Here is a 72,089-nt window from a genome sequence, read left to right on the forward strand (position 1 = left end):
ACGTCGAAAAACCAAGTCCGCCCCACGGCGATAAAGAGTATCTCCAATAATTTTGAACTGTTGGGACTGGAATCGAATTTTTCGACGCTCCGACTTTGAAATTTCAGGCCGAAAAGATTGGGTCTGGAGATAGACGATTATATCCCCATACCACGGATCTAAAGTGCTGATGAGAAACAAAGATTCGTCCGCAATGGACTCCTCTGCCACAGTCTCTGTGTCAGCACGCGGGAAATCACACATTAACTCCGCGAAAACTAAGGATTTCTTAGACTTGGATTTCTCGAACTCCAAATCGAACTCTTGCAGGATAACGATCCATTTAGAGTACTTGCCCCCTAGCAGTTGTTTAGTCAAAATATAAATCATAGGGTTGCAATCCGAAATAACTGTAGTTTTACGAAGTAAAATGTAGTGACGGAAACGCTGGACAGCTTGAACAGCTGCCAAAGCCAATTTCTCCACATGTGAATATTTTAGCTCAGTTGGATTTAGGGTCCGACTAAGATAATATATCACATGTTCCGTTCCGAATTCGTCTTCCTGGACTAACACCATTCCAATAGTGGAATGCGAAGCTGCGAGGTATAAGAAGTAGTCCTGGTTGTAGTTGGGAGGATGCAGCAACGGTGCATGGGTCAACGCGTGCTTGAGTGCATCAAAAGATTGCTGAGCAATCTCATCCCAAGAGAAGTGAGCGTTCTGTTTCAATAACCGAGTAAAACCCTTAGTGACCTCGGCGTAGTTTGGAATGAATCGGCGTAAAAAGTTTGCTTTCCCCTGCAAACTTTGGAGTTGGAGCAGACTCGAAGGAGGAGGCAATTTGATGATAGCTTCGACCTTCGAGGGATCAACGCGAATGCCGACTTTTGAAACAACAAATCCCAGCAATCGACCCGCTTCTATACAGAATACACACTTGTGCGGATTCAACCGAATACGATAATGCCTACACCTCATGAAGATTGCTCGTAAGTGGACAAGGTGATCAGCTCGATGTAAAGAATGAGCAGGAAAATCATCTAAGTACGGTTGCACAATGTGCTTGATGTCATGAAATGCATAAGACATCGCCCGTTGAAAAGTGGCTCCGGCATTCTTAAGCCCAAAAGGTAATTTGCAATAAGCAAATGTTCCCCATGGACAAATGAATGCCGTTTTTGGTTGATCGACAGGTAGAATATTGATTTGATTATAGCCGGAAAAACTGTCCATAAAGGAAAACATTTCACTTCCGGCACAATCATCAATTATTTGATCGATATAGGGCGTTGGGTAGTTGTCTTTCGGACAAGATCGATTTATATCCCTATAGTCGATACAGATTCTTATTGTCCCTTGTTTCTTGTTAACCGGAACAATATTCGATACCCAATCCGTTAACGGGATTGGATAAATGAAACCTGCTTTCAACAGCTTCTCGACTTCTGCTTTAATCGCAGCCGCTTTTCGAGGGTGAATCTGACGCAACCGTTGCCGGACGGGTTTAGCGTCCGGGTAGGTCTTGATTTCATGGACAACAATGGCGGGATCAATTCCTGGCATTTCCTCGTAGGACCAGGCAAACACGTCGCGGAATTCTTGGAATAGGGCCTTGTAAGTTTGAATTTCATCATCTGTACACGAGGCACCTATATGAATGTTCTCAACAATTCCGGGCTTCACTGAAATGTCAATGGGAATAGTTCGAGAAATATTCCCTAAATTCAGCTCTGAATCAGGATGTTTCGTTGGACTCTGAGCTTCTTTGACATATTCAGCGGTAAAGATGGATGAGAAATCATTTTCGAAACGATCATCCTCAGGTAAAAACGAAGATCTGTGATGAAGATCTTCCCATGGTAAATCGTCTACACACAGGACTTCACGAAGGTGTTCGTCAGATGACACAACTTCGGGAAACGCTATTAACTCTGAGGTTGACGCGAAAAGTGATTCCTCATGGACCACATTCATTTGGTCAATTTCGGTTGAACGCGGGTCGGTAAAAGACACTACGGCTTCATAAGCAATTTCATATGGACTCAAAGGCATAGCATCACCGAATGAGTCTATCTCAGATTCAGAAGGGACAATCCAAGGATCGTCGTAAATAATGGTGTCTGATGTAATCATATGAATAGATGCAAATGAAGACGATGCGTTGATTGGAGGAAAAGGAAAAGTTCCCAGTAAACCAGAATCTTTAACTAAACCTACGCCAACGTCCCTGTAAGGGATAGTCGTTTTACCGACATGCTGGATACTCTCTGAAGAGGCTGGGTCGGATGAAAAGTAAGCCAGCTGGTCTATTGTCACGATCTTGCCATTATATGGAAACTTTATTACTCTGAAGACCGATGAAACGACCGCTGTCATAGCATATGACCAACTTCGACCCAAGAGAAGGTTGTAGTCCAGAGGGGCATCAACCACCTCCACATCTAGACTAACGGTTTTTCCTTCAACCTCTATAGGCAAATCCTGTAGAATACCAAACGGACGGAACCCACGGCCATCAAAGGCCTTAAGGATGGTCGGGGATTGGTTCAGCGAAGGAGAACCAAGCGATCTCCAACACTGAATCGACATAATACACGTGGAAGCTCCCTCATCAATTACAGTCCGATGAATAGGCCTGTTTTTTACTATCACTGGAATCTGGAAAGCCATCTGATGAGGTAAACGCGGTGTACTATTTTCTAGATCAAAGATTATCAGGTTCGGGTCCTGAACATCAACAGCTCCGATAGCCGACAAAAGTAATTTTCGTTGTGCTGGGCATGATTGCAGCACTTCCAAAGCCGACATTGCTGAGGGTGAAACAGCTAAATCCTCAACAATGTTGTAATTCTGGGCCGCTCTCGCATGTGGATTAAAAGCAGACCTTCGAAGTACACCCTTGGCGGGCGGTTTGATTACTAAGTCCGGGTTAGGTTTCTCGATCTGTAGTGGATCGGAACCAGGAGCTGAGGTTGATGGATTAGAATGAGAAGATTCTGCTTCTTTACCATCAACAGGATTCTTACTACCATAATCTTGCGATCGAGTCGCAATCCTCACATGAGACATCATCAATATGGGTTCTTCACTGGCACTCGAGGAAGAACCTATCATCTTACTCTCCTGCTTTGGAAATGGATCTTTCAAAACAACAGGAGTTGGAGAACCTTTGACTATTTTCACAACCTCGGCCCAATGAGGGCAATCTCTTGTAAAATGATCCTCTTCACAAATAAGACAAGGATATCGAGGTTTGCGCTTTTCGTCATTGGTTTCCGACTTTTCTGTTTTCTCCTTTGGAGCCTTGTCTGCTTTATTCTTCTTCTTACCCTTCTTCTTTCCACCGTTTTTTGATTTGGCCGTAGATGTCTCTACAGCGTGAATATCGGCGGAAATTTCAGGAGAAGACTCTCCTGTCGGGGAATCAGGCAGGGTGATTATAGGAGAAGAATTCTTAGAAGATTTCTTCTTGCTCTTTGTGTTCACCGTACCAATCATACCATCAGCGGCATGAGATCCCGAAGGAGCAGCAGCGATTTGATTTGATTTTGGAAGATCTGGGATCTTCTCGTGTAACGTACCCGACTGAGTGTAAACTAAGTCAAGGTACTGCGCTTGAGCAATGACTTGCTCCTCAGTAACTACTCTGGCCTTAGCTACGTCTTCAGTAATCTTCGGTAATAATGATTTAACAAACCATTCAGCTAAGATTTGGTCCGGGATAAAAACTTTCACTAACCTTCTTCGACGTCTCCATTCATGAATATGATCGGAAATATACGTGGACGTCGATTGTTTTAGTGAAGTTAGTAACTCCGTACCGTTATCGTATCTGACCGGAAACTGAAAGTGAGTTAAGAACGAGGTAGCTAACTGGCTAAAATTGTAAAAAGAGGCCCGTGGTAACTCAATGTACCACTTGGCCGCGAGACCAATGAGTGTACGCTGGAAAATATGTAAGCGGATCGAATCATCCGAGATGGAATTTGAAGCACACCAGAGGTGGTAATTCATCACATGATTCGACGGGTCCTCTCCAGACTTACCTTCGAACTTGGGTATGTCACTGGGCAACTTATTTGGCATTGTCGGCCAAAACGGAAGATAATTGATTGGATCGTTCGTTAGGCGTGACAAGTCTGGTAAATCCAAAGTTGCGATAAATGGCAATTGCCGGTTCGGATCCCTAAAACTCTGGGTCACTAAACCAGCCCCAGGAGGAGGATATCCAGGATAACTTGGAATAGGAATCGCGTTCGGGATATTGTATCCTCCCGAAAAACCAGGATTAACCGGACCATACTGGGGTTGTTGAGGTTGTTGACAAGTGTACCCAGGATACGGTTGATACTGGTAAACTGGTTGTTGGACAGCTGGCCCGTATTGGTACTGTCCCTGGTACGGTTGATAAACGAATTGTGGTTGACTAGTGACAACCGTACTTATACCAGGCTGGCCTACAGGCATCTGAACCGTAGTTTGAATCGTAGATCCAGACAAAGGTAAAGATGTCTGAGGAGTAGTTGCAGAGACAGTAGAAACAGGAGCTGTCGATACTCCAGAAGTAAGTGTGGTCGACGGAACAGATGTTGCGGTAGTTGCAGCAGTCGTTTGAGATGGAGTACTAGGCGCAATGGGCCCAGACTGAGAAACTACCAAAGGTACAGAAGTTTGAACATTTGACTGGACTGGTTGCTGGGGTGAACCAGAAACTAAGGGTTGTCCAGCTTGAGATGACAACTGTACACTTGGCTGCAAAACCTGTTGAGCCTGCGAAGGATCCCACACTACAGTCATTCCGGGGTATTGACCCATAACAGGTTGAGGATATTGAGATCCATAACCGGATTGAGGATAGGATTGATAATTGAAAGGCACATTTCCCGTACCTTGAACATAAGATTGACCTTGGGGTGGTTGATAACCTTGACTCGAGTACTGACCTTGAGGTAGATACCCTTGAGGTAAATACTGATACTGGGGTTGACCTTGAGGCATAAATTGATACTGAGGTTGACCCTGAGGTACATATTGAGGTTGGGGTTGACCTTGAGGAATGTACTGCACCATGGGTACATACTGTCCTTGAGGCTGCCCCCCAGCCGCAACTTGTGTACCTTGAGGTTGCCCCCCAGGCGTTACTTGAGGCTGCCCCCCAGGCGGTAACTGACCACCTTGAGGTTGAGAACTGGGATTTGAACCTGACATCATGTAAATGTCTCCTACACCCAACGGTTTATTACCATTGTTTCCAGCTAATAACCCATGTTCAATGGGTTGAGGAGATGCTCCCGCAAAAGTACCAGACAATGACTGATACCCAGAGGGAACAGAAGGACCGCCGTACAAAAATGATTCAGGCGATTGAGTAAACATTGACGACTGACCAGACATATTTACAGGAGTAGTGAAACCTCCGGGTGGAAAAGGAGTACGAGGTGGAGAAAAACTTGACCCTGAGTTGTCTAAATAATTAGTTAACGAAAGATACCAAGTAGTACTTCTAGGAGGACTGTAAAATATGGATTCACGCTCTCTTAGATCAATAGTAGGTTGATATTCAAGGTAAGAAACGCCTATTTCTTCTTCTGGAGCAAGTTCTTCAATAGCAATCAAACCAGAAGGAAGATTTTCGGTGATGACTCGTTCTACCCTAGGTGAATCAGGAACACTAGAAGTTGGAGTAACAGGTTCAGATATTTCAGGTTCTTCGCCTATATCACTAGTAGATGAAAAACTACCAGCAAGCTCGGAAACCGCAACAGCTTCAGGATTATAACCTATTTCTAGACTTTGGTAATCTGGGTGGACTACCAATGAAGACTCTCCTTCTTCAGGTGAACCTACTCTACTGCCACTAGGAGGAGTTACAAGGACTTTCAAACCTTCGTAATGACCCGGGACGTCTTCAGGAGGTTCACCCCGCAATCTACGGGATTTCCTCAACAAATCGGCCACGGTAACAATCTCAGGTGACTTGCCCCGAAGTCTACGGGACTGTCTCGGTAATTCAGCCACAGCTAAAAACTTTTAACTACTGCACACGAAAACAAAGTAAAATCTCAAAGCAAACCACCTAAAGTCGCTAAAGAACCAATCAAATTTGAAACACACGCCTAAAGAATCTAGGGCGTCAAACCACACACAAACAGTAAGCTCTCCGGACCGAAAACACTAGTTGGTGATGAAGCCCAACCTCGTAGAATTCAGTACAGAAATGGCGGGTGGAACAGTTACCCCGGCAACCTGCTTAATGAATAGACTGGACCAAGTTCCTCCACTTTAACCGTCTCGAGTGAAGTGAACCCCCCAGAAAATCCAAGTGAGTCTAGCCGACGTCTGCTCCAGGTACAGTGGGATCTTCCCTCCACCGTCACCTTGGGTAGAATCCTAAGATAATGGTCACTAAGGTTACCAACAGCAACAAATACACCTGGGGGAACAGTCTACGCTCCGACAGCACGCAAGGGCAGAGTATCAAGCTCAATCCCCTTACCGGCTCCTTGACAATAATCCAAGGTTTACCGATAAGTGACCCCAAGCTCCTCGACAATGGTTAATCCGAGGTTTACTGTTTGTAATACATGCGTGTCTGGCGTCGTTCCCAACGAGGGAGGATTGATCCCCTCACTGGTTCGGACACGAGCTCGTGCTTCTCCTTTAAGAGGAGCTTTCCCAGAGTATAAATGCAACAGTTGGATTTATCCTACCACAAGATAAGCTACTTGTTTGGTTTTGCTGTCTTGGAGAGTTAATTACTCTCCTACTCCAAGACACTAGCCTGATCTATATTGGTGCTTCAGAGCCCTAGTAAAAGAAAAAGTTACTAAGTTGATTTTACTTTAAGCGTTAATTTTTATGGCTTTTCTTTAAGACAAAAGGTAGCGGAGATGAAACTGATGGTGTGTAGACTCGACTCAAATCCACTAAAAAGATGCACTTAGGATGATTTACACTACTTTTCTTTTTCAATGAATTACCTAGCTAAGAGAGTTGGAAAATGCAAAATTGATAAAAGCAACTTTCTTAACAGACAATCAAAGAAACAATCTCTTTATCTTTTCCAAGCATACAACACATGACCACTCATTACGTGCACGAAAATTCCTTTCTCTTTCAAAATACTTCAAATGCTACTTAAAACAAACTTTTCAAAGGAGATGTTTTTGTATTTTTTCTATTTAACAAAGCATATAAAACTATTTTAACAAAAATCAATCTCAAAATCTATAAAATCTATGAAAAACTCACTCAAAAGCAAATCAAAAGGAAATTTACTCTAAAGAAAATCTAACGAGGCAAAAGCCTACAAAGATGATTCCAGGTTGTTTTACTCGGCAACAATCAAACCAAGGACCAGCTCATGCAGAATCATAAACCAGTCAAAAACAAAAATCAAACTCTTTTGTTCTTTTTCTCAAGAATGAAATTCACAACTCAATCAACAAGCTTCTTCGAAATTCCGCAAAGAGACAACACAAAGGTAGGTTGCTCACACAGGTAGACTTTATGACAGGTCCGACTCCTAAGAAGACTGACAAAACCAGAGAGATCCAAGGTTTCACAACTTCTAAAGCCAAAGTCACTACAAGACCAATGCAAAAATCAAACCCTAGGGCTAGAACTTCTATGAATTCCACTAAAACTCTCGACGCTAACGAAACAAGTTCAGGTGAAGATCTCTGACAGGTAACCAGTGGATCTGGGCAGTAAAAACTAATTAAAGACAAAATCTAAGAGGAAAAATGGAAAAAATGGAATTTTCTCAATTTTTGACAGGGTACGCAGGCGACCTGTTCAGACAGGTGCGGGCCCGCTCTGTGCACAAAGCTGCAGTGCATACAGGTACGCACTGTGCTCAACTCAGAGGGTGCGTACTACTGGAAAAACCAAGAAAAACTAAAATCTAATTTAACCCTAAGCTAGCCCACCCAAATACACAGTCAAACAGCCAAAAACCAGAAAACAAATGACTTTTCTCAGATCAAAGTTTCACACAAAGGAAAAATCATTCACATCAATGGATTCCCCAGTGGAGTCGCCATTTTGTCAGGCGGAAAGAGTCAATTTTGCGGACAAAACCAACCTCCCTAGAAGCTTAAGGCTTTCTAGTGACAAACAAGACAATTAAGAGAAATCCTTCTCTAAATATGCATTTACCATATAAGAATCAAGTGTTTAGATCCTACCTGTAGTCCAACGCTGTTGTAGTAGTCCAGCCTCGTCGATCCGGATGAGCTCCTCCTTCTCTTCGAAACCTGCATTCACTAACAATCAAATGATTAAATAGCACCTGAATATATTATAAAATAAAACATATTTAACATACAGACCAAGGAGTATATGAAACAACTCATAAATAACAAATTGTTGAGAAGAATGGACTTATTTGCATTAATAGGAAACAAAAGGAACCATTACAACCTGAGCCTTGGTGTTGTGCAGGTCCCTCCCAGGGTCCATCAAGAGTTCTCCTTTACTTTGATAAGCTCACCCACTTCCAAATGAAACAAGAAAGGATGGGAATCTCTCCTCACAAGCTTCTACAAGGAAGTCCTAATCCCAGCAGCATCTACCCTTAGAAATATTCAGCTTTTAACCTCCCTCCCTTCTGGCCCAATACCTGTATTTATAGTGCTCCAGAGGAAGTTAATCAGGTCCACCATCAATGGGATAAGCCCCTCTTTGGATGGGATAGCTCCCCTCTTGATGGGATAAGTTCCTCTTTCATAGGGATACATGAACCATCTGGAGGCGCTCAATACATGTCGAACAAGCTTCTAGAATGCTCTAGAAATGACCACAAGTAACTTTTTTAAGATGAAACTCGCGCCTTTTGACCTTTACAGGGGTACGCACCCACCCCTTTACATACAGAGCGTACAAGTACGCAGGTATTGTGAACTTGGGTTGTGTACACGCAGGTAAGGCTGAGAGAAACTGCGTACCCAGAGATAAATAGATTTTTAAAGACTTTCTCTCTTTCTTGGAGTTTGACATGGAGAGCAGAGGTATGAGACTTGCCAAGGAGGATAGTATGACAGTTTATGGAGCCATACTAACTGCAAATAGTCATGGTGACAAATTTTAGTGTAACACTACTTGTTCAGTATTTAAATTTATGGGGATGCTAACATGATTTTATGCAAGAATTCTTGTGCTTCCATCGGCAAAGTCTCAAATACCTTAGAAGCTATCAGAAGCTCGTATTTCCCACGATTCATATGCACCTGAGAAATCAACAACTCAATTCTCAAAATGCCAAGTGTTTCTTGCTAGAAAACCACTTGTAATTTATAGGGCATTTTTAATTCAAATCCGACTGTTGCCCCCAAATTTGGTTCATTAATGTCGGATTGGTGGCAGATTTTCAAGGATCTAAGCCATAAATTTCATCTTAAATGTTGGTCACCCGCTCCATTTGGCCTCACTTCTGCCATCAAATCATGAAAAATAACTTTAATGGTCACCTTTCGGCCGACCTGCATGATTTCTCCCTGGGTAGCGCAGATCCCTCCGCACTGTTGCGGACCCTATGACACTTCCTTGCTTCGCACCATCCTCCAATCACGCAGCTCCACAACCCAGGCATTGTAGTTTATAGTACCGCGTCTCCTTTCATCTTCGTGGATTGTTGTAGACATTTTTGGGCACTGCAACCCCAATCATAAATGTACATAAACCAAGGGTTCCTAAGTCCCTAAAGGTGTTTTTCCAACCCCTAAAAGAACAAGGTCAACTGAATATAGCATCTCCCAGAAGTTCTCCATGAAAAACTACTCAGAACTGGTCAAAACTGGACCATTTCACCTGCTCCATGGTCAAAGTGTGTTGCATCCCACCTGAATACACACAGTAGGTGTGATGCATGTTGAAAAGCCCTTCTATGGGGTGCGATGGGCGAGAGTGGACAAATGGCAGGGTCAATCCGCAAGGTGGAGGAGCATGGAAGCTTCCAGAAAATTCTCCTGTGACACTTGCCTCTCTGCATTCGACCAGGGATGAGTAAGAGATCATCAATATCCAAGTGGAATCAAGAACTATCAGAGAGGACACTAATCAAATCTCAAAATCTGACTCATTCCCCTTGAAAACATCTATATATGGATCCATCATCCTAGAGATCCAGAGGCTGGAATTTTGTATCTTGTAAGGAAGTGCTGTTGGTTTCTTGGTGCAATATCATAGTGTTGGGTGATCTAAGATTTTCATGAGGTGAAGAAGGGCTTTCTTGCTAAGAGGATGATGTTGGGTCAGAACAATTGGTTGTAATCCTCTTTGATCTTTCTTGATTATCAATAAAGCTATTCAAGTTTTCCTCCACATTCTTGTATGATTGATGATTTATGCATTTATGTGGTCAATATACATCTCGTCCTACATTGTTTATGATAATAGATCTATGTTCTTGGATAGTGTTATGCTGCTTTGATTCTACAGGTACTCTTTGAAGCTGGGTAGACAAGGAAGCAAGTGGCAAAGACCTATCAGAAGAGAGAGGAATCAAGCAAGGAACCAAGCGCAAGACAGAGGTTGGTCTCCTTATTCTTCTCTTATCTATTTCTCATAAAGGAAAACGAAAGTAGTTTTTAGTTTGTTTGTTTCTAAGTTAGCTACCAACCTTAGTGGGACTAGCAGCTCTGCATAGACACTAGTTTTCCCGATAACAAAATGGCGACTCCACTGGGGAGCGAATAGATTGTTTGTTTATCTACATTTGTTTACTTCATAAACTTACAGACGAAGCTTGAAGTCAAGCCAACTAGCCTTCGAACTGCATTTGCTATGTAAGTGCAAAGTAGATCAATGCTGCTTCATTCTATCTCCGGGTTTTGTTTATGAATTAAACGATTGATTTAAAAGCTCTCTAATTGCCCTCGTGGTGGCTCTAGTAACCTCCTTTGATCCACCCCTGTGATTGATTTAATGATTACCACTTGCTCGGCGAAAATCCCTGAACTGTGCTGCAAACTGTGACCCGGAACCCAGCTAAAGTCTCGTCCCTGGTCCATCGCACTGTGTCTTCTCTGAAACCTGAATGCATCGCACTTCCTGAGTGTAGTAGGTGCATTGCATTTCAGTTTCCCTGTGCTACAGGTGCGCTGATCAGACCTCCTTTGCTCTTAGATTTTGGCTTCTGTGTTCATACTTTTAAGCTCTTTCAGGAGTTTTGCTACCTGTAGTCAGTACACCTCTGTTTGAAACCCCTTTCCTTGATATTATTCCGCCTCCATTGTGCAAAGAACTGTAAATGTTTTTATGTATTTTTAGTCATTTTCAGTTCTTCTTTACAAAGAAGTAGCGTAATTGTACTGTCGTTTCTTGATTTGAAAGTGTCGCAAGTGTCGTTTTCAGTCATAGAAGAGAATCTAATTGTTCTTGATAGTCGATTACATTGTTACTCTTGTATTTGATTTGAATTAGTATTTTTTCAAGTGTCGAAAGCAAGTTTTCAATTCCAAATAACAAAGTGTCGTCATTATCCTCATTTTGTTTTGAAAAGAAACTTGTTAGTAATTGTCGCTTTGAAAAATAATTCAGATTTGCGCTTATCTTTCTTTTTATCATTCACACATTAAGAAGGCTAAAAACAAATACATGCATGTGCATTTGAATTTAGACTATTTGTTGGTTTGATTTAGGACAGTGCATATAGTGTGTGCTCTCTTCTCTTTGTTGAAAGAAAATCATCTCTCTTTCCTTAGTAGCTAGGATTTTCATTGCAAAAAGAAGATTAAACGACTGTTTATCATCTTAGATTGCATTTTAGGAATTGTACATCTACATCACGCGGTGAACCTGAAAGGCAAATTTCTTAAGCAAGATCAACTATAAAATAAATTTAATGAATCTAAAAATGCTTTGGAACCTAACGCACAACATCTAGAAGTCTAGGCTAGAGACGTATTCTGGCATCGTAAAGCCTGGTAACTGTTGTTTTCACTGTTGGTTGGGTGATTCCTCCACTTTGAGACGATAAGTGCTAGTATAGACTTGTGCTCCCATGTATCGTCGAGTATATTTTGGGAGACCACAATAGGCTTAATCCTTTATCCATAGGAAGCCGTGTTTGCCGCCCTATCGATCGCAATGCACTAAACACAGCATTCGGGAAGATCGACTGCCGTACTGTAAAAAGTATTTTGCAGTTTTGCGATTGGTTTGGTAATCCCTCTGCCTAAATTTCCAGAGCAGTCCCTTTCATTCCTTTTCGGACTCCTTAACGGAAAAGGTCCATCTGAGCACTTGTCACTTCAAGCTCATTAAAAATCAAAGGAGACTAGAGTCATATTTTGTTTTTTCTGGACTCTTAAAAATTGAAAAAACAAGTTGTGTCAAAGCGTCTAAAATTCATCTAATTCGGAAACATACTTCCCCTTGATTTTTAGTTGATCGAGTAATATGCAATCGTGGAAGAAAGTCAATTGAAACCCCGTCATTCATGGAGGCTTACGAGTCAACCGTCTTTATCTCCAGAGTCGAAACTGTTATGGATAAAGCGAACTTGTTTAACCGGTTCCGAATCCCCTGGTAAAGTTAGAACAAGTGTTCCAACACCATTGGAGACTCCGGTTACTCCAAACATTTCTGGTATCCCTGCCTTTACAGAAGAAGTTCAGCAGCCACCAAAGGACAGTAGAACTGATCCTAGTGTGAAGGTAAACACTTGTGTTACTGAGCCAGCTCCATCTACAGCTGATTCAGAAGGTGTTATTCCCCAAGCATCTGTTGCTGCAGATTCTATACCTTCTTCGGCACCAGAAATATTTTACGGACCTGACGGTCTACCTCTTCCACCTAGTATGATTGCTATAGAAGAGATTGTGGAAGATCCTCCATCTAGTACTCCATCACAATTTGGAGTCGGTATCACTCTATATCCTTCTTCGTCAGAAATTAGTCTACCGCCATCAGAAGCTCCTATAGAATCGCTAGGCAAACTTTTGGATAGACTGGAAATGTCTGAACAACCATCGACATCTAGGACTGTGTCATCCGACACAGTGACGACAGAACTTCCAGCTGTCACTCCAACAATGTTCGTCGGCATACCATCTGCCCCAACTAGCTCTCAATCGCTAGACGGGGCCCACTCAGGGGCTATTTCGACAGTATGGTCCGTTCCTGTTTGTTCATCCGGAATAGTATCCGGGAAATCTTATGTTGAGTCTCAGCGAATTGATCCTTAAGGGTGTCAATTTGGGTAGTCTGGTCCTCAAGGGCAAACAATTCCTTTAAGTACTGGATTACCGCCGTATGGGGGGCAGTATACCCTTTCAATGTCTCCTCCGGGAGGACAACCATACAAGAGGTCACAACAAAATTCAGGTTATGCTGGAGTTACATCTAGCGGTTGGGTGCCAATACTGCCTCAACAACCAAGAGTTTTATATTCGATGCAACAATGTTTACCTATGTCAAATATACCAACTACGCCGGCTATTGTGACAATGTCACAAGTATAAGCGCTGCCCATTGTATGCCAACCTCAGGCTTCTCAGGTTGTAATGCAACAACCTCTTGTCCCTGCGACTCAACCACAATCACCAACTAGTGGAATGACATAGGCCCAAACGGGTACAATTACCCCTCATCTTGGTCAAACAGTTAGTATTGGACAATAGCACATGGCTTCACAACCATGGCTGGTGCAATACCAACAACCGCAATTCCAACAAGTACAACAAGGATCTGAGCAACAAATCTTTGCAAATAGTGGGCAGCCGTATATTCAAAACGGTCAAAGTCAACCATTCTACAATGGTTATGCCCATCAACCTTACCAAAGTTACCAGCATCAAATGCATTATGTTGGTATGCAAAGACCAACTGCTCAGGAAATACCATCTTATCCTGGGTATGCTTCGCCAAACCTGAATCAACAGTTACCCTTCGTGGCAACTTTGGAGTTACCGGATCTAAATAGGTTAACAAATGATCCGATTTCTTACGCTCCTTGGTGCCCAACGATTCCGCATAAACTTCTGTCATATATTCCTAAATTCAATGGAAATCCGGGTGAAGACCCATCGAATCATGTGATGACATTTCATCTGTGGTGTTCATCAAACACCCTAAACGATGATTTGATTAGGCTTCACCTTTTCCAAAGGACGTTAACTGGTCCGGCAACAAAATGGTATATCGAGTTACCCAGAGCTTCGTTTGACAATTTCAGTACCATAGCCACAAGCTTTTTAACCCATTTTTAGTTACCGATAAGGTACGAAACGGGAACAGAACTTCTTACCAATTTCAAGAAAACAACGGCCACTCACATATCCGATCATATTCATGAGTGGTGACGTCGTCGTAGAATGGTAAAAACGTATGTTCCTGATCAGCTTTTAGCTGAATGGTTTATTAAGTCTTTATTACCTTCCATTACAGAAGATTTGGCAAAAGGAGAAATCGTCACTGAAGAGCAAGTTATTGCTCGTGCGCAATATTTAGACTTGATTTATACTCAGTCTGGCACGTTCTACGATAAAATCCCCGATGCTCCTAGACCGGAATTTTCCGTCCCTCCTCCTCCTAAATCAAACAATGACTCTCATGCCGGCGATGGTGTGATTGGTACGACAGATACGAAATTGACAAAGGCTACATCTAAAAAGGCCCGTAAGATTTCCAGTCAAAATGCAAAAGAAGAACTTCTCGCCTTGGAAGTAAATGTCGTATCGACAGATAAAGGCAAAGAAACCAAGCAACCAGGAGGCAAGAAGAAAAACAAAGGGAAGAAGAAGAAACAGGAAGAATCATCACCTGAATTTTCTTCTGCAAACCCTCCCGAAGATAGGAAACCAAAAAATCCATGCTTAATATGTGATGAGGATCATTGGATAAAAAATTGTCCACATAAGGCTGAGCTTAAAAGATTCTTCAAGAATTCAAAAACCTCGGCAGTATTGAATGATCTATTTCCAAATCCAGGAACAAATCCGGTTGCTAGTGAAAATGCTTCCCCATCCCAAGTACTGATGTTGTCGATTTCAAAACAGCAAGATGATGCTTTGATATCGACAAGGAACAAAGATTACGGGAATCCACAACTATCGAACAAAAAGGATAAAGATCAACCTAGTAGTTCGACAACAACTTCAATAGAATTTGCACTGCCCATATTTCCAGAGCTAACAATAAAACCGCCAAAGGGAGTAGTACACAAGTCGACATTTAATCCTCGTGCCAGAGCAGCACAACATTATAATATAGTGGAAGATCTGGCCCAATCGCCATCCGCTATGTCGACACTTGAGGTACTGCAAAATTTTCCATCCCAAAAGCAGGCTTTATTATCAGCCATAGGTGAGATAGACCCAAAGGATTCTAATCTTATATCCTTTAATCATAAAGGATACAATCCTCAGTTACCAGCTCAACTAGCTTTCCTCATTCAAGTGAAAGCCCTCAACAAAACTGTTCATCGAACAATTATTGATGAGGGGGAATCTACATGTATTATGTCGATGAGTTGCTGGAAAACTTTAGGATCGCCAACCTTGTCGCGATCTTCAACAACATTAAAAGCATTTGACGGACGAACGTATACCCCATATGGTATTCTAAGTAACTTGCAAGTTTAACTAGGGGGAAAAACAGTAGAAATAGATGTCAAAGTAATCGATGGAAACCTCAATTACAACATCCTACTTGGAAGACCATGGATATATGCTATGGCTGTGGTTGTGTCGACCTACTTTAGGAAGATTGCATTTCCTTTTCAAGGAGGAATTACAATCGCCGTCCAACAAACATTTCTCCCCAATAGTTCCCAAGTTACAGGAAGCATTCCGATGATCCATGGAAGCTCCCATACGCTTCAAAATATCAGAGTAGGCCTACTAAAAGACCCTATATTAATGGGGACTTTTGCCCTTCTGCCTCCAATCAATCTGGTGGAAGTGGCGATAGTAGGAACTTGGATAATGATATCCTCGATTCAAAAGATCTCAGAAAATGATATAAACATGGATCATCCATAGGTATTGCCTCCAAGCCCAATAGAAATATTGTAGCAATCAATGTTTTCGGCATGGGAGGCAGACCCGAATCAACGCTCATCAAGCGTTTGGATAGATAGGTCTAAGGAATATGGCACCCCTTCAGATCCTTGGTCGCAAGTGCATCACACCAACGAAGGAAATTTTCAATCAATGGTAATTGAAGGGGCGCCATGGGAAGATTACCACCATCGTTCCCATCTTCCGGATTATAAAGAAGATACTCCTGATGACCTTCATCATCCTTCGGTTTTTTATTTCCTATCAAATACTGTAAACACGGTGGATTCCGAGCGAAACTTGTCCAATATTGAAGAAACTATCGCCATAAATATCTCAACCAAAACAGATGTTGTAGAGAATATTTATGTTGGCAAATGTTGTTATCCTTCAGAACTAGAAATATATAACACTCTTTTTCGCGAATTCAGAGATGTCTTTGCTTGGTCATATGATGAAATGCTAGGCATTGACTCGAGTATAGTTGAACACGAAATAAAGATGTATCCAGATGTTAAACCAGTACGACAACGGCTACGACAGGTGCACCCCAAGAAAGCCGTTGCCATCAAGACAGAAGTTGAAAAGCTTCTCCATGTTGGTTTCATTTACTCGGTTCCTCTAACCGATTGGGTATCGAACATTGTTCCTGTGATGAAAAAACAAGGAACGATTAGAGTGTGCATCGATTATAGGGATGTAAATCAAGCTTGTCCAAAAGACAACAACCCTACACCCTTTATTGACCAGATAATTGATGAATGCGTGAGATGTGAAATATTTTCATTCATGGATGGATTCTCCAGGGATAATAAAATAAATATCCGCCCACAGAACCAGTCAAATACTGCATTTATTTGTCCGTGGGGCACATTCGCATATCGAAAATTACCCTTTGGTTTATAGAACGCAGGGGAAACGTTTCAGAGGGCAATGAATTATGCCTTCCATGACATCAAAAACATCGTTCAACCATATCTCGACAACCTTCCGGCTCATTCGCGAAAGTGGACCGATCATCCGCAGCATTTGAGAGCGATATTTCTACGTTTTCGACACTACAAGATACGACTCAATCCACACAAATGTGTGTTCTGTGTCAGTTCTGGTCGTTTACTTGGCTATGTATTCTTAAAGGATGGGATTCGTCTCGACCCATGTAAGGTTCGGGCAATCATAAATTTGCCTCCACCTTCAATTTTTTTTCAGATTCAGAAACTCCAAGGGAAAGAAAAATTTCCGAGGAGGTTTATTCCAAATTACGCCGAACTTGCTAAAGGTTATACACGTCTATTGAAAAAGGAAGTGCCCTTTGTCTGAGATCAGGTCGCACAAGCTTCCTTTGATGCTTTAAAAGAATCCCTAATGAAAGCATCATTAATGTACGCTCATGATTATCAAAAAGACTTTAACCTGTATTTGGTTGCAGCGGATATAACCATCGCAATGGTTTTAGTTCAAGAAGACAACAGAATTGAACATCCTATATATTATTTAAGTAGGAACTTAAATTATACAGAAATCAAATATTCCTATGTTGAAAAGCTGGCACTCGCAGCTGTTCAAACGATACAGAGATTTCGACACTATGTCCTCTTTTGAAAAACTACCATTCTGTCATATTGCAACCCCATGACTTATATATTGTCGCGACAGTTGCTGGGGGGCAAATATTAAAAATGGATAGCAATTCTACAAGAGTTTGAACTAGAATTTGTAAAATCCAAGTCAAAGAAAGCCCTGGTTTTCGCAGAATTACTATGCGATCTCCCATCATCGTCCAACAATGAAACATCAGATGAAACAATCGTGGATGAATATTTGTTTCTGATATCTTCAAGAAATACATAGTATGGAGATATAATCATCTATCTCCAAACCCAAAAATATAGGCATAATACCTCCCGCTCCGAACAAAAATGTATTTGATACCAATCAAATGACTACATGATCGTCGGTGATACACTTTACCATCGTGGTGTCGATACGGTTCTGAGGAGGTGCCTCACCCATGAGGATCGAAAAAGTCCTGAATGATTGCCATTTAGGCGCGTGTGGGGGGCATCAATCTGGTTACGCTACGACACAATTTTTTTTACGAGAAGGATACTTCTGGCCAACAATGTTCAAAGATTGCATAACCGCAGTCAGAAGTTGCCATGCCTATCAAATTTTCGATAGAAAAACCAGAAGACCACTCGCACCTCTACAACCAATAGTTGTTGTTGGGCCATTCGCCAAATGGGGCATTGATTTCATGACATGTAACCCCACCTCGACTGGGGGGCATGGGTATATCATAGTCGCAGTGGACTATTTTACCAAATGGGCCGAGGAGATGCCTACATTAGATAACACTGGTGAAACAGCTGCCCTTTTCTTTTTCAATCATGTAGTTGCCAGATTCGGCGTTCCACAGGCTATAGTCACAGATCATGGATCGCATTTTCGCAATCACATGATAGTCGAATTAGCTGCCAAATTAGGGTTGTCTAACGACGGCTCTACTCCATATTACCTGCAGGCCAACGGACAAGTTGAAGCAATCAACAAGGTCCTGAAGCACATGCTGCAAAGGATGATTGGAGTCCACAAAAGGAGTTGGCATCTGATCCTGTACTTGGCCTTGTGGGCATACTGAACATCGGTAAGGAATGTAACCGGGTTTACACCCTTCCAACTGGTGTATGGCCTAGAAGCAATCTTACCAGTTCAGTGTGAAATCTCGTCCCTCAAACTCGCAATCGACCTTCTCCCCGGAACTTCAGAAGAGGAGGCTCGTTTCTTGGAACTAATCCAATTGGATGAAACCCGTCGTGATGCCACTTTGGCTAATGAAGCCCATAAGAAACGAGTCAAGGCGCAGTTCGACAAGAATGTCAAACCCCGTGTCTTCTTAGAAGGTGACTTGGTCTTACTTTACGACCAAGAATCCGATAAATTGGGAGCAGGTAAATTCAAGTCTTTATGGATGGGCCCCTATATTGTTAAATGTGTATTAGCAAAAGGAGCCTACGAGCTAATGTATTATGACGGAATTCCACTGGAGCAACCCCGTAACAGGTTGTACTTTAAGCGTTACTACGCATGATTCAATGTGGTAACCCATATGCTTTTGTTACATTTTTGTTTTCGCTAAGGTAATCATTTTGGTCAAGTAATCCACTTTTTACATTTGTCGCAGATGTCGAACCTATTGGAATCTTTTGTTGGATATGCTGACGGAGCAAGTCGTAGTTCACAGAACCTATCTTCTGCGGCCTGGGCCATTTTTTATCCAAGTGGAAAGTTAGTAAGTTTCAGAGGGGTATGCATTGGTCGATCAACAAATAACATCGCTGAATATAGCGCGTTGATAGAACTTCTCTCTGATGCCATCACACATGGCATACACCAACTTGTCATCAGGCTAGACTCACAGCTCGTCATACTACAACTCACTAGCATCTACTCCATCCGAAATCCAGCTATCTATCGCATGTTCCTAAGGGTCAAGATTTTGGAAAGGCAATTTGATTTTATTCAATATCAACATATTTCCAAAAGCGTAAACACATTAACTGACTCATTGGCAAATTATGTGTTAGATAGACATTTGCAACATTTATAAAAAGAAGCATCTCATCAATATTTGCATCCGGATCATGTAACTTAACGAAAATAAAACTCCGAAAATAATATATATATATATATATCTATATATATATATATATATATATATATATATATATATATATATATATATATATATATAACTGTTTATGGTTTACACATAATGTTCTGTAACCAAGACAAAATTGGTCAAATGACCCAAAACTCAAAACACTACGGGTCACCCTAGTCTAATGATGCTGGTGATAACAAGTCACCGCCTGTGCAATCATGCGTAAAAGCCTAGTCCATCAACTTGGCACGCCAGTAGTATGTCACTGAAACCTCAGAGGCAGCTCGTCAGTCTTCACATCTGGAATACCGAGAGTGAGGCCCTCAACCTGATCCTGTAATGTTGAAAGAGTCTCGACCACATCGAGGTCGCGAAGGATAGCCCTTCCCACAACCTCTCCTGCTGGAGCGGCAGCTGGCACTCTCAGACGTACTACTTGCCGAACGGGTCCAACATCTACATGAGCACATGAGTTCTGATTAGTCTTGACAGAATAAAGCACAAGGACATTATAAACTATAAACAGAAATATGGTCAAAGAATTTACCAATGGCACACCACTGCTTGCCAGCCGGCAGTACCAAATCCGGGTCACCCCGGAAATCCATACCAGCATATGGATACTCGGAAAAAAACCATCTCTTGACGATCGAACCACCCGAAGAAGGTATCAGAAAAGGGAACCTGAGATTGACCAGCATGTCTGGACATATGGTCGACCCATCTCTGCATCCGTGGCTCAGTCGGTGGAGGTAAACTGAGTGAAATATACTGCGGCTGCATCAGCGGGATCTTTTCCAAGGCAAAGGTGGTCAAAATAGAACCATATCCAAAGTTCTTCAATCTTCCATTTTTCACCTTGGTCAATTGTTCTTTCATCGCAAATAGTACTGCATCACACCAGTTGAACACCTTCGGTTCAAGGCATTCTAAAGCATACTGCATATAAGACCGGTTGGCCACAAAACCAGAAAACATGCTCAGAATGCAAAATGGAAAAGATGAAATGAAAGAGCTCATGTTTAGCTCCTACCTGGTCCAGATGGTGGCGAATATTGTCCACAGAATCTCCCGGAATCAGGTGGTGAAAATCAAGGGGGGAAAGCACCTCCAAAGCTCCAACAAACCAAAGTTCAAATGAAATGGTAAAATGAGGGGTAAAAGCACTTTTAAATTACTTTTTACGTAATTCAAGTAAAATATTAGTGTCTTAACTCATTTTTCAAACATATATTGTTCATTTCTAACTAGTTTGATGAAGCAATTGAGCAGGCAGTACAACCTTTGAAGGAACAAAGTTATTAATGGTAAAATCAAGAAAATCAATGACCATTATATCGAGCAGTTTTAATGTGGAATTCAAGCTCGTTAAAAAATAAACATAAGCAATGAGCAAGTATTTCCCCCAGCATTTAAGCTCATTAAAAAATGAACCAATTTCTGGTAAATAACCATCGTGAATGTACTACTTCAGCCTTTGAAGCCTTGGTCATGTTCTCATCATCACCTCCCCTCTGTATTGGCCGATCATTCACCTCCACTTGGTTGTTTACCCCTTTTGAGGAACAGCTGCGAAGAGTGATCATGTTAGCCATCCTTGTGACTCTGCTGTGATTGGAAAATTCCAAACCTTACCTGAAATCAGCTGCTACCCGAATCTACCACTCGTTCCTCAAAGGCGAGTCTCCTTTAAGCTCTTTTCACCTGACTCGTAAAATATGAAAAGATTGTCGAGCCATTGGCCTCTCCAGCTCATTAAAGGGACCGGAAGTGCTATCCCTCCTTTAGATTTTAATCTTTTTGGACCTGAGGGATTATTACACAAAAAGATCGAGCGCTTGTTTTGTTCGGCTCGTTAAAATTATCGAAAATTCATCCCTTTTGTATTATTTTATAATTTTTCAGACTTGAGGGATTAGATGACAAAAAAGGATTTTTGGAGTTTCCTTTACATCCCTTTTTAGACTCTCTAAAATTGAAAAGGAACGAGTTATCTTGGTCGTTAAACTCGTTAAAACCTAATAGCGACAAACTTGTCCATAATAGACAAGAACGAGTTTCACTATCGCTAGGCTCGTTAAAACATAGCGATGGGTTTGCTCGAAGGGAAAATTATAGAACAAGCATAAGTTATCCTCCTCAAGCTTGACAAAAATAAAGAGGTACTGGTCAGCAATGACTGGGGAAAAATTGGGAAGAAAACTTGAAGAAACTTTGTTGGTAGCAAGTCGCTCTTGAACATGACACTTTCGCTCCGCATCTGAGTCAGGTTGGGTTGTTCCATTCACTGGTCACATCACCATGGTTCCGTCACACCATCCACATTTGGGGTTAATTCTATCAATCCATCTTGTTAGTGTCACCGATATGTTCAAGAGAAGTCACTCAGAGAATTCACTTGTGTCTCACCCACTGCAATACATTTACGCTCCATTCTTTCATGACCTCCACCCTGAACCTTATATCACCAGATCATTTTCACCTCCATTAAAATCATTTGCTCCATTCCATGTCATTGATGTGGGATTCACTAAGGCCCTCCTATGACGGATCACTTCTTGTCGACGTCAGCTCATTATCCAAGAAGTTGGTCTAGGAACAACCCTTTCAGTACTTTAAAGCTTGCATGCCTCAATGGCAAGTTTCTTACTTCCGACGACAGGTTTACATAATTGACATTCGACCGAAAGATTTTGCGTGGTGTTTGACGCTAAGTCCCTTATTCACACCACGTGAATTGTACTGTAGTACCTTGAGGTTCATCATCATTATCGGTGATTCCTCTCACGCCTGTTAACAACTTACATCATTGGCTGGAAATCAGGCGATGTCTTTCCATGTTCGACTCCAGAAAATCTCTCACATGGATCGACTTGTACTTTGAGTGAAGATCGAACGAGATTGAAGACCCCAGATCTAGTTTCATCCATCCGGGCTGCAATATATATTCAGGAAAATAAAGACATCAAATGTACATCATTGCTGCACAGATAATCATCCAACCTAAGGGATGATGGCTCTACCAGAATCATCAGTCTACACTCAAACGATTGTATGTCCTATGTACATGAAAATGAACTTATAAAGCTGAGCATGGGAATGCCCGCCTCAGCTAGATCATGAAAATATTATGAAGATAATGTATTGTGTTGTATCTTATTACAGATCGCCTTCCAGCTTGAAAAAACTTCGGATCCTCATGATAAAGCATTTCACCCGACATCAAAAGATTAACGACCTCATGCTTTAGGGGGCAACCGTTATAGACATTTTTGGGCACTTCAACCCCAATCATAAATGTCCATAAACCAAGGGCACCTAAGTCCCTAAAGGTGTTGTTCCAACCCCTAAAAGAACAAGGTCAACTGATTACAGCATCTCCTAGAAGTTCTCCATGAAAAACTACTCAGAACTGGTCAAAACTGGACCATTTCACCTGCTCCATGTTCAAAGTGCATTGCATCTCACCTGAATACACACAGTAGGTGCGATGCATGTTGAAAAGCCCTTCTATGGGGTGCGATGGGCGAGAGTGGACAAATGGCAGGGTCAATCCGCAAGGTGGAGGAGCATGGAATCTTCCAGAAACTTCTCCTGTGACACTTGCCTCTCTGCATTCGACCAAGGATGAGTAAGAGATCATCAATCTCCAAGTGGAATCAAGAACTATCAGAGAGAGGACACTAATCAAATATCAAAAGCTGACTCATCCCCTTGCAAACATCTATATATGGATCCCTCATCCCAGAGATCCAGAGGCTGGAATTTTGTATCTTGTAAGGAAGTGTTGTTGGTTTCTTGGTGCAATATCATAGTGTTGGGTGATCTAAGCTTTTCATGAGGTGAAGAAGGGCTTTATTGCTGAGAGGATGATGCTGGGTCAGAACAATTGGTTGTAATCCTCTTTTCTCTTTCTTGATTATCAATAAAGCTATTCAAGTTTTCCTCCACATTCTTGTATGATTGATAATTTATGCATTTGTGTGGTCAATATACATCTGGTCCTATATTATTTATGATAATAGATCTATGTTCTTGGATAGTGTTATGCTGCTTTGATTCTACAGGTACTCTTTGAAGTTGGGTAGACAAGGAAGCGAGTGGAAAAGACCTATCAGAAGAGAGAGGAATCAAGCAAGGAACCAAGCGCAAGACAGAGGTTGGTCTCCTTATTCTTCTCTTATCTATTTCTCATAAAGGAAAACGAAAGTAGTTTTTAGTTTGTTTGTTTCTAAGGTAGCTACCAAACTTAGTGGGACTAGCAGCTCTGCATAGACACTAGTTTTCCTGATAACATGGAGGACTAAGACTATGCTACATTCATGTAGTCAAATGGTCAGACAACCGGTGTATGGCTTCAAGAAACTGCCATTCACCTTTCTTGGGAAGGGTTATCCATTCAATTTGACGAGCTATACCACTCCTCCATTGGTAATTTCCTTAATGACATAGGGACCTAGCTAGTGCATTTTGAATTTCCCTGGAAATTTATCAAACTTAATATCATATAGCAAAACCAGGTCATTTACCTTAAATGAGTGAAGCTTAATGTGTCGACCATGCCATGCCTTTTCGCACTGCTTTTGGACCTGCTAGTGAAATCTAGCCAAAAATCTCTCTTCCTCAAGCTCATCCAACTGTGCGAGGCTCTCCTCCAGGGCTCCGCCATCTGTCATACCTGTGAGCACTTCTATGTGCAGACTAGGCACAATATATTCCATAGGCATTATCACTTCAACACCATAAACAAGCCTAAAGGGGGTTTGTCCAGTCAACTTCTTGCATGTCGTTCGATAAGCCCATAGTGCTTCACGTATGCATAGGTCCCAATCACTTCGTTGAGCATTGCAAACCTTGGTCAGTGCGTTTTCGAGCACCTTGTTGAATGCCTCCATCATCTCGTTAGCTTATGGGTGATAAGGTGTGCTTTTTTGGTGGTATACCTGAAATTATTCCATCATCGCACTAATCGTCTCATTCAAGAAGTGCATACCACAATCACTCATCAAGATCTTTGGACAGCCAAATCAGTACCTGCTCAAAGACGAATTTTGCAGCGGTCACACCTATGAAATGCTTCATAGGTTGTGCCTCCGCCCAACGAGTCAAATACTCTGTCGTGGTGATAATGTACCTTGCTCCCGTCTTTCCTTGGGGCTGAATGGGTCCCACAAAATCTATCACCCACTTCTCAAAGGGTTGCAACGTTATCTGTGGATTCAAAGGCATCTCATCCCTTTGCGATGGCCTGCCAGTCCTTTGACACACATCACATTCCTTGCAATATGCTTTTGAGTCCTAATGGAGGGTTGGCCACCATAACCCTACATATATAATCTTTTGCACGATTTCTCTTCCTGCATAATGTCCTCCCGTGGCATCCTCATGAGCGTCTACGAGGATGCTGCTTCTTTCGAACTCAGGTACATACCGTCGCAATATCTCATTAGTCCCCATCTTGTACAGATGCCCAGCAATGACAGAGAAATCTGTTGCGCACACCACTAGTTCCTTCTTCTACTGGACAATGTATCCTTTTGGTGCAGTACATGTCATTAGGAAATGTATTATATCCTCAAAATGATCATCTGCGACGTGAACTACAAATATCCACGCGTTAGGCAATCCCTCTTACAAATTAGTGGGCTCTTCCCCTGTTTTGATGCGCGACAGATGGTCTGGTCTCGTGTTCAGTCATACAGGCTTTACAATAACTTCAAAATCATATTCTTGGAACAATAAGAGCCACCTGCATATTCTCCCCCCCAACACATGCTTATTGACCAGGTACTTCAGCGTGGAGTGATCCGTGTACATCTTAAAATGGCCTCCCAGGAAGTAGTGTCTAAACTTCTGGAGCACATACACCATAGCTAACCCTTTGTGTTCAGTGGTGGAATAATTCTTCTCTGCTTTGGATAATCTTCGGCTTGCGAACGTGATAGGATGGTCCAAGCCTTCTCCACCAGCCTGTGTCAATACTGCTCCCATTGTTATACATGACGCGTTGACATGTACATGAAATTCTCTCTTCCAATCCGGGAAGAGTAGAATCGGCGTGATGACCATATTTTCTTTTAATATATCCATGATCTTCTTACAGTCATCGTTCTAGGAGAATGTGACATCCTTCTTCAATAATTTCTCCATAGGTGCAGCGATCTAGGCATAGCCTTTGATAAACTTCCTGTAATATCCCTTATGTCCTAGGGTATCGCACAACTGCTTCACACTCCTCGGCACTTCCAAGTTCAATATCATCGCTATCTTTGAGGGATCTACCATCAGTCCCTATCTGCAAACCACATGCCCCAACAGGTTCCCAAAAGGAACACAAAACAAACACTTCTTGAGATTGAGCACGATATGGTATCTTCAGAAAGTATCCAGCATCAGGTGCAAGCTTGCTACATGGCGTTTAACTAGCCTAAACATGGTCCAATCATCAAAATATACCTCCAGGAACTTATGAATAAATTCCTTGAACATATCCACAACTACGTGCGAGAAGATCATAGGTGCATTCTTCAATCCAAACGGCATTACGATGTACTGAAAGCAACCCCACTCAGTCGCGAAGGTTGTTCTTCTCCTATCCTCTAGCACGATTTTGATTTGGTGGTACCCAGAGAACCCATTAGTGAAGGAACATGCTTCTTGGCCACCTACATTTTCCAACACTTCATTAGTGAACGGAGTCGGGAAAGGATCATGTACACAAGCGTCATTTAGCTTCCTGAGATCCACACATATCCTTATTTCATCCTTCTACTTCTTTTCCCGTACCACCATTGGGCTTAGCCAGTCAGATTCCTCCATAGGCTCAATGATGCCTACTGCGAGCATCTTTTCTAGCTCTAAGCGGACCTTCTACTTATATTTCGGATTGAGACGGTAAGGCCTTTGCTTAACGAGCTTCGCGTTAGGATTTAATGTAATCTTCATCATACCTAGGTCCCCGATTATCCCCTTCAGATCTGTAAACTTGGTAGGGAATAAATCTCGGTATTCACAGAGAAATTCAACAACCTTATCCATCATAGCGTCATCCCAGTAGTCTCCAATCTTTGCGAATTTGGGTTCTGCCTCCGTACCAATGTTTACTTGTCTCATTTTCAACGATGCAGTTATATCAAGGTTCTCAATCAGCGGTACTTTAACCTCACGGTGACCCTCTATTTCCAGAATGGTAATCTTCCATGGATCCTCATCTTCTTCTTCGACAGTCACGTTATAACATTCCAACGTGTGACTTAGCTAAGTAGCCCACTTAGGCTGAGTTAGGTCCAAAGGATCCTGTGGTATCCGAAAGATAGTTGCGTTCACTTCTTGTAGCGCCTCATCAATACAATCAAACACGTCTTCAAAACTGAATGTCATTACAAAGCCCTCGCACAGAATATCCCATTCACGTGTACCATGGCAGAGCTCTGTTTCTATGTACCAATTCATTGGGACAACATCTAGGGTATGACAAAACAAGTGCACCCATTTAGGTTGGTGCTTTTCTCAATAAGCCTAGGCCCATTTGGCCAATTGCGTTTGTGGATCATCTTGCCCATCATACTTGTCTGTCACTCACATCTTAGGCTTCCAAAATTGTGTTCTCATCACCCTCCTACATTCACGCCAATCAACAAAGCTTCCCTTATGTGTACCCCACCATCTTGCGAGTGTAGTGCGCAGTGCCCAGTCAAATGCCTGGAAGCGCTGCTTTTCTGGTACCTCCCTTTCAAATGCATCTAGAAAGATATCTACCTTATTCAGACCATCATAAGTAGGAAAATTTCTTACCTCTGAGGACACATAGCGCAATGATTAGGTCATCATGTTGCAATTCAGTGTAGTCACTTCATGTAACCAATTCTACCAGTGTTCTAACTCTTCATCGAATTTTGAAGCGCAGGAACTCTCACGATCCCAGGTAATCTGCCCATCTGCAGTGGGATTCACCCAATCTTGATCTTGGACTGTTATCTTATAGATACAATCCAAATTTTCACCACTCTCATAATAGCAGACTGGTTCAGTATAGCGCGATCCCTCAGCAGGATCTAGGGGTACTATTACGTGTAGCAATTTATTCTCTAAGGTCATCTTCAACATCTTTAGATTGATTACCCCGTTCATATCAATAGCCCAGTCAATTACCAGGAGTGCGGAATAGGGATTTTTGTCATCCAATATCTCTATTACTTCAAAGTCAGTGAGTGCGCTTGCACCTTCAATATCCACAGTCACCCCCTACAGCCGCCCCATGAGGATGATCTTTTGTTGATTGGCCATCCTTAGTTGAATTAGAGATCACTGCAGTGCAGGTCTCCCCATTCGTTCCCAAGTCTGCTTTGGTAGGATGTTTGCATCTGACCCCAGATCCAAAATAACCTGATCCATTTCATACTCTCCTATCTGCGCGGTCAGTCTCATCTCCCGTCTTGTTCTTGTTTTATGCTTGCCAATATTTCGTACTACACACGGCTCACCCGACATAGTTCCAACACATCTATTGATGAGATCTTGTAACCCTTTCACAACCTTACTATCGTGCAGTAACTTCATACAGGTCTCCAAGAAAGTTGTGAGCATAGAGGGGTCCCTCTTCTACTCAGGCTTATCCTTGCTTCCTGAAGTGGAGGCCTTAGTGAAGCTCTTCTTAGCTTCCATGAAGGTTTCATGTGCGTGCTCCAAATCAAACTCAACCTCCTTCGTTGGTGCTTTGTGGACACATGTACTATCTTCTAGCTAATTCCCCTTGTCATCTCCTGTCACGATTCCACTCCTGAGCACTAAATTTATGTTTGGATCCTCTTCGCGTGGCTCAGACCTCATCATCTATAGTTCTGAGTCGGCGGAGGTGGTAGTGCCCCTTTGTCACGTGTCCTATCTATCAACGTAGGACAATATTCCATTTCATGATCAAACAACATGAAATACTTGCACGATAGATGTGTTGGGTTAGTACAATCGCAGGCATAGTGTCCCAGTCCTCCACAATTGTAGCAGATCAACTGTCCTCGACCTCTACTAGGTCCTCCTCCACCTTGGCCTCGTCCGTGCCCCTGAAATCTTGTCTGTGCCATCCCTGAACCCTATAGGCTGGAGTTCTATCCATCATCAACTCATAACTCCTAAAATTATGCTAATCATGCCTTACCAACCTACAAAAGCTGCAGAATAACTGTTGTGGTGTCTGTACAAATTTCTACAGCAAATGACAGTTATCCGTGGCATGTTTTCTTGCTACCTGACAGAGAGCGTACCATAATGTAGGCCCCACGCTAGGTACTGCTTAAGATTCCAGCCTTAAAGGCATTGGTCCTCCTCCTGCAATATAGTTCGCAAAGACCAGGCAATGGTCCTTGTCATGCCCCTGACTCTTGCATTTCAAGCACCATACCTCCTCACGCACTTCTGGTCGAACCATCTTGTCCTACCTTAGAATTTGCATCTCAAGGCATAGGTTATTCAGCTGCGCATGGATCTGATGAACCCCCAGGTTTAGATCTTGCATCAAAGTTTCATGTAGTCTCATGGAAATCTCCTAGGCCTCTGCTTGAGTGGTTATCTTCTGCTGCGACAACGCGACCCTTAAGTGTGGCAGTAGCGAAGCCACAAACCACTTGTGATGATGTCTTCTTATCAAATTCATGTTGTCTTCATGGATTGTACACTTCAATCTCTGATCTAGTTCCCAAGGCATCTCGCCTGGTTGCATCACGATTTATTTGAATCCCACAATCGAATGTGCCTCAAATTTAGGCCTACTGAACTCTTTGTTCATCATTGTCTGTATGTCTGCCACTCTAGCATTCGGGTTGTCATTAGAGTACTTGATATACCAGGTTAGTGTACGATCTTGCAAAGCACTAACCAATGTCGCCTTCTTTATATGATCATTTGTAACACCTTGAGCTTCCCATACAAATTTCACAATGAACTAGAATTGGTCTGGGTCCTCATTTTCCAAGCCTTTGAACAAAGGCAGCTTCACTGAGTTTGCCATACTGAACTGCAGTGGAGGTGGTAAGGGTGAAGTCGCAGGTGATGGTGGTGAAGTCGGAGGTGGTGTGGGCGAAGGTGGTATTCGTGGGAATCCTTGTCTTATTAACTGAATAGCACTTTGAGGAGAAACCTTTGCTATCCCTTCCCCATCACCTCATGGAGGTGAAATCAATGGACTATACTCTTGACTCTTTTTTCCTTCGTTCCTGTAAGATTTCCGCTTCGCATAGTTTTGAACAAGGTAGTTGCATAACCTATTTTTTGCATAATAGAATTTTAATCCATGTATTCAAAGATTTCACGTACTTACCTCGTAGTCCTTTGAAAAAGCGTTGCTCTGCCTCGCTGTAGTTGACTGAGGTGTGGACCGTGAACTCAGTCACAAACCCTCTTATGACGATCTTCTCTTCAGATGCTTCCAATTTCTTTACTAGCTACGGGGTCCAAATAATAAGATCATCAAGTTTCCACCTTCCTTGGCTATTTGCTAGCTTTGCTATCCACTCGTATAGCTCAATTGGGAAGGAGAAGAAAAATATCTCATGGATCTCTGTATACAGATATCTGTCCAACCACTGTTCCTTTGTTAGTCGTGAATTTCTGTTCTCCTGCGCCGCGAATTCGTGGATCTTCCTATCCAACCAGTCTCTGATCTCCTTCTTAGTTGGATTCCAGTGATATGACATCACACATCTCTTATGAAAATTCGTTTCCTAGCAATGAAACCATTTGTTTTCTTGAGGGGGCCTAACCCAGGTTAAACATTAATTAGCCAAACAAATCCCTACACTACTGGCCCTTTTGGCATCAACCCTCAGAGCGCGGACCGAAGTCTCACCTGAAGCAGTATGGAGGGATGTTGGAACCAAGTTTTTGCACCCTAAGATAGTTGTGATGTCGTTTGATTCCTTCTATCCCTACCTTTGCACAGGTCGCTTCGCTCTAGGGCTTGCAAGATGAGCTCTTTATTCCGTCCTTCAATATCTCTGCAAAAGGGTATGACTGACATTCGCGCAGCCCTAGCCTGCTACTTAGGTACTTTTACACTGTTATGGTAGTGTGCCGTGCAGATTCCCCAATTAATATAAGTGACTTGCTTATCTTATCAAACAATTATAGTTTACACCACATAAACAGATATTTGTAAATGCGTTCAATTATTCAATGTAATTGCATTCATTTGCGCATCACGTAAGCATAATAAAGGAAATTCATACATAACATATCAAGATGCATCAACAGAACAAAGATATAGGAATTGTTGAATATTTCTATTTATTGATATCTTCCAAGTAATTACAGACTCTATCCACCCTACACACGCAACTGCAGGGGTCTGTGCACTCAATTGCAGAATTCTACCCTAGGCCTCTGCACACTCAGCTGTAGAGCCTCTACCTATGCTACAACCCAAGACTTAGACTTCTTACTTCAGAGCTACGAATCTCTTACATTGTGTGCCTCTAACTACTTAGAGCTTATCTCTTTTATACAATCCCATGGTTTGCGGACCATGGGTAGATCTCTTACAACCGACTTTACTTTACAAAACTAAGGGCGGACTACCCTTAATGACACATGACACCTTCGTGCTCCGCAACCACAAAATGCAGAGACTTTACAATTTTATTACAAAATTTGACTCAAAAATGGGCTTTTAGCCCCAAAATTTCCCTTGGGGGATACCGCTCTCAACAGATACCATCAAAACTACCATGGTAAATTACAATGAAATTCCCCAAGATACACATACATATGCTTATTTTTATCCTATGATAGTTTTTAGTTGTAGTATTCTTGTTTGAGTTACTTTTGCTTCCTAATTTTTATTGTTTATCTTTTTGCAGGACTTCGATGGCCTCATTAGAGATTCCTTTCTTTTTAATTTTAATATTTCAATTAGATTTAGACTTAAGCATAGTTTAGCTTATTTTATTGTTTTTCATTTAAATAAGGAAGTTATTAAGATTTTGGGCTAAGATTGAGTTATCGCCAAGGTAATCACTTTACATTTTCTCTTTTTCCTTTCTTATCATCTTGCTTATGTCATCTTCATTAAGCTCTAAAGCTTCTTCTTAATGATTGAGGCAAAAGACGATAAAGAAGTAATATCGTAGTGAAATACTCGTATTCATAATTGAACTTTTAGTTAAAATTTTGTAAGAAAATGCCTAATTAATTACAATATTGCAAGATAGACCCAACCACAATCTCAACATAAATAAAATCAAACATCATTTTATCACTCTTTTTATATGTTGAGATTTCCTCTTCTTATTTTGTCTTGTTGGAGCTTTCTTAACATATGGCTTATTTTACCTCACTTTTGATATTATAATTTCCTTTCTTATGTTGTTTGCAAATTTTCGTTAGTGGTTTGATTTTAATTTTTCTTTAGATTTTCTTTTTGTAACATTGTTATAGTATTATGTTTGCACTTTATATATATTTAAATGATTTCACCTTTACTTGGAGTTTGATTGCGCGGTGCTTTAAAAAGATCTATATGGGGGAATATTTTATATTCTCTTATTAGAGTGGGATTTCAATTATCCAAAAACATTATTCTTAGGAAGTTTCCATTCCCCTACATTGACCCGTAAACTTTGGAGGAATTCTTAAATTTGTTCCAAGTAGTATGGTTCATCTTTTAAAGGAAATAATCAACTTTAGTCCTTTCCTTAAATCCCCCCCTTATCCCTCTACATTTAAATAAAATCCTCTACATTGGTAGATTTAAGGAAGGCACATGGGGTAAAAATAGAAAGTATGACATCTATTATTATTTTTTTTAAATAAAAACACCTCTTGTGCCACCCCGTTCTCATCACCCAATTGCAAATGCAATTCTCCAACTAAGCAAATCAAAAGGGTGGAAACACAAGAGAGTCGAAAGCACCAAAAGATGTGGGAAGTACAAGTAAACTCGCCGAGGCTATGAATGCTCGTTCATAGCGGGCCATGCTTGTATGATGCTGAGACATCTTCGTCGAGGTTATGGGTGCTCACAGTCATTAAAGCAATGTCGGAAAAAATAGGTAAATTTACATTAAATGGATGTATACTAATCTCAAGGCTCCCTAAACCTACCTCTTCTATCCAATAGTAGAAAGAATGTACAAAAATAAATATTTCCCTATTTTTGGATTCATGGCTTCTAGACTACGTTGATGTTGAGTACTTATATTTTAGAACTCATACTACTTGATTTATTTTATGTGGGATGGGTAATGGTGTCATGTCTAAGGATACATAAAACTTATTATTTGAATTTTGATAAATTTAACCCCACAATTTATATCTTAGGGATAATTTCTTCATCCCATGTGTCACCAAATGTTGACACCAAATTTCCTGTCTAGGACCACCGGGCAACGAACTTTATTTTAAAAGATAATTTTTGTTTAGGCCAAAAAGCACGATATTCGATAAACAACAATATTCACAACAACAATTTGCAATTTTCATGTCTCGGCCTTGACATCTCGAGATAAATTAGGATAAAGGACAACATTGGTATAGTTCAATGGAGTGAGCCTGCTCCCTTCCTCCACGTTGGATGTGGGTCCCTCCTCTATGAGCCCCTCTCTCCATTCACATAAGCCTCCTCCTCCATTTCTGTAAGTCCCTCTCCTCAACCCACATTGGGCCTCCACCATGTATATTATGTAAACTTTAACAAAGTTTGACCCAACCCATTTTATGGTATTTACATATTATTTTGATTTTTAACCAGTTAAAAAAGGAAAAAACATGCCCAGAACTATTTTCCAGACTGTGTTTAAAATTGTTACAACAACTTGACTGTTAGAGTCATATCTCAATATTTATGGCACCAAATCAGGACCAGGAGAGCTTGTTTGGAAAGGTAATTCAGAGGGGAGCGATATGGAAGTAGTTAATTGACAAAATATAGACATTTAATGATCCTAAAAATTAGAAAAAAACGAGTGTTTCCAATTCGCAACTAACCAAATATCTAAGTGACTTTTCTGGGGGAAATTGGATTTCCAGAAGTTTTTATTGTTATGAATTTGTTTCTAGATTAGTATTTTTATATGAATACAGTCGTAGGAAGCCATTGAGAGCACATTTATTTATTTATTAATTGAATTTTAATTAGAATGTTTGTTTTCGATAGTTTTCGATTTTGGGTTTTGTTTTCAATTTCGATATGCAAATTAATCATATTTTTGTTAATTTGTTTGTAAAATTGGTTAAAGGCAATCATGATATAGAGCTTCAGATCTATGGGATTGGAGCAACAAAGATAAAAGGGGAATTCTCTAGATCTCAAAATCATAGATCAAAATCCTCTTTCAACTATTTTGAAACAACTCTCCTTTTCTGGATCCAAATTGTATTATTATAGATATAAGCTCTAAGAATGAGCCAGAGGTTCCATTTTTTGTAAAATAATCTTTGCACTATTGTAAAGGGGATACTTTTTGTAGAATTAAATAAATACTCAAATATGAGTTTGAGGATGTTCTTCCTGAGATTCAATCTTTGTTGTTGGGGCAGATTTCATACTATTGTGGCTTCATTCACTATTGATAGAACTTAGTATTTTAGAAGGAATGTTGGAGAATTCTCTGCAAATGTAAAATCAAGATCACGATATTAAGATGTTCATTATTGTATTTAATTTCAAATACTATTATTTATTTGAATATAATTATTTTCTTTTGTTTATGGCATATTTATGCTAATGATTGCATATTGTGACACTACTTTTATGTACACAATTATTTGTTTGTATGATCAACTATCTAGTCTTATAATTTCATAAATCCACCATGTATCTCTTAATTTGACTATATGACTGTATGAGTAACTAATTACTAAGAAAATGGTTATCATAAATTGATTTAACAATCACTAAAAGTATATGAACTACTTCCATACTTTAGTGGCTCACATTTATTATTTTTAGTCTTTGAATAGAGCATGCAAAAAAATAAATAATATCAGTTGTTAGAACTAATTCTAGAGCACGATATTGACCATAAAACACATGTTTAATCACCATCAGTTTTAAACTATTGCACTTGGTATTCAGGAACTATTTCCTATGTGCCAAGTTAGGATAATTTTATTTATTTTTCTGCATTAGCAACTAACATTTCATTTAGATTTAGTTGAAAGTCTCCTTATGTAGGAGCAAGCATCTAGTGACCTAGTTGAGCCCTTATTTTAGCCCATTTAAAGGACTTCCTCTTTCATGCATGCTGCGAGAAGGCTAGTCTATTCTTTTTCCCGCTAATTCCAACAATCAATATCATACAACAATAGCTACAAGTTAGAGTTAGAGTTAGATTTATGCATTTAGATTAGTTTGATTAGTTTAGGCATTTAGTTTTAGGATAGTTTTAGGTTAAGGAAATCATGCCTATAACAAGTTGAAATCACCATCTCAAACATATAAGGGTCTAATTGGGGCCTTGAATGGGTGATTTCCTTGATGTTGATCATGGTTTATTTTTTATCATCAACACATCCACAAGAAACAAGTTACAAAGTATTTCAACTTTGCTTCTATAAGGGTAGCAAGAGTGTCAGATTCCATAATTTTGAGATTCTTAAAATTTTTTCACTTGCTTTGTTCATCAAATAAATATCCCTTTATGTAATTTCCAAATTTATAATCCTAAATAGTGGCGGAGTAAATTGAGATATCTCATCTCAAAATTGTTGTTCAACTGATTTTTGCTTCTCTAAACCCATGACGTTGACAATTAGTGATTGTGTACTAATTTTATTTCGGCAAAACATTTATTTCCATTAGGAGTTTGTATTACCTCAGGATTTCATCCCTAGTTTAATAATACATATGTTTACATGACGAAAGGCCAGAGAGCCTAGCTATGTAATGTTTTTGAACAATTTTAATAAAATACATCACTGATTGCAGATAGACAAGGACTAAAATATAGGGGGATATGATACCACAAAAGGGTAGGTAGAGAGGTTATATATTTTTATTGGTATTTTACATACCCATATTGGAATTAGTTGAGAATCAAATGGGTATATGAGTTTCTTGGGGAAGACATGTGGTATTATGAGAACACACATATTTAACCTTACTTTTTTGGTGGTTTGGAGATTCCTCATTATTCTCATTTATTGTTGATATTTTTTTCTTTTGGGGAGGGAAGAATTATTCTATTGTACAGAGTCATTGTTAGTGGCTGTGGGGAATATTTGTTATTGTTCCAAAATGAGAAGGTTCCTAAGAACATGTGTGCATTGGAATTACTGGTGAAACTATCCCTGGTTGTGAGTCTCTCGAGCTTCTAGCATTGATATTTCTTGGCCAACATTGGAGCCCTAGAGGGAAATGAAATAGTTTGAGGGATTGCATTATAGAGAGAGGAATTCCTTTACTTAGGCTTTGTAGGTTGAATGGGAAAGAGAGTTGGAAGTTGAAATTGTCATGGGATTGGTTAAGTAAATGTGATAACTATGTCTGCTATAGCTTTGAATGAGTAGAGAAAACTTGTGAGCTAGCTGTTTGTGAGTGGTAGAGTTTTCCTAGGCACCCATCCTTGTGGAATCATAGCCTTAGGTCGGGGGTATCATGCTATCGAGAGTGAATGTTCAATAAATCCAACAATTGGGTGGAACATCCAACATCTCCAATTAGTTGGTGGAATATTCTTAAAGATGTGTGTCTTTTGTGTTTTGAATATGTAATTTCATTATTTTTTTATTGGGTTAACTATCTTATATATGTTGTATATGTTTATGAATTATTATTATATTTCATTTATGCTAGTATTTCACAGTGATTTACGTTTCTATCCATTTGTATGAGTTTTAGTATGTCATGCATCATTTCTTGAATTTCTTGATTTTAAAAGAATGGTTACATTAGAAGTTGAAATTCACCAAGAAATTATATTTTTGAGTGTACCCGGGCATGGGGGTATGTCATAGGAGTAATGGAGTTTCAAATTAGTCTTCAACTTCTTACACTATACTGGAGTGTATGTGAAACAAAGCCCATGGTTGGGTCCAACGTTCAACACCTCCAATCAGTTACTAAAATATTCTCAATGTGATCCATAAAATTACATGGATATTCCAATAGACAATTCATCACAACAAATTTGATAAAGTTATACTTAAAAATTCAAAATCTATACTATGTAGATTGTTTTTCCTTAGACTTATGTGTTCTTTAAGTTACAGTTTCATGCATACAATATATAAAATGAAGAAAATAGATAATAAACAAAAATACAATCATAAGAACATAATATATACGATGAGAAACCCTTTTGGGAAAAAATGTAGTTGGAAGGTTAGGCTACTCTACTCTCTTTATTTGAATGGAAAATGGATGCAAGTACAAAGAAATGAGGCTTGTGGTCCATGGGTTGCTATATTATACAATCCTCTCCATTTTCTCTCTCCCTGTCCACTCTCAACTACTCTTCTCATCTACGGAACAAAATAGACTCCAATATAAGGGAACCCATTTTTCTCCTAGTGGCCCAATTATAATACATCTTAATAGCTTATTAGTTAGGTTTTATGCCATCAACTCTTAAATAAAGTCACAATATGTAGTATTCTTCATCATAATCACATGGTTAATCAATTTTCCATAAATAAATGGGGATGGTGTGCTACCCTCTCAAATTATGGTGGTTAAAACAAGAAGGTAAACTTTCAAATAGCATAACTTTTACACTTAAACTTTGATTGAGGCATGTTATAGGACACTTTTTCGCACTTAGTCAAAAGGCCCCAAACTCGGATCTCTTGTCAACCGTTACACTTTTCATCAATCCCCTACAAGGCCAAAAGAAAATCTATTTCTAAAAGTTATAAGAATCTTGAATTACATTGGCTCAAAACCCTAATTTAAGACAACATTTCACTTAGCTTCATGACAATATGCGATGACATATGTTGCATAGATGCAACTTGTGCTGGTTAGAGCAAGTTGTCTTTACTAAAAGTTTGACGACACCTAGAAATGAGAAAAAATAAAATAGAATTTCAAAGCTTCCTTCTCTAGGAGACTCGAGAGCTGATTCATCCATTTTCTATTGAATATGATCTCGAATTCCTAATAATGAGGCTTTATCCATTATCTCATGGAACTTACCTCCTTTCATAAGGGATCTAGCCCTAGTATGGTGGATCTAAAACTACCTCATTTTCCCTATAAAAGAAGTACCTGCTATAGAGCATGGGTTGACTTTTGGAGACTTTGATTCTACCCTTATGTTGTCAGTTTGAGTTTAGAGGTCCATAATCCATCCTTTTGCATTGGTGATATTGAAGTCTTTATCATTGTGGAAAAGAAAGAATGAGAAGGATAGGAGAGTTTTACAACATCAAGGCCTCAACAAGGGTTGTAACCTTTCTCTATTATCATTAATATAAAGTGCATTATTTTTCCCATACATCACGTATTTTATTAAACATTTGTAGAATAAGGTTCCTCAATCTCTTATTTAGATTAATTTTAATATATCGTGTTGTATATTTCGATCTCTTTGCTTGTTTTGGTTAATTTAAAAGCTCTAATTTTGAGAGTTAAAGATGGAGCTAGAGTGAGCAGGTGAAGAGAAGAAGGAAGCTTGCATTGAACACTAGGAAGGTCTTCTTATTATACTTCAAATATCTCTAGGGAAAGATAATATAGTTTGTTTGGTTGTTTCTAAGTTAATCCATTGAACCTAGCGAGATCACTTCTTCCCATAGAAGGGATTTGTCTAGAAAACAACGCAGATTTTATGTCATTAGAAAGGTATCTATGTGTAGAATAGAAAAAAAAATATTTCATACTTGGGAAAGACCCCCCAAAAAACACTGTTTGATTCCTCAAACTACTCCTGGAAGGTTTTAGACCCCAAATTTCCAAATTGGGTACCATCATAAAAATGGTCCTTTGAGTTGATTCCTCCACCTTTTCTACTTTGAAGCATCGATATGGATGGGAAACAATATAAATATCCAATTCCGATCACACCTCCCCATTTTAGGAAAATTTTTCTCCCCAAAAGCTTTTACTGAATGAGGTGAGGAAATGTTTCCTCCACCTTCTCTCAGGTGTATCATTTAGCGTTACCTAGAAGTTTCCCTTTCAGTCGAATTTGCCAAAGGTCAAGTTGCGCCTTACTTATAGTTCTTGACCACTTATGAAAAAATATATCATTTGTCAACTTTGCTTGAGCATTTAGTGTCAAATCCTCTACAAAAGGTAGGACCTATTCCTCTTCTTGATATATCATGGAAGGCTCATAGAGTTTCAATTTCTCTACATTCACCACTGAGTAAATGCACATGTATAGGGTGTACTAAGTATAGATGAATTATCTCTCACTTTTTCTGGGAATTATCTCTCACTTTTTCTAGTATCTTAGAACCTTAATTTTCTTATTAGGACCATGTAGCCTCTCCTTCAAGTATAACAATACTTTGTTTCTCACCTTAAACAACTTCTCTATTCTATATTGATCCTGTATGGATTTATATTTTTCCTTTGACTTTTGTAGTGTCTCCTATACTTGTAGATGGATATGCTTGATCTTCTCAAAAAAAATTTCTTCCCTTAAGGTATTGTTGGGTGATTTAACAGTCATTTAAATCCTTGTCATTTAATTTTTCAACCCAGGGGTTTTGTAAACTGATGAGGTATACCTATACTATATGTACTAGGTGGTTATCTTTCAGATTGGATTAATATAATGCAATCTAAAACTAATTACAAAACAAACCAATCAAAACCAAACCAAATTGAAATCAAACATAAATAAATTGAAATCATACTTACATAAAAGAAATCACACTTGCATAAAGTAAATCACACATGCTAAAAGTAAAAACACACTTGCATGAAATAGAAACACACTCATTGAAAGTAAAAACACACTTGCATGAAAAGAAATGAAATAAAAAAACTATACTATGTTACCAATGTACAAAGGTGTGCAAACTGTGGTTGATGGGGACCCTCCATTCCTCAGCAAGCACACCAAACTATCATCACATCTTCAAAGTAACAATATGCTGGAGAATCTTGGATTGAACTATTTTATTGATTGGAAGAATAGAATACACACATAGATAGATGGGTGCCTTTGAAGGATGCACCCCTATTTATACAAAAACTGAGGATGACTTATCAATAAATGCAGATACCTCAAATCTCTCCTAAATCCACATTTATCTCATGTGGTTACAACCAATCTCATAAAAATGTGAAATACATATCCTCTCAAAATTCTCTCATCCATGATTCTTCTCCTTTGAATATGCATAGATAATGATCCTCATCTTCTATAATTACTCCACAAATCTTCATGAGTTGGAACTTGAAATTAGAATTTGTAGTTAGGAGGCCGAGTAGGACCCTTCTAGAAGCTCCAAGTAAGCCTACCATATCACAAAACTTATACCACTTTTAAGTATATATGAAAACATGTTAATTTTATAATATTTAATCACAAATTCACTTAAAATACTTAAAATAAATGACTTTGGAAAATATAATGCTAAGCCCATATGATCATGAAAATGGTTACTTAATGTAGGGTTATGTAGTTACATAGTTACAAAATGAGGGTAGAATGATGGACATTAAGGTGAAAGTGGATGATATTTTTGAGGCCCAACATGTATCCCCTGTAAGATCCTCCCTCATTCCTCCTTGTTTCCCAAATGCAATATCCAAAGGCGAAGGTGGAAAATATTCAAAACAAGTTTCAAATGTTGACCTACTTGTAGAAGTGTAGACCACTCTATTATAAGAGTGCCATATATATGCAATATTTTTGCCATAAGTGTTTTGATTCTTCTATTTCACCAAAGTCATGTTGACTACTTTTCCTTTCCCATCTGTCTACAAATGGAATGCTATATACTTCTTCAACTTTGTGTCCATCCTCTCCCACAATAATTTAGTCCAAAATGCACTAAAAATTGTTGTGCCCCTACCCAAAAAAATACTCCTTTGTATCAAAATTGAACCCAGGCCTGTCTAAAGAACAAGTTCACTACTTCTTTCTCGTTGATGGTCTTTTTATAGGGAATTAGAAAACACATATTTATGAACCTATCAACTACCATGAATAGGTAGTCATGTCCCTTCTTGGTTGTTGGTAAACCTACCAAAAAGTCCATGGAAATGATTTCCCAAGGACAAGTGGGTATATGTAAGGGATTATATAGACTCTCTTTCTTGTTACTAGGCTTGTTGGTACAACAAAGCATGCATTTTATTATGAACCTAACTACATGTTCTTTGATCATGGGCTAATGCACATACCTCTACAAGTTGGCCACTATCTTCCCTACACCAAAGTGCCCTGTAACCTTAGAGGCGTGAGCCTCTCTAATTAGTTGTAATCACTTACCTTTAGGAACACATAACTTATCCATCCTGTACAGTAACCCATCTTGGAGATGGTAGTCAACTATGTTGTCATAATCATTCACATGACTCTATCTCTAAAACGACTGAAACACTTCCTTAAGTCTTTATCCTTTGACTATGTCTCTCAATATGCATGATGGGTGAATGGCTCCATGTGCATTAGAGTTCCCAAATTTTTTATCTTTGATGTGGGTGGCCTTGAAAACATGTCAACCAACTTGTTTGTGTTTCCCTTATTATAATTGATCATTAAATGAAACTGTTGTAAAAAACCCATCCTCCTGTAATGCCTCATTTACTATGGCTTACTTTGGGCCAACAGATACTGTAGTGGCTGGTGATATATGTGGATTACTATCTCTATTCCCATTAGATAGTTTTTCTACTTATTCACAATTGTTCATATTTTAGCTCAGACAAGTGTCTTCCACATTGGCTTGGTGTCTAGAATGTGGGAGTATGTCCAAAATTGGTCTCTAGAACATTAAATTTATTTGTAATAAAGTTAAAGTAACTTTTTTCATTATTAATGAATAAAGTGACTTAAGTTATTTAAGTTGTGATAATGAGATATTATATCACAACCATAGATCTTATTGTCCAAAGACTTAATCACAACTGTCTGATCTAGGTTTATGGTAAACTCATAATAATGAGATAAAATGGATATCCTAGGGAAAAATACGCAATTATTGTTACTCATTTTATTGAGGAGAGAGACACACATAGAGAGCTAAAGAAACACGAGAGGAGCAGGAAGAAGGGCATAAATATGAAGAGAGTTGGTGGCATTCAAATCAAGGAAAGTATTGATATTTATTACAACATAAATTCATACATATTTAATAGGAAGTACAACACATTTATCATAGGCCATACATCTAGTTTATTATAGGGTTTACAACATAAAACGTGCACATAAATTGAGACAGAGTTTTGCACAATTTTCAAGGAATTGATTGTTGTAAAAAATATTTATAGATAATATAGAAATTAGGCCCAAAACATAAGGATCGTTTATTTCTTTCCAAACGTACAACCATACAACATAAGCCATACACATATTTCGAAGGTCTTAGCACAATTTTTGAGGTGTTGAAGTGGCTTAATTTTCGATATAAGTACAACCATTTATTGTTGGAAAAAGTTTGTTTTAAACGCATCTTTATGTGATCCTATAATAAATTTTACTCTCTTTACTGGTTTTCCCTTTGATTTTTTCAGAGGCATTGCCCAAATTTTCTTTTCTTTTATGTTGTTGCACATAATGTTGTCATTGATGACAACAAGTGTCATTGATGTCAAAGAGGATGCCTAAGGAAGCAACAATGTCATTCATGAAGATTTATGATAGCTAACTCTTTTGCATGACCTCATCAAGAGAATTCTAAGTGGTTTAAAGTTTCTTGATTTTTTGTCAAAGTTATGATGTCCTAATGAATCTATGGAGGGTATGGTTGGATATTCCTCTCTGAGACCTTTCCAATAGTATATCACACTTGGAAAAAATCCTCTCAGATGAGAAGCTATGGCTATTTTAGGTTTAACATTAATAAAGGGCCTAAACTATGGGGCCAAAACCCAATATCACCAAATTTGTTAAAGGTCGCGCATGCTGAGGGTAGATCTAACACTGGTAGGTCAATAGATGACTTTTGGCACATGAAATTGTGCATTTTTTAACAAGGTTAAACAACAAGCATATCTCGATCAATCTAACAATGATCATAAGTATAAATAGTGGATGATGAACAAATATGCATGACATTTAACCACTCCCGCTAGTCCAAAAAGATGTTGACACATGGAAAACATTTAGTGAAGGTACAGTGGCAAATTTAAGTGTAAATTCCAGGACATGTGGTGCCTTGTGATTAGTCCATGTGGTGACAAAAGTTTACATGGTAGAGTGGATGACATGTGACTCGTCCTATGTCACTCAGCTTCTTTGCCTCGAATCTTTGTTGAAATGTTGTTGTAGGCGATGTTTTACTGTTGTAGTATCTATATTTCCTGCTTCTCTTCCCTGCACACTTCTTCCAATAGTGCCTCTGTCACTGGTCTTGTAGTATTCTGCAACACCGCTTATTCCTTTTGTTGAATCTCCTAGAGCTTCCCATCCACTTCATGCAATAGTTGGAGAGCCTCATCCTACCATGGTTGAGTTCTCTCCATTAAAATTTTCTCTTCCCTTCTGAGTTCTTCTATATATTTCTAAAGTGCCTTGGCTTCACTGATTCTTGTGAGCTTCTGCAAGACTAGAAGGGTCTTCGTGGTTGCCTAAATATCCTCTAGCTGATCTGCTTCTGTTGGATGTCGTTTTCTATATTTTTTATGTTTGGATCTTCCTATAGCGAAGTCCAAATATGCATGGTCTTGTCCAATAATTTCCCACACTCTGCCACTGTCGGAGATGTCTGTCACTGTAGTCTTTAGGTCAATCTCCCTTTGTTTGCACACTTCTAATGGGGTGGCTAGCTGCAACTTCATTTTTAGCTCACTGATCTTTAATTCATATTCGAACTACACATCCATGATATTCTTCTTTGATTCCTTGTCTGCAAGGTCGAGCTTTGCAACCTTATCTTCTACTAATTTCTCCTTGTGGACATCCATGTCTGGAACTTCCATGCAAGTGGATTCAACCACCTCTTTCAATATTTGTTGTTATAGTTTTTCCTGATCCTTATCCCTGGTGGCCTGGTCGAGCTATTTCTTCAGTGCAACACACTCTTTTTCTACGTGAATATTTAATTGTGAGGTGTGTTTTTCACGCTCATTTAGCTCATTTGTGATGCCTTGGTGTAGTTCATGTAATACCAAAATGGGAAGCACTACCATGTTCATATTAATATGATCCCAACCTTTTTCCTATTGCTTGACTTCAGCGGAGTCAAAATGTAGAGATGCGTCAAGTATCTGAATTATCCTCATTCCAAATGTCATCTCTATTAGTCTTTTTGGATGGAGTCTTTAGCCTATCTGCACTGGTTGTCTGGATGTTTGTGCCAATATTTTCAATTCTGCAATACTCTGCTCAACACCTGTCAAGAGTGTGCCGTAGCGATCCTCTATTTTGCTCCATGACTCTGTTGTGACTTCTTGAACTTTCTCCCCAATTTCATCTAGGTCCCCATCAGTAAGGACTAGTGGCATTGTGCCCTTGGATTTATCTGCTTTCTGCTTCTTTCTACTCCTTGGTGAAGTTTCACTCTACATCTTCCTCTTTCCTTTTTTTGCCTCTGTCTGCTCCCTAGTTTTCTTTTCGTCATGCTCCAACCCTTGTTCTTGCTCTTGTTCATTCTTGTCTTTATCTTTTCCACTTGGTTCCCCATGCTGCGAAGTTTCTTCCTCTGTTTTACTATCTCCTACATCTTTATCCATCGCATCCATCCTTTCTGTGGGCCACTTCTGTATTAATGTGAAAATATCATCTTCAGTGGCTAAGTATGGCATAGGATGCCATGTGTCCATTGTATCCTTTCGAGCCTATATGTAGATCCTATGAAAGTTTGATTTGAACTTCGCAACAAGTTTATATTGCTGGTACAAGCTTGGTGATAGTCTAGGGTGCTCATTTACCAACATATGTATGATACAAGACAAAAATAATGTTCTCCTATGCTTGCGATGGCTCCTTGGTATACCAGAGCGAGGCATACCGCATGACTTCACAAACATTTTCTTCTAACGGAGGAAACTGCAAATCCTCTGGCTCCTTCCATGCCAACAATGATATGATCAACAAAAGCCATGCATAATGAAAGGTCTTACCTTCCTCTTGAGATTCTATGCAATATTCTAGGAATTATTTACATAGATATATGGCCGAGTTGTACTGGACCCCGTTGTTGCACTACGCAACTAAGGAAATAATTGCTACGGGGACTTCATTGGCCTGACATTTTTGCCTAATCTTCCCATCTAAGATATGCGTGGCGAAGCATACTCCTTGGTCACTTATCAAATTTATGTTGTAATCTCGCATTTTCTTGACCAATTCAAACTTCTCCTTCATGTTCTGCGCTATTGCTCTGTCCTAATCCTGAGCCACGAATTCTTTGGCAGGGTCCTTTCCTTGGTATGGAAAGTTGGTAACATGGCATATCAACATCTAGTCAATGGGGATATTCTTTCCCATCCATAGGTATCTGTCGTGCATCGACATAAGAAATTGTGTTAGGCAAGCTGTGTTAGGTGTACTTCTGCCGAAGTGTGGTACGTTCAACACGTTTAGTAAGCCTGATTGCACCAACCCATGTGCCCACTAATGTGGTTCCAATCTTTTTACTCCTCTCTCTAGGTAATGGACCTGCTTCAGGTACCTTCTTGGTGCGAAATGTAGGTATTTGTTATGGTCATTGAAGTCATTATCCTAGAACTTCAATTGTGGAATTGTCCCAATAAATTCTCCTTCAAATGGTATTTTCTCTAGTATAAATAGTGTAAATGTGTCATACTTCACATCCTTGGAGTCTTTGAATAGTTTGGTGTTGGGTTTCCTGGGTGGTATATATGGCAGCAGTGGGGACGAAATTGTTGTGTTCTCTGTCTCCATATGTGATTTCTCTGCTTCTTCTTCTCTGTCCCTTATGAGTTGGGCTTCTAGCTATGGTTCAATAGGCTTCTTAGGCTTCTTATCTTGCTTCTTCTTTATTCTCTGCTCCAGAGTCAGTTTCTTCCTTGGTGATCTTCACTCTGAGGGGGGAAATATTGCAAGTGTGCTAGATGGTGTTGTAGCTTCCATAACTCCCTCTATACCTCTCTCTTCAAATATGTGGATGAACTCTTTAGTGTTCATGCAGTAATACAACTTCTGTAATTTTTCAATACTTAGCGATTTTTGAGCTCTCAGATAGAAAAGTGCCAAAATCTTGATGGGACGTGGCCTTTTATAGTGCTCCTAATATTCTAACCTCATTATTACTTGATATATTGCTCATATTTTGTTTATTAAATGCATATCTATCCCTATATCCTTGCCAACCTCTCTCCATAAATGCAATTTTCCACTCCCCCAACGACCAATTTCCTTTTTAATAGTCATATTTCCAACGAACTTCGACGCACCTTTCATTGTAGCGAACAATCCTTCTTGTGTCATGGTTCTTATGAACTTTGACATACTCCTAACTATCGTGAAGTAACCTTCCTATGTCGAAGCTCTTTTCTGTAACATAGTTTATAGTCTAGTGCCCACTTTCAACTGCAGGTGGTACTAAGACTTTCCTCCTTTCTTTTTAGAGCGAAGCTACCATGGCAGGGTTTTCCCTATATAGTTTCAACTTGATGCCATTCACCTTGCCTCGTATCAATTCTCCATTCAACTTCACCAATTGAACTGCACCTCCATCCATGATATGCTTGATGATATAGGGGCCCAAAAAATGCATCTTAAACTTTCATGGGAACTTCACGAATTTAATGTCATACAAAAGGAAAATATCTCCTTCGTAGAATGTATTTTGCTTGATATGTCGGTAATGCCAAGCTTTTTCTCTTGATTTTTGCACCTACTGATGAAATCCTACTACAAATATGTCTTCCTCTAATGCGAGCAACTACGCCATTCTTTCCTCCATTATGTCAGGGTTGGCCATGTCTGTAAAGGTTGCAATCCTTAAGCTCGACACAATATACTCCATGGGCATCACAAGTTCTTGCCCATAAACCAACCTGAAAGGTGTTTGGCCTGTCAGCTTCTTGCATGTGCTTCTATAAGCCCATAACACTACTAGAATTCTCAGATCCTAGTCATCTCTGTTCACATTGCACACTTTGGTCAATGCATTTTCCAAATTCTTGTTAAAAGATTTGATTGTGCCATTCGCCTAAGGGTGATATGGGGTGCTCTTCTGATGATACAAATGGAATTCTTCAGTCAACGTCTCAATGGTTTTATTCAGGAAATGTGATCCTTTATCACTCATCAAGACCTTCAGGAACCCAAATCTAGACAAAATATACTAAAAAATGAACTTCACAATAGTTTATGCGCTGCAATCCCTTTTTGCTTGTGCCTCAGCCCACCTTATCAAATAATCAATTGTTGTGATTATATACCTCACACCAGTCTTCTTCCTAGGTGGTTTTATAGGTCCAACGAATTCAATGGCCCATTTGTTGAAGGCCTGTAATGTCACCTGTGGCACTAATGGAATTTCATCTCTTCTTGATGGCTTCCCATTTCTCTGACATACATCACATGATTGAAAATAATCCTTTTCATCCTTGTGTAGTGTGGGCCACCATAATCCTGCTCTTAAGACCTTTTGTGCAGTAGCCTTCCCTGCATAATGTCCACCATCTACGCCTCCATGAGCTTCTGCCAAAATAGTCTGTCTTTCATGTTCGGGGACATACCTGCGCAATATTTCATCTGGTCCCATCTTATACAAATGTCCTATTATCAACAAAAATTCAATTTCTTTTACCACCAACTCCTTCTTCTGCTGTGTAGTGTATTATGTAGGGGCCATTCCTGTAGCCAAAAACTGAATAATGTCTGCGAAGTGATCATCTACAATCTTGATTACAAACAACTGCGCGTCAAGAAGATTATCTTCAATGTTCATTGGTTCTTCCCCTGTTTCCAACCTTGATAAATGACCAGGCCCGACATTCAACCTTCTTGGTTTAACAACAACTTCAAAATTGTACTCCTGAAATAACAACAACCATCTACAAATTTTCCCTCCTATGACAGGCTTATTCACCAAATATTTCAATGTAGAATGATCTATGAACATCTTAAAATGTGATCCCTGTTATCACTAAGATTTTCCCTGAAGTTGTGAGAAGAGGGAAAGGAGTCTGAGGTAACCACAAACCAACTTTTGGGTACATAATCTAGCCAATATGTACTCAGAGAGGGCTCTCTCTTTAAGATTTAGCTTTGTTTTGTAGGGTATTAGGCTAGTTATGAAGTCTTGAGGGTTTTGATTATGTTTGGTGGTGAAATTCAATAGCAGATGGGTAGAACTGACTATTTCAGGCCATTGGGTTAATGGAGTCAAAAGAGGATGGCTCAACTAGATTTGGTTTTTTCAACAAAGGATGGCTTCACAGGACAAGATAGCTAAACAGGGAGCAAATGGAGACTTGAAAAGATGGAATGGACTTAAAAGGGATGAAGGGCAATTAAGAATCCTTCAGCATGTTTTAAGAGGAGGGAACTTGGATGATCACCAATAAAAAGCAATTAATAATTTTTTACTAAATGATCAGATGATAAACTAAAAAGCAGAAGCAATTAAGAATTCCTTGCCTATGATAGTTTAGAAGAAAAACATTTAGAATAAAAACGATTGAAGACGGATTGCACTTAAGCACTTTATGAATTATTCTTTTTCGTTTTAATATTCAGATATGAAATATAATTGAAATATTGTACAAGAAGACAATAACACATGAGATATAAGATACTTATTTGTCTGGTGTTTGACACATGAATCATGTGAAAAGTCCTTTGTATTAATTCTTCATCCAGACAGCCATACAAAATTTTGTCCAACAACACTTTATTCCAAAGTAATCAGTTTAATAGAAATGTCTAAGAGTCCACCCTCAATACTCCGAATGAGGGAGTATTTATACAAAATTATTACAATAAAATATCTCATAACAAAGAGAGACATATTCTAGGATGACTAACTATATATTACATGAAAGTAGAGACAGATGGTCTCGAAGATAGAAGATAAAGTAAATTGATGGCTTGTTGTCCCTGTCATTGTTGACGAGCTGGAGGCAGACCCTATGATGAAGTATCTTGCTGTCTTCCTTGTAAATCAGTGTTGGCTGTTTTTCTTTTCATCTTCTTACTGATACACTTTGACCTTTTCTGATACTCTTTACTTGTTTGATCCTTGTTCACCCTTTTTACCATTATTGACTATGGTAAATAATGAAAATTTTACTTTTTTACCAAGGATAAATTACAAAATTTCTGTCATATCTGCCCACAATTTTTCTTGTGGTATTCTGGTACTTTGAATTTTCCTAAAGATTTCATCAGCCTCTGTGTATTTGAAAAAATTAGGTTGAACTGGAAACAAATGCTTTAGCTCATGTTCAACATAGAAAAGGTTCTCTAGACTGTCATAAAGAACTATGCCTGTAGGGAGTGCCATTGGTGCAGATGAACTAGCTGATGAGCTGGCTTGGTTATCTGCATATTGGGCCAATTTATCAACATAGTCTATATTTCTCATCAATTTATCATTGATTACTAAAGGACTGGGTAGTCCTTTGCTCTACAAAATGCTAAATTTCTCCATAAAAACATTAATTTCCTCTTGCATGTTTTGGCATCTTCTTTCCAAATTCTGCATCAGAGACCTTTTGGTCAGCACCTTCTTGATTTCCAGAATAGTCCCTGTTCTGTCTTCAATGCCCAGCTCTTCTAGCTGGTACTTATTTTTGCTGTTCAAAAAGTTTATTAGCCTGGTGGCTTCCTCCCTAATTCTTCCTTAGTTTTCTGGACTTCTTCGAGAGCTACTTTTACCAAATCATTCTGTTCAAAAATTATTTGAATTGATGGCCAAACATCGTTTATTGACTAAGTGATGTTGGTCCAAAGAATCTTCCTGATGTCTGCTAAGAGTTTGTCAAAAGTGAGGTCTTTCTCTAATGATTTCACCTGTTGTGCTAACCCTTTATTCTCCCTCACTTTTTCAGCAAAATTTATCTTTGAAAGATCATATCTCTGTTCTAAGGGAACATATTGTTCTTTTACCTTTTGTAATTCAGAGACTTGGAGCTTCATCTCCTCCATTGATTTTATCAATTCTTCTGTGCTTAAACTTGAAGTTCCTGTTGGTACTGTTCCTGTGATTGTACCTATTATTACTTAAGCTGTGACTGAAAGGGCATTAGGTGCCAGAGATGTTTCCAGTGTTGAAGGGAGTGCAATGGAGACCACTGGTATCACATTTGGAGGCTAAGAGGTCGACTCTCCCTGCTTGTCTTTCAATGATTTTTCTAGCTCTTGTTTAGTCTCCTTCAACTGCTCATTTAGCTTGAGGACTAAGTCCATAAGATATTCTTCAGACCTTTTTTGTATGATCTCAGCAGTCTGTGGATGCCTAGAGGGAGGAAACTTTAGCTGATTTCTTAAGGCAACTATGTCTTCATCTTTCTTTTTAATTGAGGCCTCTACAACCTTAACATCCTTTGGATTATGGCCCAATTCAATAATCAATTCTTCCAAAGATTTAATTCAGTTGTATTTAGCCTGTGAGGAGGCTCTCTCCAGCTGTAATTGGGCAGTTGCATTATTCAAATAATTCTCCAATATTTGGGCCATCATGGCCTTACCAGTCGATGTTGAATATATCATCTCCCCCGTTTGCCTGTGTAACTCAATCTGATCCAAGGGATGAATGTCTTTTGCCATGACTTCAAAATATTTTGTAGGTAATCTGCCATTGTTTGAGGTTGTACTTTGGGTTTGAAGAGGCTCATTTGCATTTTTCCCTCCTTGATGTCATAGGCTGACATCAACCTATTTTGATTGGTGGGAGCCATTTTTAAATACTGATTGTAGCCCTGGATCCTTAATGGCTTATTCTTGGCTTTTATTTCTTTGAATTTATTTTTAATATCCAGGTTCTCATTTCCTGGAGTCTTGAAGGAAGACACTTTAGCACTTTGTTGTCTATCTAGCTCCTGTCTCTGTGAACTAGAAGGTGTCCCACCTGCTGGGAAAGTCTGATGACTGTCTGCACCTTCTTTTCTCTGGCTCTCTGTAGTTTCCTCAAAAAATTCTTCTTCTGAATGAGGATTTAGCCTGTGCCTTTTAGCACCAGGCTGGTCTGACAGACCACTGGCAGGGGTAGCTACTTCCCTGTCTCTCTTTTTATTCCTTTCCTCATTCAGAGGAGTCTGCAAAATTGGGGGCTCTTCTACATTAACTTGATTTGGGTGAACCTGTGTTTGAACTTGCTCCTAAGAAGTTTCATGCTGCTTTGACATGGTGGATTGCTCTATTGCTTGGGTGCTTGTCTCTGGTTCTTTTCCCTTGGATGTGCCTGCAAGTGGTGTATTGGTCTCCTATGAGCGCCTCTGTGAGGTTTCAGTTGTTGAGGCACCAGTCCCTGATTCTGTCCTTTGAGAAGACTCCACTTGTACCTATTCAAAAGAATCCAGGTCAAGTGTTTTCTCAAGATCCTTCATTACATTTTCTATATTGACCTGCTCACTATCTATTTCTATTAGGGTTCCTTCCTTCCATTCATCCATGTTGGCAAACTATTCAATCTCTGGGATTCTGTGATGCAAGTATGGTGATAGTCTATTTTTCATCCTTCTATCACAGATGAAACTATGGGGATCATAATGAATCCAATTAAAACTTTTGTTCAGTCTCAGATGGTATTCTAAAATCTGCTATGTTGCTTTCCATGCTTCCCTATTATTACAGAGGAAAGGACCTAATTGATCCTTGATCTTCAGTTGTGCTCTCTTCTTAGCTTTAGTAAAATGAATCAAGTCTGATTTTATTATTTGTCTATAGTATTCCAATGCAAACAGTCTCTTTGGAACATATTTTGGTAACTTGAAGGGGGAAAGCTCACACCCATATATCCTGATTTCTGTGTAGTTCTGGTATAAATACCAGTCACCCACTCTGTATTGTTTAGAGAGCTGAAGGATTCTTTTGATATCACCACTGATTCGAGGAGGTGAAATCCCAGTTAACAAGGTAGTAGCTGGATGAACAAACTGATCAATGAACTCATTATAGGAGTAAGGGTTGGATGGACATTTATGAAAGATGGAAGTCCAAAAGATGACAGACCTTGGATTACCCTTGGTATCAAGTTTCATGACAGGGAATGGGAAATTATCTGACTGATAATAGAGCTTGAGGTGATATATGAAGGTGGTATATTTGAAAACCCTTTCATTCTCCAATCTCATGAATTGGTCATGAATTTTATCAGCAATAAATGAGGCATAATCATACTTGACAGCGGGGGGCTGTCCAGGGGTAAAAATAGAGATCAATACTAGGGTCAATTCATCCACAAACTCACTAGTGCTGAATCCCATAACTGCAGATATCATATCAACTATGATTTTATCCATATCTGTGAAGAAAAATGACCCATAAGGAGGGGGATCTGTGGTCTGATATTGCTTTTGCATGAGAGTTTGGCAGGGGCGATTAAGTTCAGATTGAGACATTTTGGTTTCTTTCTCATGTAAATTTCTGATAGAAATAGGAGTGAGGGCTTGACCTGGGTGAAATTGGAGCATTTCATTGATTGATTCAGCAGTTATTGGGAAGAGGACTGTTTGGCTGGGAGACATGACTGCTCTGCAATTGGGGCCATAACTGGCATGGCACTAATGGATTATGTCTAGAAAAACATGTACAGCAGGGAGGAAGTACATTGGTAGGTTGGACTCCCACAGTCCCATGACATCATATTCATTCAAGTAATTATCCCTACATTGACAAAAGACTTTGAGGTGATTTTTATTAGTGTTTACGTCTTTTATTTGGAAGTCTTTATCTGCCAGAGGAAGAAAGTTTAAGTCTCGATGAGGAGCATTAATGGGTGCAACATTTAGAGATACCAGGGTTTCCATTTCTGGTTCTTGTGGATTCAGAAAGGAAACTGTGGTTTACTTTGTGAAATGGGAAAAACAGAGGGTTTGGGGACTTAAATGATGAAAATAATAACAGAATTATGGTGAATTTGGGCCCTTTTAGTCAATTTATAGTGGAAAACAAGTATTTGCAGGGTTTCTGTTGGGAATTTGATAAATACCTACTTTTGGGGGATGAGCAATGAAATGCAGGTACCGGGTGTAGCTGGAGGGTTCTGGGTGGCATCGGCTGCAAGGTTTGGAGTAGGTTGGCGACTGAAAGCTTGAGCTAGTTGACCTCGACGTTCATTTGCATGGGCATGCAGGTTTATAGAATAAACAATGAAAATGACTTATTTGTGTTATGTATAAAGTCAATATTTGGCGGGTTTTGGGATTTGGGCGGGTGACGACAGTGGGGAACGACAAGATGTTTTGTCATTTTGTGTGGAGGCGGTAAGTGGTTTTATATTTCACCACTTATGGGAAAGGGTGGTATTTAGCCTTGGGCCAGCGATTCCATAGAGCGGTTGACGTGTGGCGGGGGTACTGTATACGAAACCGCTTTGTGATCGCACGTTAACGTGTGGTGACAAAGGGTCGTGCGATATGTATAATAGTCGTTGGATCTCGGGGAGTTGATCGAATGATGGTCGGGGGATATAAAGTGACGGAGGTTTATGCAGGCAGGCCCGATATAATTAAAGGTTATATAATCATATCGGGGGCGGCGGGATTGGCTGGTGAGGCTATTAATTAACCATGAGGGTTAATTAATCCCGTTTTAATGTAGCGGGGGGTTAGGGCTGTTAATTAGTTATTGATTAACTAATTAATCCCTTTTTAACATGTATTATGGTTATATTTTAACCAAAGGGGTGGGATATATAGTTTTTTTGGGATTTTTTACATAATTAAAATAATACGGGAATGGGTAGATTTTTATAGGGGAGTTATATATTAATACACGTTAGTAGTTAATATGAATTGAAATGAAAAAGCACTAAGTATAAAACATTCGAGGTGTGTATTTAAACTTAGGCTAAAGTGAAAAAGAGGGTTTTCTTTGGAAATGTTTTAATTTTCCTAAGTAAAATAGAATTTTACTTAGGAAAAACTTATCAAGGGAATGAATGATTTTTATGAAGGGGTATGATGATTAATGAATGGTTTTAAGTACTTAGGCTTTATAAATCATTGGGCCGATGGTTTGGTCCCTCTAGAAGTCAGAGAAATGCTCTGAGCCCCTTTAATTTAATAAATACCTTGGTATTTAGGGGAAATTAGTGAAATTTCTAGGGAAAATGAGTAGGGGAGTTAATTATTCTGACTTTTCTTTGTTTGATATGTCTTTCATATACTGCATGCCTTTTCCTCATGATGAAAATAGAAGATTTTCACATTTTGAAAATCATTATTCACCACATATTATTCTGCAAACATCATCTACCCACCCTACCTACTTTAACCTAGCATTTATACTTCTTTATTAGGGTTCACTTAGACTGGCAAACCCTTATCAAACTTTTCTTTTATTTTACATGGCAATGCCTATCTAAGTCTACACTTATTACATCCAAGGGCTCAGATTAAACTATTGAGCTCCTTTTTCACTCTACCTATCTACTTATCTGCCAAGATTACACTGTTTGGTCAGATATTTATTCTCTATTTCTACAACATGCAATTGAAAAATGAACTAGCCAAGCTTAAACTGTTTGGCTATTCAAGAATTGTGGCATAGGTGACAAGCTGCACACAATTTTTATTATACACAAGTAAAAAGTAGTGGCATTTAGACTTTCACACTTTCATGGTCTTTTCTTTTTGTTGGGGTTCATTTTCTTTCATTTTTTGACCATCTTTTATTCTTTTTACCCTTTGATTTTTCTTTTAGGGTATACCCTCTTTACATTTTTTAAATTTTTTGATTTTTTACAAATATGGAAAACCTTTGCAACAAGTAAAGGTATGAACACATTACAAAGCTCAATAAGTCAATCATGATATATGAAACCTATTGGTATAGGGGCATAACAGTGGCTCCACTTGGGGATGGCTTTTCCTGGTGGAAAGTCAAGAATAGTAGATCAGTGGCCTCTTAATGACTTTGACTATGCTTTGCAATCTCCTCTTCCTTGCTGCTTTATTGTATGTATGACAGTAATACTTTTGAAGCTTAGGGCCTTCTCTTTGGGCTTCAACTCCAACAAAGTTATTGTCCAATCAAAATTGTGACATTACAAAGGATATAATATGTACATGTTAAGAACATGATAACATTAATAAGTAGGATCAAAGTAATGCTTTAACATCCGACCATTGACTGGTCCTTCTTCAGCTTCTGTGCCATCCAAGTTTTTGAGAAAATATGTATTATTTCCTTGTAGGGCATAGATAATGTATGGTCCTTTCCATAGGAAGTCAAACTTCCCATGTTTCCCCTTATCTTCTCTTCTGGAATCCCATCTTAGCACTTTATTTCCAGGGTAGAAATCTTCTGCCTTGGTTCTCTTGTCAAATATCTTCTTGAGCTTTTCCTGCAACACTTGGGATCTTTGGTACACCTCCTCTCTGGTCTGCTGTAAATTGATGGTCTGATTTATCCTTCTTTGAATGTCATTAGGTTCCACTTGAGCTTCTTGGAGTAGTTTCATAACAGGAACACCCAATGATGAAGGAAAAACAATCTCCATGACATACATTAACTCATAAGGACTGGTCCCAATGAATTTTTTAGTTGTAAGCCTGTCTGCCCATAATGCATTTATTAGTTTCTTGTGCCAAGTCTTTTTGTTTTCTTCTAACAATTTTTTAATAATATTAATGAGGCTCTTGTTGGAAGATTCAGCTTGTCCATTCCCTTGAGGATAATAGGCTGTGGAATGGCCTAAGGTGATATGGTACTTGTTATATAAACTTATCATTTTCTTTGATTTAAAAGCTGCAGCATTATCAGTTATGATTTTAGTAGGGCAACCAAATCTAGACAATATATTGGTTTTTAGGAAACCTATGATCACTATATCATTAGCCTGTCTGGAAGGGATGGCTTCTATCCATTTAGTAAAATATTCAGTGGCAGTGAGTATCCATTTATTTTGGCCAGAGGAGGGAGGATGAATTTCAACAATGAAGTCAAGACCCCATTGTTGGAAAGGCTTCTCAGTGGAAATGGGTTTTAAGGGTAAAGGTAACAACTTTCTCTTGCCTTCAAAAATTTGACATCTATGGCAAGAAGTAACAAATTTCTTCACATCAGCAAACAAAGTTGGCCAATAGAATCCAGCCCTTAGGATTTTATCTGCACTTGATTTCCAATAGAGGTGTCCACCACAGTCTCCTGCATGAAATTCCTGGAGAGCCTTGTTAGCTTCATCTTTTAATAAACAATTCAACAAAATTCCTTCTTGATTTTTCCAAAAAAGAGCACTATCTAGAATACAAAACTTTGAAGCTTTCATTTTTAAAAACCTATTATTTGTTTTGGATAACCCTGGAGGAGCCTGCAGGTTTTATAAAACATAAATCACATTAGCATACCAAGGTGAGTCTAAAAAGGCCTGGCTGATTTGTGGAGTCGCCATCTCTTGTTCGTCATCCAGTTCATTTATGTCCAGGGCTTGACAGTTGGTTTCTGCCATGATTTTGGCCAATCCCTATCCTTTTATAAGTTTTGTAGGTTTTATTTCAATATCGTATTCTAAGATGGTAGCAATCCATTTAGCCCTTTTGCCCTCAATTCCATCCTGAGTCAGGATGTCCTTGACAACTGCATTTGGTACATAGGCTATCACATGAGAGTATAATATATAGACTCTGAAGTCTTTAATGGATTTTACAAGTGCAAAAGCTTGTTTCTCCATGATTTTGTATTTTAATGATGCATCTCTAAGTGCTTTATTGAAAAAGGCTATAGGTTTTTCACATCCCTAGTCATCCTTTTGTAATAAAACAGCTGATATAGTGTGTTCTGAGGCAAAAGAAAAAACTATGAAGTCTCTATCAAATTGAGGACTAGTGAGGACTGGTGTTCTGGTTAAAGCCATTTTGATTTCTTCAAATGCTTGTTTGGCTTCTACTATCCATTTAATACTTGAATCATTTTTTAACATATCATTAAGTAATCTAATGAGTTCAGCTAGCTTAGATATGAATCTTCTCAAAAAGTTTATCTTCCCTAAGAAAGCTTGAAGTTATTTGATACTTATTGGATGAGGTATCTGTAAAATTGCTTCTATTCTGGCAGGGTCAATTCGAATGCCATCCTTTGAAATAATATGACCTAAAAGTTTACCTTCCTCCAGGCCAAACAAGGACTTCTTTGGATTTAAAGAAATACCATATTTTCTACATTTTAGAAATACTTGTCTTAGATGGTCCAAATGCTGCTGCTCCGATTTAGAAAAAACAGTTAAGTCATCCAGATATATGACAAGAAAATCATGAATCTCTTTGGAAAATGCAATGTCCATAGCCCTTTGGAAAGTTTCTCATGCATTCTTAAGCCCAAATGGCATTTTGATATACATAAATGTGCCCCATGGTGTTGTAAAAGAATTTTTTTCTTGGTCATCAAGGATGAACCAGGATCTGGTTATACCCTGAAAACCCATCTAAAAATGAAATCCTGAAAAAGCCTACTACCCTTTGCAAAATATGATCCATCTTAGGTAAAGGGTAATTATCCTTCAAAGAAACCTTCTCAGATCAACACATAATCTTATTTCCCCGGTTTTCTTCCCAGTAGGCACTAAATTAGATACCCACTCTGAAAATCTAATAGGGGCAATTATACCTGCTTCATACATACGTTTAATTTCTTTTTCAATAAATGGCAATAATGTAGGGTTGATTCTTCTGAGTTTTTGTTTAAACGGTTTCTGGTTTTATTTTAGAAGTAATGTATGTTGAATTATGGAGGTGTCATATGATTTCAAATCCTCATAACTCTAGGCAAAGACATCCTGGAATTCTCTCATGAGTTCAACATATTTTAACTTCTGGACAGGAGGTAAAGATTTTGATAGTTTTATCATTTTTGGATTTTCCTTTGTCCCTAAGTTATATTCTTCAATGTCTACTTTTAATGGTTCCATCTTTGGTTTCTTTGGAATATCATTGGAATCAAAGAGGTCTTCTAGAGGAGTTAATCCCTTAGGCAGATGATTGTCTTTTAGGTCAATGACCTTTGTTTCTTCTTCAATTATTTTGTGAAGGTCCATTTGCTTAAGGTCTTGTACTTCCTTTTGTGTGAATTTTGTAGGATGAAGCATTTGAATTGAATTTTCTTCGGAAATGTTTGTTTCTACCTCATCTATTTGATTAGAGTTAATGACTGTATCAACATCCATGTAACTGTTAGCAAATTTTCCATCTAAAGTTAAAAATTTATTAATCTACTCATCACTATCGAAAACTTGCTAGTTCTTTAGATTATCAGAGATGGCTGGCTTGTGCCTAATTTCAGCAGTAAACTGATGATTAGGTTCGAAAGGTAATTTGCAGGTGCTGGAAAACATGGCTAGACTGTGGGCATGTAAGTTATGTTTTCTAGGTACTACAACAAGCTTAGTTTCCAGAAAAGTATTGAGAATTTCTATGACTGTTCCTCTATAGTATCCTAATCTAGGATCCCTAGTAAGGTACTTCCCTTTGATCTGATTAATTATTAATTATGAATCTCCTATGACAGATACTCTGATTTCTCCTAATCTTTTGACAAATTTAAGTCCTAGCAAAAGAGCTTCATACTCTGCCATATTATTGGTGCAATTAAAGTTTAATCTGTAGGCATGGCCTTCAACATGGTCATTTTCTAGGTTGTATACCCAAACTCCTGCCCCTGCCCCTAATTTATTGACTGAGCCATCAAATTCTAAATGCCACAGTATTTCATGCACATAATCAGTGTCAGGGGTGGTGGGAATTTGTTTAACAGGGGGATTTAGTTTTTCATTCTCATCTGGTTTTTCTCTGTTATCTGATTTGTCATTTGTACCTGATATTTCCTGAATCTGAACACTAGATTTTTCTTTTGTAATTTCTTTTGGTTCTGCTGCTAAAACTTCTAAAGAGTTGGGAGGATTGATTTCAGCATTATAAAGAATAAACGAGTCCATATCAGAGTGTACTGAGTAGATGGGGAAATTTTGTGGTTTTTCCTGACTACTTACTACATATTTTATCAACTTTTCTCTGTATAACTTCTTAGGTTTGCCGAAAACCGAGATAGTAGCATAAGACATGTCTAATTGAAGAGATCCTTGAAGCTTAACACCCTAGGACCTGGATAATAACATGCCATATTTTGGTGGTATATCTGCTACTACTATATCCATTAGGATTGTTTTTACAGGGTATTGAACCAATGATACACACAAGTCTTTTATCAATCCTAAACATCTCACTTGACTAGAATCAAAAGAAAAGAGATATTTGTATGGTCTAGTGATGTCTAGGTCTAATTTTTTCGTTACAGACTTGGGCATTAGGTTATGATATGCCCCAGAATCAAACATGGCATTGTGAAGGATTTTATCACGTATATTCAAACTCATATAGAAAGGAGGAATTCCTCCTTCTAATGGTTTTCCATTTACTTCAGGGCCAAAGATTAATTCTGGTTGATCATCAAAAACATTTACTGAGTCTTCAGTTCCAGTGATTTTAAGTGATATGTTGATTTGACTTCGGTAGGCATCATGTTTAGCTAATTCAGACAATGGGACAACAATCTTTTTGGGCTTTTGTGTTTCGAACGGTGGAATTCTCTCTCTTTTCTGTATTTTTTGTGTTTTTCTCCTTTTTAGGAGTGAGGTTATGATTTGTAGTCTCTTCTAAATCAACTTCTAGAGGTTCTTCCACATTCCCCTTGGAAGGAAGAGAAGTGGAGGGTTGTCTATTGTTTGGTTGATTATCAGAGACATCTTCAATTATTGGATTAGGAGGGTTATTGTTTGATCTAGACAAAATATGTACAGGTGTAGTGATTGTCTTATCTTTCGTGGGTTGTTTTGGAGCCTTCTATTTGTTGGCTTCATGAACATCAATTCTTATACTCCTTAGGTTGTATTGCTTATGCACCTCATAAATGGTTGTATCATATCCCTCCCTGAAGTCAAATGATTCACCTGACTGAGTTTGAAATTGTTTAATAATGTGGGCCTCTTGATCCTCTTGAGTCAAGAAAACTTCTCCTTCATTGTTGAGTCCCATCAGATTTATTTGAGTATCCTCTTGTGGACCTTCAGAACTAGATTCTTCTACATAATTCTCCTAGAGAGGGGGTCTAATGTTTTGGTCTCGACCAGTCTTCCCAGTGTTCTGGTTTTGATTTTTTCAAAGATTAGGATTTCTCCCTATGTTGGTAGGCTGACCATCCTAAGGGGCTTTTCTTTCAATTGTTTCCACTCTATCTCCTAGCCTATCCATCCCTTTAATTATAGCATCCAGTTTCTGTTCAAAAGGTGAAGCTTCTTCTTTTACTGGTATCCTTCTCTCGCTTCTAACCTTGGCTCTTTTAGACATCAGGTTGGCTTCAACACTGACAGCTATACTTTGCATATCTTCCAAAGTTCTAGGGGATCGTTCCCTTAGCTGAAAGGCCATATTAGAGTCAAATCCATCTGGGAATTTGATCAAGGCCAAATCAGGTGGGGGTATGAGGTTTTGAGGGATGGAATTGTAGACATTGTTGAATCTAGTGCAGTAATCCTGCACAGTTTCTTGTGTTCCTCTCTTGAGGTTTTCATACTCAGATAGGATCTGAAGAGGATCTTTCTTTTTCTCCCATCGGTTTAGGAATTGTCTATAGAGGGTTTCTAGGCTGTCTATGCTGTTTGTTGCTAGAGCCCTAAACCAGGTTCTAACTTCCCCAGTTAGACTCTAAACAAATATTCTCATTCTTACATCATCAACATCTATCTCATATATTTCAAAGTAGTCAGTCATCTTTTTGGTGTGTTGTTGGGCTGTATAGGTACCAGTACCATCAAATGGAGTGATTTTTCTTTGGTAGTCCTGAGGCATGGCACCTAAGTTTGCTGGTAAAACTAGGGGGTATACCTGTTTGCCATGGTTGTAGGTAATGATGAAACAACAGTTGGGGTTTGGATAAAAGTGGATGTTTGAGTTGTGGATGGAGGGGTAGGATGGGTATTTTGAGGTGGAGTGGCTTGAGGTTGTGATGTATGAGGAAACGATGAGGAGCTTGTAGATGCAATAGTAATCACAGATGGATTAGGTGCTCCTTCAAAGGTAAGATCAGATTGTATAGAGTTCTGCAAATATTTGTCAATTAAGAAACTAACAGCTTCGAATTATAATTCTTCGATGAATATTGGATCTGGGATTAGGTCAATTAATTCAGAATCAGAAGATGTCATAAACAAAGAAGTTTCAAAATGTTCACCAAAGGGTTTGTCTTTGAGATAAATCCACCTAACAGGACAAGATCTTGATCTGTAGGTGGGCCGAGAACTCACAGAACTTTCTTGACTTTCCTGTCTCCTAAGAATTCTAGGGATCAAATTAGGATTCTCAAACACTTGTGGTGGGTTGGGATCAGGATTAGCTTTGGTGTAACAAGTCCTTTCTGAAGCCAGGTTTCTTGGTTTTGATTTTCTAAATTAATATCAACAAACAACTTCTGAGATTTCTTCAAGATGCTTTAGATTTGGATTTAAACTTTCCTAAAGATTTGTTTGACTGAGGAACTGATGTACGAAACCAGAGATAACTAAACTAGAGATTGACTAAAACAACATTCATCTACTTATGCACTTGCAGAGCAAGATCAGTTCGAAGGCTACCTGGCTAACTTCAGGCTCCATTTGTAGTTTATAGAGTAATCAAACAAACTTTTCTTCCCCAGTTGAGTCGCCACTATGTTATCACTCAGATTTTCCCTGCAGTTGTGAGAAGAGGGAAAGGAGTCTGAGGTAACCACAAACCAACTTTTGGGTACAAAATCTAGCCAATCTGTACTTAGATAGGGCTCTCTCTTTAAGATTTAGCTTTGTTTTGTAGGGTATTAGGCCAGTTATGAAGTCTTGAGGGTTTTGATTGTGTTTGGTGGTGAAATTCAATAGCATATGGGTAGAACTGACTATTTGGGTACAAAATCTAGCCAATATGTACTTAGAGAGGGCTCTCTCTTTAAGATTTAGCTTTGTTTTGTAGGGTATTAGGCTAGTTATGAAGTCTTGAGGGTTTTGATTGTGTTTGGTGGTGAAATTCAATAGCAGATGGGTAGAACTGACTATTTTAGGCCATTGGTCTAATGGAGTCAAAAGAGGATGGCTCGGCTGGATTTGGTTTTTCAATGAAGGATGGTTTCACAGGGCAAGATAGCTAAACAGGGAGCAAATGGAGACTTGAAAAGATGGAATGGACTTAAACGGGATGAAGGGCAATTATGAATTCTTCAACATGTTTTAAGAGGAGGGAACCTAGATTATCACCAATAAAAAGCAATTAAGAATTTTTTACTAAATGATCAGATGATAAACTAAAAAGCGGGAGCAATTAAGAATTTCTTGCCTATGATAGCTTAGAAGAAAAACATTTAAATAAAACGATTGAAGACAGATTACACTTAAGCACTTTCTGAACTATTCTTTTTCGTTTTAATATTCAGATATGAAATATAATTGAAATATTGAACAAGAAGACAATAACACATGAGATATAAGATACTTATTTGTTCGGTGTTTGAAACATGAATCCTGTGAAAAGTCCTTTGTATTAATTCTTCATCTAGCCAGCCATACAAAATTTTGTCCAACAACACTTTATTACAAAGTAATTAGTTTTACAGAAATGTCTAAGAGTCCACCTTCAATACTCCGAATGAGGGAGTATTTATACAAAAGTATTACAATAAATATCTCATAAAAAAGAGAGATATATTCTAGGATGACTAACTATATGTTACGTGAAAGTAGAGACAGATGGTCTCGAAGATAGAAGATAAAGTAAACTGATGGCTTGTTGTCCCTGTCTTTGTGGATGAGTTGGAGGCAGGCCCTATGATGAAGTATCTTGCTGTCTTCCTCGTAAATCAGTGCTGGCTGTTTTTCTTTTCATCTTCTTACTGATACACTTTGACCTTTTCTGATACTCTTTACCTGTTTGATCCTTGTTCACCCTTTTTACCATTATTGACTATGGTAAATAATGAAAATTTTACTTTTTTACCAAGGATAAATTACAAAATTTCTGTCATATCTGCCCACCATTTTTCCTGCGGTATTCTAGTCCTTTGAAGTTTCCTGAAGATTTCATCAGCCTCTATGTATTTGAAAAATTTAGGGTAAACTGGAAACAAATGCTTTAGCTCATGTTCAACATAGAAAAGGTTCTCTAGACTGTCATAAAGAACTCTGCTTTTAGGGAGTGCCTTTGGTGTAGATAAACTAGCTGATGAGCTAGCCTGGTTATCTGCATATTGGGAAAATTTATCAACATAGTCTATATGTCTCATCAATTTTCCATTGATTACTAAAGGACTAGGTAGTCCTTTTCTCTACAAAATGCCAAATTTCTCCATAAAAACATTAATTCCCTCTTGCATGTTTTGGCATCTTCTTTCCAAATTTTGCATCAGAGACCTTTTGGTCAATACCTTCTTGATTTTTATAATAGTCCCTGTTCTGTCTTCAATGCCCAGCTCTTCTAGCTAGTACTTATTTTTGTTGTTCAAAAAGTTTATTAGCCTGGTGGCTTCCTCAGGAAGCCTTCCTAATTCTCCCTTAGTTTTCTAGACTTCTTCGAGAGCTACTTTTACCAAATCAATATGTTCAAAAATTATTTGAATTGATGGCTAAACATCATTTATTTACTGAGTGATGTTGGTCCAAAGAATCTTCTTGATGTCTGCTAAGGGTTTGTCAAATGTGAGGTCTACTTTAATGATTTCACCTGTTGTGCTAACCCTTTATTCTCCCTCACTTTTTCAGCAAAATTTATCTTTGAAAGATCATATCTCTATTCTAAGGTAAAATATTGTTCTTTTACCTTCTGTAATTCAGAGACTTGGAGCTTCATCTCCTCCATTGTTTTTATCAATTCCTCTGTGCTTAAACTTGAAGTTCCTGATGGTACTGTTCCTGCCACTGTACTTGTTATTACTTCAGCTGTGACTGAAGGGGCATTAGGTGCCAGAGCTGTTGCCAGTGTTGAAGGGAGTGCAGTGGAGACCACTGGTATCACATTTGGAGGCTGAGAGGTTGACTCTCCCTGCTTGTCATTCAATGATTTTTCTAGCTCTTGTTCAGTCTCCTTCAATTGCTCATTTAGCTTGAGGACTAAGTCTATAAGCTCTTCTTCAGAACTTTTTTGTATGATCTCAGCAGTCTGTGGATGCATTGAGGGAGGCAACTTTAACTTCTTTCTTAAGGCAACTATGTCTTCATCTTTCTTTTTAATTAAGGCCTCTGCAACCTTCACATCCTTTGGATTATGGCCCAATTCAATAATCAATTCTTCCAAAGATTTAATTCTGTTGTCTTTAGCCTGTGAGGAGGCTCTCTCCAGTTGTAATTGGGCAGTTGTATTATTCAAAGAATTCTCTAATCTTTGGGCCATCATGGCCTTACCAGTCAATGTTGAATATATCATTTCCCCCGTTTTCCTGTGTAACTCAATATGATCCAAGGGATGAATATCTTTTGCCATGACTTCAAAATCTGTTTGTAGGTAATCTGCCATTCTTTGAGGTTGTTGTACTTTGGGTTTGAAGAGGCTCATTTTCATTTTTCCCTCCTTGATGTCATAGGCTGACATCAACCTATTTTGATTGGTGGTTGGTGGGAGCCAATTTTAAATACTGATTGTAGACCTGGATCATTAATGGCTCATTCCTGAATTTTATTTCTTTGAATTTATTTTTAATATCCAAGTTCTCATTTCCTGGAGGCTTGAAGGAAGACACTTCAGCACTTTTTTGTCCATTTAGCTCATGTCTCTATGAACTAGAAGGTGTCCCACCTGCTGGGAAAGTCTGATGACTGTCTACACCTCCTTTTCTCTAGCTCTCTATAGTTTCCTAAAAAAATTCCTTTTCTAAATGAGGATTTAGCCTGTGCCTTTTATCACCAGGATGGTCTGATGGACCACTGGCAGGGGTAGCTACTTCCCTGTCTCTCTTTTTATTCCTTTCCTCATTCAGAGGAGTCTGCAAAATTGGGGGCTCTTCTACATTAACTTGAGTTGGGTGAACCTGTGTTTGAACATGCTCCTGAGAAGTTTCAGGCTGCTTTGACATGGTGGATTGCTTTGTTGCTTGGGTGCTAGTCTCTGATTCTTTTCCCTTGGATGTGCCTGCAAGTGGTGTATTGGTCTCTTGTGAGTGCCTCTATGAGGTTTCAGCTGTTGAGTCACCAGTCCCTGATTTTGTCCTTTGAGAAGACTCCACTTGTACCTGTTCAAAAGAATCTAGGTCAAGTGTTTTCTCAAGATCCTTCATTACATTTTCTATATTGACCTGCTCACTATCTGTTTCTATTAGGGTTCCTTCCTTCCATTCATCCATGTTGGCAAACTGTTCAATCTCTAGGATTCTGTGATGCAAGTATGGTGATAGTTTATTTTTCATCCTTCTATCACAGATGAAACTATGGGGATCATAAGGAATCTAATTAAAACTTTTGTTCAGTCTTAGATGGTCTTATAAAATCTGCTCTGCTGCTTTCCATGCTTCCCTAGTGTTACAGAGGAAAGGACCTATTTGACCCTTGATCTTTAGTTGTGCTCTCTTCTTAGCTTTAGTAAAATGAATCAAGTCTGAGTTTATTATCTGTCTATAGTATTCCAATGCAAACAGTCTCATTGGGACATATTTTGGTAACTTGAAGGGGGAAAGCTCACATCCATATATCTTGATTTCTATGTAGTTCTGGTATAAATACTAGTCACCCACTCTGTATTGTTTAGAGAGTTGAAGGATTCTTTTGATATCACCACTGATTCTAGGAGGTGAAATCCTAGTTAACAAGGTAGTAGCTGGATGAACAAACTGATCAATGAACTCATTATAGGAGTAAGGGTTGGATGGACATTTATGAAAGATGGAAGTCCAAAAGATGACAGACCTTGGATTACCCTTGGTATCAAGTTTCATGATAGGGAATGGGAAATTATCTGACTGATAATAGAGCATGAGGTGATATATGAAGGTAGTATATTAGAAAACCCTTTCATTCTCTAGTCTCATGAATTGGTCATGAATTTTATCAGCAATAAATGAGGCATAATCATACTTGACAGCAAGGGGATGTCCAAGGGTAAAAATAGGCATCAATACTAGGGTCAATTCATCCACAACTCACTAGTGTTGAATCCCATAACTACAGATATCATATCAACTATGATTTTACCCATATCTGTGAAGAAAACTGACCCATAAGGAGGGGGATCTGTGGTCTGATATTGCTTTTGCATGAAATTTTGGTAGAGGTGATTAAGTTCGGATTGAGACATTTTGGTTTCTTGCTCAAGTAAATTTCCGATGGAAATAGGAGTTAGGGCTTGACCTGGGTGAAATTGGAGCATTTCTTTGATTGATTTAGCAGTTATTGGGAAGAGGACTGTTTGGCTAGGAGACATGACTGCTCTGCGGTTGGGGTCATCATTGGCATGTCACTTATGGATTATGTCTGGAAAAACATATATAGCAGGGAGGAATTACATTGGGAGGTTGGACTCCCACAGTCCCATGACATCATATCCATTCAAGTAATTATCCCTACATTGACAAAAGACTTTGAGGTGATTTTTATTAGTGTTTAAGTCTTTTATTTGGAAGTCCTTATCTGCCAGAGGCAGATAATTTAAGTCTCGATGAGGAGCATTAATGGGTGCAATATTCAGAGATACCGGGGTTTCCATTTCTGGTTCTTGTGGATTCATAAAGGAAACTGTGGTTTACTTTGTGAAATGGGAAAAACAGAGGGTTTGGGGGCTTAAATGATGAAAATAATAGTAGAATTATGGTGAATTTGGGCCCTTTTAGTCAATTTACAGTGGAAAACAAGTATTTACAGGGTTTCTATTGGGAATTTGATAAATACCTGCTTTTGGGGGATGAGCAATGAAATGCAGGTACCGGGTGTGGCTGGAGGGTTTTGGGCGGCGTCAACTGCAAGGTTTGGGGCTAGTTGGCAAATGAAAGCTCGAGCTAGTTGACCTCGACGTTCATTTGCATGGGTGTGGAGGTTTACAGAATAAACAATGAAAATGACTTGTTTGTTTTATGTATAAAGTCAATATTTGGCAGGTTTTGGGATTTGGGTGGGTGACGACAGCGGGGAATGACAAGATGTTTTGTCGTTTTGTGTGGAGGTGGTAAATGGTTTTATATTGCACCACTTATGGGGAAGGGTGATATTTAGCCTTGGGCTAGCGATTCCATAGAGCGGTTGACGCTTGGCAGGGTATTGTATACGAAACCGCTTTGTGATTGCACATTAACGTGCGTTCACAAAGGGTCATGCGATATGTATAATAGCCGTTGGATCTTGGGGAGTCGATCGGACGATGGTTGGGGGATATAAAATGACGGAGGTTTATGCAGGCGGGCCCGATATAATTAAGGGTTATATAATCGTATCGAGGGCGGTGGGATTGGCTGGTGAGGCTATTAATTAACCATGAGGGTTAATTAATCTCGTTTTAATGTAGCGAGGGGTTAGGGATGTTAATTAGTTACTGATTAACTAATTAATCCCCTTTTAACATGTATTATGGTTATATTTTAACCAAAGGGGCGATAGACTTTTATAGGGGAGTTATATATTAATACATGTTAGTAGTTAATATGAATTGAAATGAAAAAGCCCTAAGCATAAAACATTCGAGGTGTGTATTTAAACTTAGGGTAAAGTGAAAAAGAGGGTTTTCTTTAGAAATATTTTAATTTTCCTAAGTAAAATAGAATTTTACTTAGGAAAAACTTATCAAGGGAATGAATGATTTTTATGAAAGGGTATGATGATTAATGAATGGTTTTAAGTACTTAGGCTTTATAAATCATTGGGCTGAGGGTCCGGTCCCTCTAGAAGTCAGAGAAATGCTCTGAGCCCCTTTAATTTAAAAAATACCTTGGTACTTAGGGGAAATTAGTGAAATTTTTAGGGAGAATGAGTAGGGGAGTTAATTATTCTGACTTTTCTTTGTTTGATATGTCTTTCATGTACTGCATGCCTTTGCCTCATGATGAAAATAGAAGATTTGCACATTTTTAACATCATTATTCACTACATCTTATTTTGCAAACATCATCTACCTACCCTACCTACTTTAACCTAGCATTTTTACTTCTTTATTAGGGTGCACTTAGATTGGAAAACCCTTATCAAACTTTTCTTTTCTTTTACATGACAATGCCTATCTAAGTCTACATTTATTACATCCAAGGGCTCAGATTAAACTGTTGAGCTCCTTTTTCTCTCTACCTATCTACTTATCTGCTAAGATTACACTATTTGGTCAGATATTTATTCTCTATTTCTCCAACATGCAATTGAAAAATGAACTAGCCAAGCTTAAATTGTTTTGCTATTCAATAATTGTGGCATAAGTGACAAACTGCACACAATTTTTATTATACACAAGTAAAAAGTAGTGGCATTTAGACTTGCACACTTTCATGGTCTTTTCTTTTTGTTGGGGTTCATTTTCTAACCATCTTTTATTCTTTTTACCCTTTGATTTTTCTTTTAGGGTATACCCTCTTTACATTTTTTAAATTTTTAGATTTTTTACAAATATGGAAAACCTTTGCAACAAGTAAAGGTATGAACATATTACAAAGCTCAATAAGTCAATCATGATTTATGACACCTATTGGTATAGGGACATAACAATCCCAACAAACAATGTCTGAATTTCTAGAATGCATATACCATAACCAAGCCTTCTCTTTTTGTGGTAGTGTAGTTCTTCTCCGCTTTAGACAACATGCTACTTGCAAAAGTTATAGGGTGATCGATTTCTCCTGCACCAGGCTATGCCAATACTACTCCCAAATCTATGCAAGATGCATCTACATGAACATGAAACTCCTTATTCCAGTCCGGGAAAACCAAGATAGGCACAGTTACCATCTTTTCTTTCAATATATCGAGAATTTTCTGGCATTCTTCATTCCATTGAAATGTCACATCTTTCTTCAATATTTTCTCCATTAGTGTAGTTATCTGCACATACCCCTTAATGATTTTTTTGTAATATCCAGTGTGTCCCATTGCAGTGCGAAACTTTCTCACTGTTTTTGGTGGAGGTAAGTTCATAATGACAACTATCTTTGCGGTATCCACCTTCAAACCCTGCTTGCATACAACATGCCCCAATAGTATGCCAAAAGGCACACAAAATATACATTTCTTTAAGTTCAATGAGATCTGGTACTACCTACATGTGTCCAACATAATCCTTAAGCTTGCAACATTCTTTTTCAACAGTCCAAAGACTATCCAATCATCAAAGTATACCTCCAGGAATTTGTGTATGTACTCCTTGAATGTTGTGACCACAATTCTTGAAAATATAGCAGGGGCATTCTTCAACCCAAAAGGCATCATTGTATACTGATATGAGCCCCACTTTGTTGCAAATGTGGTCTTATGCCTATCCTCTGGTGCATTCCGGATCTAATGATAAGAAGAAAATCCATCTGTGAACAAGTAGGCCTCCTGTCCTCCTACATTATCGAACACCTCATCTGTAAAAGGTGTAGGGAAGGGATCATGCACACATGCATAATTAATTTCCTTAGATCCACACAAATATTGATTTATCCTTTAGTCTTATTTTCTTGGACCACCATAGGACTTACCCATTCTGATTCCTCCACAGGTTCAATGATCCCTACTGTTATCATTTTATCTAACTCCTCTTTCACATTTTCCTTATATTTTGGATTCAATATGTAGGGTCTTTTCTTGATAGGTTTCACAACAAGTTTAAGGGGAATCCTCATGACTCCCAGATCCCCTAATATGTCCTTCATTTATAAAACTTTTGTAGGTAAAAACTCATGGTATTCATGTAGTAGCTATGTAACTTTACTAACTATATCCTCATCCTAATAGTCTCCAATCGTTGTGAACTTTGGTTCCTCCTCTGATCCTATATTCACCATTTTAGTTTTTATTGGCTTCACTATATCTAGTAATTTTGGCTTAGGTCTAGAGACTTCGCAGTGTCCTTCTGATTCTGCTATGTCAATATTGAGTGGATATTCATCTTCTTCTGTAATAATGTTATAGCATTCCAGTGCATGTTCTAGTTGTGTAGTCCAATCCGGTTGTTGCCATGTCGGTAAGGCCACATTCCCAAAGATATTTTCTCTTACTATTTGAAGAGTCGAGTCTATGTGTGGGCAATCATCTTCAAAACTAAATGTTAATATAAACACTTCAACCAAATCTGCCCAGTTTACAGTACCATGGTGTAGTTCTATTTCTAGGTACTAGTTCATAAGAACTGTCTCTAATGTGTGAATAAACCCATATACCCATTCATGTTTTGGGATATCCTCCCATATTGTAGTGCATCATTGAATACGCTTCCTAGGGTTAGTTTTACCATCATATTTCACCTCTATTTCTATATTTATTGGCCCAAACCTGATCCACATTAATCTTCGACACTCTGCTAATCTGATATATTTCTTTTATGTGCACCCCACCATCTAGCAGGGGTAGACCTCAAGGCCAAATCCAAAGCTAACAACCTTTGATCTTATAGTATTTGTCTTTCATAATCATTAAGAAAAGTTCTTACATTACCTAAACCATAATAGTAAGGCAAGTTACATGCCTTAGAAGTTATATAGTGAAGTGATTTAATGATCCTTGCACATCGCCTTGTAGACACTTTGTGTAGCTTATTCTGCCAATTTTCCAATTATTCTTCTGAATTTGAGGTACAAGAAATGTCCTGCTCCCAACTCAATTTTCTATCTGCAATGGGGTTAATCCATCCCTCTTCTTTGGTTGTTATTTGATAAATGTTTTCTATATGTGATGCGCAATACTTATCTCTGACAGGCACTGTATATCTCACCCCTTTTGATGGGTCCAGTGGAAGAATTACTCTCATATTATCATTTTCAAACATTGTTTACCTCTTCTTTAAGTTGATTATAGCCAAATTATGATCCAGGTCGATATTGGTGGCAACCCGCCAAGTCCACTTGGGCCCCCACCATTGTTTCTTTCAGCTTTTTCAGTTTCCTTAATTGTAGCACAACTTACTTATTTTAGCAGTTTTTCGGGTCCTGAACTTCTGGAGCTGTTTTGAGGCCCTAAAAAACGTTTTTTGGGAAACCTGGGAGCAACATGGGTCCATGGATCAATTTTTATCTTCCCAAAGTTGTAGTTCTTGGATAGATCTTTCTAACAAGATATTGTGCGCGTCAAACAGAGATCATATGCCAAAGTTATGACCCCGGAAAGTTGATGTACCAATTTACCGAAATGGGGCCCACAGTTTGGCGTTTCATCTTCTAGGGTTATGTTTTTGGATGTTTAGGGTTTTCCATTGTTTCTCAACAATAAATAGGCCTTCGAGCCTCATTGTAACACAGTTCAGAGGCATCGAGCCACCACATCTCTTCTCAAAGATAAGCTACTATCGCCCTAGCTGGTTTATTTCAATTTCTGTTTGTAAGCATATTTCAGTATTTTACATTAATGAAATGAAGTATTATTTCAGCTACATCTCTATGTTTATGGTTATCTCTGTAATTTGTTGCGTTCCTGTTTAAATCTAAACCAGTGGTATCAGAGCGGTCTGCTTTTTTCCTCTGTTTTTCTTTGCATGTCTCCAATGAGGTCAGGTTATAAGGACTTAGGGCTTGAACTAGTCGAACCTTTGCAAGACCGGCCTCGCAAATCCCGATGGCCTCCCATGGCAGATGAAAAGAAATATGAGGGGGTAGGAAATCCTATCAAAATCTTGCTCGAAGAGGCCCTTGAGTGACAAAGGAATGCGATGATGGACAACTTTTCCCAGATCCTTCAGCGGCTACCTAGAGGCAACGCACTGGCTTCCAGCAGCTCCTCTGGAAACACCATGCCCTTTAAGTTACAAGTTAATTTGGAAATCCCCATCTTTGAGGGTCAAATAGACGCAGATGCCGTAGATAAATGGTTAAATCTGCTAGAGGGTTTTTGTTCTGTTCATGATTTTTCCAGTCGGGAAAATATTATTTTCGCTCTTCTCAAAGCAGCCCCCCACGTCAAGGACTGGTGGGAAACATACTGCGAGCTGAAGGATGAAAGTGCAGGCTCACTATTTTCATCTGCACCCACTTGGGACTCATTCCGAGATGCTATCAAGGAGTAGTACTATCCTGTCGGAAGCTATGAGGATCAATACATAAATTGGACCACGCTGCGGCAAGGAAGGGACCAAGACGTGCTAGAGTTTACCA

Source organism: Pinus tabuliformis, chromosome 3_2 (genome assembly GCF_031772625.1).
Source record: "Pinus tabuliformis cultivar Carrire ecotype Pingquan chromosome 3_2, CPIR1, whole genome shotgun sequence".
NCBI classification, from domain to species: Eukaryota; Viridiplantae; Streptophyta; class Pinopsida; order Pinales; family Pinaceae; genus Pinus; species Pinus tabuliformis.